At 41.3% G+C, this 72,089-nt stretch overlaps 2 protein-coding genes and 1 long non-coding RNA gene across 3 annotated transcripts; 1 reads left to right on the forward strand and 2 right to left on the reverse strand.

Annotated features, from left to right (window-relative positions):
* The first annotated feature begins 1,673 nt into the window (after positions 1-1,673).
* On the forward strand, positions 1,674-30,072 carry kntc1 (kinetochore associated 1). The gene is made up of 62 exons (XM_061038946.1): positions 1,674-1,762; positions 1,987-2,133; positions 3,976-4,096; positions 4,542-4,657; positions 4,813-4,891; positions 5,085-5,162; positions 5,246-5,280; positions 5,365-5,475; positions 5,778-5,871; positions 6,856-6,908; positions 6,997-7,103; positions 7,191-7,245; positions 7,327-7,425; positions 7,529-7,572; positions 7,837-7,899; positions 7,990-8,065; positions 8,957-9,082; positions 9,236-9,402; positions 9,525-9,636; positions 10,295-10,438; positions 10,523-10,579; positions 10,938-11,009; positions 11,586-11,705; positions 12,541-12,684; positions 12,795-12,890; positions 13,167-13,270; positions 13,365-13,467; positions 13,550-13,684; positions 14,017-14,136; positions 14,774-14,846; positions 14,963-15,030; positions 15,139-15,440; positions 15,564-15,736; positions 16,587-16,687; positions 16,856-16,997; positions 17,096-17,152; positions 17,235-17,398; positions 17,483-17,587; positions 17,693-17,821; positions 18,492-18,608; positions 19,365-19,474; positions 19,563-19,779; positions 19,934-20,023; positions 20,109-20,274; positions 21,596-21,654; positions 21,735-21,951; positions 22,032-22,105; positions 22,204-22,414; positions 22,772-22,884; positions 23,316-23,371; positions 23,500-23,578; positions 24,023-24,147; positions 24,266-24,401; positions 24,977-25,072; positions 25,164-25,220; positions 25,555-25,609; positions 26,562-26,625; positions 27,398-27,527; positions 27,624-27,713; positions 28,876-29,030; positions 29,601-29,703; positions 29,876-30,072. Exons 2-62 carry the CDS (start codon positions 1,996-1,998, stop codon positions 29,909-29,911), a joined length of 6,639 nt encoding a protein of 2,212 aa, XP_060894929.1. The 5' UTR covers positions 1,674-1,762; positions 1,987-1,995; the 3' UTR covers positions 29,912-30,072.
* Positions 30,073-33,911: 3,839 nt separating this feature from the next.
* On the reverse strand, positions 33,912-35,656 carry LOC132974704 (hydroxycarboxylic acid receptor 2-like). Its single transcript, XM_061038947.1, has one exon. The coding sequence runs from the start codon at positions 35,558-35,560 to the stop codon at positions 34,538-34,540; it is 1,023 nt and encodes a 340-aa protein (XP_060894930.1). The 5' UTR covers positions 35,561-35,656; the 3' UTR covers positions 33,912-34,537.
* A 13,562-nt stretch (positions 35,657-49,218) lies between these two features.
* LOC132975004 (uncharacterized) lies at positions 49,219-50,467 on the reverse strand. Its single transcript, XR_009673184.1, has 2 exons — positions 50,403-50,467; positions 49,219-49,885 (listed from the first exon to the last, which is right to left on the reverse strand). It is a non-coding gene; the product is annotated as an uncharacterized LOC132975004 (long non-coding RNA).
* Positions 50,468-72,089: the final 21,622 nt, after the last annotated feature.

The following is a 72,089-nucleotide window of genomic DNA, read 5'->3' on the forward strand; positions in this document are numbered from 1 at the left end:
TACCTTCTAGCAGAATATAAGCCACACTGTGTCATGAAGACTTTGCCATTTTGCCATTTTGCCACTTTGCCAATGATTGTCAATGATTGCAAGTGATTGGTCAGCATGGGTCAGCGATGGTCCGCACTTTGTCAGCCATGTGTGTTGTGTCTCTGTGTTGTCTGACCATGGCTGAATAAATCCTAAAATGATACACAGTCTGTTTCCGTTTTCATCGTTGTCCATCTACTACAGAAATAATCCCCACCTAACATAATCTTAATCCATCCGTTATGAATATCTGTTGTGTTTTACATGTTTTTACATCTGCAATCCAAACAGAGAAGACAGACCTGTACCTTGCATGAGTTGTAATCATAGACAGTAAATATTACTAATTGTTTTAATATGTCTCGAAGGCAAAACTCAACTATAATATCAAACAGATGTGTTAAATTTGAAGTGTCTCCTGTTGTTAGTTAAACATCTCATGAGAATAACAATAACACTTGTAAAGGTAATATTTTATTCCTTATTTTTTGCATTCATTCATTTTAATTTTTTTGAAAAATATAACAACAAAAAACAAGCAACCCACAACCCCCCCCCCCCCCCCCCCCCCCCCCCACACACACACACACACACACACACACACAAACCCAAAACAAAACAGACCAAAACAAAAAAGTGACACACATCACCAAAGACATAACCATGATTTACTTTCAGGTTTTGCAACCAAAATAAAGTTTCCATACATCCCCTATTCATCATATATTTTATTAAATTAAAGATATCACCACATTTTCCCTTGCCAACCTGTATCTAAAACATCCTCCATCACGTGTTGCCATGGAAACCATCTGTCAAGGAATTTTTCATTTTGCAGTCTTATTTTGAAAGTTATCTTTTCCATGATGTAAATGCCTTTTACAACTCATTTCCAAGACTCGTGGGTTTGGGGGGGGGGGGGGGGGGGGGGGGTCTCTCTTAAGCCAGTTCAATGTAATTGCCTTCTTGGCTGCATTCCTTATTTATACTTTTTTTTTTTTTTAATCGTGTGTAGAATGTAGTGGAAAAATACTATCTGTCTGTTGCCTTCGTTTGACCTTAAAAGATTAGGATGTTCGTGCGTCATTTAGCAATTAGAAACTGTTTCTCTGTATGGCCTTGGTCTGTATCTCCAACAGGAACACTCCTCAGGATCTGGGTACAGCATGATCCTAAATCAGTTCCCTCTGAACAAAGGACTTTCTGTTGGTGTTCCTCCGTACCAGGTGCCTTATAGAAAGAAGCTTGCATAGATAAATCACCAGGCAAACTAGCAGAAGGCGTAGTCACTAGGGCAAGCTGAAACCAATGACGATGTATCACTCCTGTATATGCAAAATACCTACACCCTGTGAAACTATAAATATGCTCTGCAACTGGGACTGCCCCGGGAATCTTTGATGCACTTGTGACTGATGTTACTTTTGTAGCTGATTACCCCTTTTGCAAAAGCACTTTTACTATAAGCAATAAAATACACAAAGACAAAAGACTTTGACTTGAGATCTTTTATTACCAACAGAAAAATCCACAACAAGAATTAGTTGTCTTTTATCCATACGCCACAGCGGTTGGTGGCGCTGTTGCACCCTAACGTTGTTTTCAAACCGTCATTAAGCACCACGAAGAAGAAGAAGAAGACCCGCCAAACTATAAAGTTGACACTGTTGTGATGCTGTTCCCCTTGTTGTAATGTAAACTGTCTGAATATTACATTATAATAATATACGAGGTGAGTTACTGTCTACTTTAACTTATTTATCTACTTTGTATTCTTCAAGTTTACAAATGTTTCCGTTGATATAAACAGTTAATCGTGTTTAGTCTCGTAACTCTCTCTGTTATCACTATGGCAACAACGAGGGGAGTTTACAGTCAGCGGAATCAGCGCATAGAAACCTAAACACCTTAAAAACATAACATTGAGACTGACATTTCTTTTTCCATGTAATCTAGCTCTGTGAAATGGCAATGTGGAGTGACGTCGAGCTCCTCACCAACGAGGATACAAACACTGTCCGGCTCGGCGGTGTGTCAAGAGAGGAGAATGGGAGCGGCCTGTACCAGGTGGACACACTGGTCAAGATCTCCACTACCACTCAGGTAATGCCTGTCAATATTTACATGACTCTTAGTGAGACTTTATGGGGTTATCTTTTCCCTCTGAGGTTGAAAAAATACTACTGTAGTACAATACACTGTTACACCCACCATCTACATACTGTATTAATCCTCCTGTGTAATTTACAGACATGCTTCTCACACACGTAAATAAACCCGTATTACACACACATGCTCAAACAGGATCTATGGACATGCATTAATGGAGAGATGTCAGAGTTGGGCTGCTACAGTGCCGGGCTAATTATGTTGTATAATCTATCTTCTTCCAGCTGAAGCAACTGTCTAAGATCAAGCCTTTTCTGTCTTTTAATGACCTCGAGAGGGTTATACATGCTTTAATCTGTTTTAAAATCTTTACACTGGCTGCCTGTTAGTTTTCGTGTTGATTTTAAAATTATTTTATTAGTTTATAAAGCACTACATGGCCTTGCACCAGACTACCTATCAGATATGATTTTAGTTTATGAACCAGTACGGCCCCTCAGATCCTCCAGTCCCTCTCTCTTAGTTGTTCCACAGAGCAGGACAAACAACTTTGGCGATGCTGCTTTCAGCTGTTACGCTCCGAGACTGTGGAACAACCTTCCTGAAGGTCTGAGAGGAGCCCAGAATATAGAGATTTTTAAACGCAGTCTTAAAACTCATTTATTCAGTCTGGCTTTTATATAGTGCTTTATATCAATTCAAATCTTAACATTACTGTATTGTCTTTTTTATCCTACTACAATTTTAAATATTCTTCTCCTATGTATTAATTTTAATATCTTATTGCTTTTATGTGTCGTATTTTATTTTTTCATTTTTATACATATATTTTTTAAATTCTTATTGGTGTGCATTAGTCTCTCAATGATTTTATAAACTACTTTTTCGTCAGTAACTTTTCTGCACTCTTGTAAAGCACTTTGAACTGCAATTTAATTTGTCTGAAAGGTGCTATATAAATAAAGTTGGATTGATTGAATCTCAACTCGCCTCGACTATCGTAATGATCTTTTATGTTGGTGTTAGCCAGGCCTCCTTGTCTCATCTGCAGCTGGTTCAAAATACTGCTGCTCGGCTCCTCACAGGAACACGCAATGTTTCTATGTTTTCTTCTTTTTTCTTTGTTGTCTGCTTCGTTTTGGCTTTGTCTATTGTCATTCTATTTGGTGTAAAGCACTTTGATCAACTCTGTTGTATTGTGCTCTATTAAAAAAAGTTGGATTGGATTGGATGCCTTGCTCAGAGGCGCTCAGCAGTACTCAGGAAGTGACATGGCACCTCTCTGACAATAAAGGCAAGGCAAGTTTATTTATATAGCACAATTCAACTACAAGGCAATTCAAAGTGCTTCACACAAGACATCAAAAGCATCATGACAGAGGAAAGAAAAGAAACATTAAAATAGAAAATTTAAAAATCACTGAAATTATTAAATCTGAAAATATATTCAAATAAAAATAATTCAAATGAAATTAATTGAAATAAATAAAGTAAAAATATAAAAAGAGTTAAAAGTTACAGTGCAGAGTTAAAGTTTAAAATCTTATTAAAATTGTTTAATGAAAGGCAGCTGTAAACAGGTGTGTCTTCAACCTGGATTTAAAAGAGCTGAGAGTTTCAGCAGACCTGCAGTTTTCTGGGAGTTTGTTCCAGTTATAAGGAGCATAGAAACTGAACGCTGCTTCTCCGTGTTTGGTTCTGACTCTGGGGACAGAGAGCAGACCTGTCCCAGACGACCTGAGTGGTCTGGATGGTTAATAAAGTCCTATTAATCTATCAATGTGGACACTAGTTACGGTGCTGATTTGTAAAGTAATGCTGTTTTTGTTTTTTCAGGTACAGGCAGACCCCAGTCTCTCCTCCTCCAGTGGGTCAAATTGGAGTATTGTTGTTGCAGACAAGACTGTTATCCTGTTTGATCAGAGCTATCAAACAATCCTGCTGCTGCTTCACTTTGGTATGCATCGTCTCAGTATGTTCCTTTCGTCTCTGCCTCACTGTTTGCTATCGGTCAAGAAGAAGAAGAAGGTTCAATAAACTCTCAGGCTGTTTTCAAAACCGCCGACTATACTTGACTATGTACAGACTTGGCCAAAAAGCAGTATGTGAACAAATGCGAGATCCTCAGAGTGCCAAAAATACCCAGATTCAGGAATACTTGAAGTATGCATCAGGCCAGTCTTCTCGCTTATGGTTTCCCACAATGCAAAGCGCCAGGTCAAAGATCGAAAAGACAGCCATCGTACCAGAGAAAATAAATACACAAATCAGACGATGTAACCAAATATTTAATTCTCCCCTCCTCTTTATACCTATTGAAATATATTTTTATTGACAATAATGAATTTAACTGATTCTGTAGGATTCTGTAAATGATGACTGATGAGTCACATACTTTTCAGAAACCGATGTGGACGCAATTGATGTGTGCCTGGACGGACAGTTTCTGGTGGTCTGTGAAAGGAATGGCAACCTTCATTTGATTTATGTCCCCCACAAGAGAATCCTTCTCACCAGGGTAAGAGTGTTCATAAGGCTCACTACAAGTGAAGGCCTGTGTCTGGCCATGAAATGTTTGCCTGATTTCACCCATGGCTTTGATGATGTCACCAATTGTAATAATCCCAATGGATTTCATTTCCTACATAAAGTTGTGGCTTCTTCTTTTTTTAGGCTTTGGTAGAGAAACCATCTAGTGGGGACGAGAAGACGTACCGCTATCTCCTGACGCAGAAGGACGAGGGTTCTGAAGGTGAACTTTTTTATTATCATTATTATTTATGATTCTGAGAAAACTCTGTACCAATTGTTTTTTTTTTTAATGAGCCGTGTACATACGATGAAAGAATTAAGAATCTGATCCGTCTGTGTTTGAGGATTATTCTCTGAATCGTTGCTCTGCATGGGTGACATAATGGTAATATGTGTCATGTTTTTATTAACAGGGATATACAATGTGTTTCTTCTCGTGAAGGACGGGTTTTTCCATATTTCAAATCTTGCATTGGCAAAGATCGAGACAGGTATCAAACTGATTTTTTAACTTTTTTTTTGTAGCTTCATTGTTGACCAAATGAAACATTAATTCCTCTTTTTGTCATCGCAGCCGTAGAAAAAATGGACGTGGGATCTTTGAAAGAGGTTAGTTGAGACCCTCTTCTGTTAGTGTGCTAATTTTTATTTTCTGATGAGCAGAATTTTAATCCCACCTCTCCACACACTCAGCTCCAGTCTCAAATAAAGATTGACTTCTGCTCCACCGAGGATTACCACGACGAGGGCTGCAGTACAGCGGTCATGTTCAGTCTGGGCCAAGAAATCCACTTGATGATCGGGGTCAGTGTCTTTCACCGCCTGTAATTATGATACATTGGGTAAAAGTGAGTTACTGGGGTTGGAGGTCTGCCGCTGGAGGAGAGTGGAGGCTTCAGAATAGTGGAGGTGTGGCCAAACAGCAGTTTGTTTTGGTTTCATGCTGGAGCTCAAGATGGCGACATCTACTGGATCAAAGAGTCACACATTCTTTCTTAAATTCTGGTGAATGGTTTTCAGTAAAATCTTTCTTGGAAATGTTGGAGAGATTGAAAACCATCCTGTATGTCTTGGTGTAGATTTTTATAACACTAATCTCTTCACAGGGCGATAAAGAAAATGTCCTGACTCACTGGATGATGGACCCTCATCAGGCCAAGATGCATCTCGCTCAGTCTGTCAGCGGTGGCTTAATTCCAGGTATGCTCTTGCTTTCATGCACAGTATAAAGCTAAACACTGTTTAAATGCCCTTTCAACTCCTGAAGATTTATTATCATCTTATTAACATAAATAAGAGACAAATTAATGGGCTCAAGGTTTTTGGAACAAACAGCAACACACAGTAATGTGTTAGCAAACCTTAAAAGTAAAGGAGGCCGAGCATTTGCGGTTCCGGCTCTGCGGCTATGGAACGATCTAACTACATGAGTTTCTTCTTTTAAAGATGTTTTTATCAAAAAGCCTTCTTGTAATATTTAATGTTTTATTCATCTTGTTTTATTAAATGTTATGTTATTTTAAATGCAGTGACATAATAAGACAACCAAAGAAACGTAGAGGTGCAATCAAAGAGAGTTCATTATACCAAAAAAACCTCTGAAACAATCATACACAGATCTTTCAGATGCATGAACTTAACCAAACAGGGCCCGACTACGTACTACTTCTAAGGAATAAAAAGAAAACCATAAAATACCTGACTGGCTTCTCTAGAAAATAGTCATGGAAAAAAGAACAAAGCTGGCACAAATCCACAAACATCTAACATAAGTCGAATATGTGAATGGATAAATGTAGAGGTACCCTAACTTACCCAGGTCCAAACTCTCACCACAAACCTTTTAACCTACAACACGAGCTGTTCACAGCAAGACTGACAGAGAGAGGATGAGTGTGCGTTTTATAACTGAGCTTCCCAGCTGCTGATTGGCCAGTGGGAGCAGCGAAGCCTGACTGAACAGGTGGCAACGAATTAGCAGATCATGACCTCTCAGCAATTGTTTCACTTACTTCTATTTTATTCTCTATGTCTTCTTGTTTATTGATTATAATTTCTAATGGGTAAAAGAGAAAGTAAAACGCATAGAAACACAACAGTTGAAACAGTTGCACAAAGTTAAAAGGCTTGTTGGAAAAGTTTATGTGACAATTGTTCAATATTTCCTCTTTCTATGTTTTAAAGGAGTGAGGAAGATGGTGGTTGTTGAAAATCTCCTGTATGTTCTTGACAGTGAGGTGAGTTCTGTGCTCTTACTTGAAGCTGTGATACACATCTGGACAAGTGTTTGAGCCTTTTTTGTTTTTTTCTATTCGTCTGGGTAAGGACACTCTGAGTCTTTGGGACCTTCACTTCCTGGTGATGATTCACTGCTGGCCCGATCTGGTTGTTCATGACTTTGAACTCACCACAGAGTGCGACTCTGCCTCCATGTATGTATCAGTGATGTGAAACATACTACAGCTGTGATTTATACAGAGGAATGGGACTCAAATAATGATGGAATATCTGTTTCACAGCCAAGACAAAAGCAGCATGAGGATGATAACACTGACCAAACAGGACAACTGTCAGGTATTTGTACAAACGCTTTTAAAGAAATGTGATTTTCACGAGGCTGTCCTGAACTCAACATAAAGCTTTATGATTTTTCAGATCAACTCACTGCAAATAAGATTCCTGCCGTGGATGACCATTTGTTACTCTCTGGACGTCTCTTCAGTTTCCTGTCTCGTCCAGACAAAAATAAACATGGTAAACAATCAACACTTATTACAGTGGTAAATGGATCGTTCATGCATTAAATAAATAAACGTCTGCACATTTAGGTAACATATTTTACTCTCTCTGATTTCAGGATACCATTTATTTAGTTGAAGGCATTTGTGAGAACCCAGAAAGGTAGGAAATGTTTTTTATTTTTTTATTTTTGATGTGCTGCTCAATAACGATAAAGATAGGTAGGTAAAGAAAGCAAATCATTATCCGCGCACCAAGAAGCTCCTGTTTGAAGGATTTATTAAGGTTTGGAGCCAACATGCTCTTCCACAGACGTGCTGTTTCTCAAGTCTCAAGTTTGCTTTCCTCACCTGTTCAATAACTACTCAAGAATGTGATAAAAGTTTTAACATGGTAGGCGGCCTTTTTGTTTTTCTTTTGTTTTAGTCGAGGAGAGCCGATTTCCTCTGTTGTCGTACGATGCTTCACAGAGGCTTTGCCCGAGAACAGGTACTTAACTTTATTTGGATGCATTTCTTCCATTTTGTTTAATATATTTTGATTATTTTTCGAATTAGTTGATTACTCTTTGATTCACAGACTTAGCAGACTTTTACACAAACATATGTTTGAAGAGGCTGAAAAGTTTGCCATCGCGTTTGAGCTGGATTTAGAGGTAAGTGTCTGACCCGTACACCTGTCTATCTTGGCCTTATTAGACACTGTAATGAAATATGTATCAATGTGTTATTCTGGGAAGAAAGAGATTTTAGGATTTATATTTCTTTAAACTTTATTTCCAATCATACTGTATTAAAAATGGTTTTACAATAATCATTAGTGAGACAGCTTCCAGAGTGATCTTTTTTATAGTATTATATTAAATAGAGCAAAAACAATTTAACGATATGCTTCTCTTTTTAAAAAGAACGCAAAATAGGATACACGTATATGTAAATACAGGTGTCTCATATATGTCCCTAGTCTGTCTACAAACACCCCATTATGTTACGTTTGGAGATTTTCCCTTCATGACATCACAAAGGGCAGTAGCCCCTCCCCCAGGTGGGTGACACTCCCACAGCTAGGTGTTTGTTCTGCCCTCTGAGTCTGCCTTCTCACTCTAAACAATAGGGCATAGAGCGAGAAAGCCCGAGACACCCAAGCCCTTCCAGAGAGGGGGCGTGGTCAGACACAGCTCATTTACATATTTAAAGGTACAGACACAGAAATAGCCTGTTCTGAGCAGGGCTGAAATAGAGGGGTTTATAGACATGATCAAATACATGATCAGAGTGGATTTAGAACAAGAAACTTCACACACATTTTTTGAGGAGCTCTGAGACTTATTTAGAGTTTTTGAAAAAGGAGGAGAATATGTGACCTTTAAACTAAGAGATCTTAACACAAGAAGGGCATCTCTGGGGAATACATGATTTACACTTCTCTCGGAGCCCCTCAAATGGTCCTTGTTTGACGGAGGCTAAGCAGAATTCATGTTTTCATGGTAGAAACCGTGCTGCAGCAGCAGTGGACATGATAAACTGACATTTCTCTTTTTGTTCAGCTTGTTTACAAGGTGAAGCTTGACTTTGTGCTGGAGCAGCTGGCCTCTGCGTCAGTGGGAGGTTATGGACAGGATGTATGGTCTGATCTTGTGGAGGAGGCCAAGACCAACCTGATGAAGATCACGGTCAGTTTAACCATTAAAAATTTTATTTTTTATTTTTTATTTTAACCTCAACATGAATCATCTGAATGTCTTCTTGAGTTAGACATATCAACATTAAACATGTATTGAGTATTAACCCCTGAATAATAGAGGTCAATAAATGGTGTTTTCTAGGATGAGCACTACGTGGTGGAGTACTGCCTCAAAGCTCCGTGGCCGACGTTTGAGACAGCAGAGAAGATGCTGAACCACGCTGCCGCACGATACTCATCGCTACAAATCCAGGAGGCTTTAGCCAGGCTGGCAACCTTCTGCAGCCTGCACGGCCCAGAACATTTCAAGTAAACTCTAAGTCTAAGTGGCCTCCTGTGTTTTTTTTTAAATGTCATTTTCTAAAGTGAGGGTTGTTTATTGTTTACATTAATGTGTGATTTTTAGCTCTCTTATCCTCCATCATCCTTAGTGGCATCGCCTGGATCGAGTTTCTGAACAGCACTGATGACCTAGGAGACATTCTGACCCACCTGAGGGAAGGAGACATGAAGGGTGCACAACTCCTTTGGCTCCGATATGAGGTAAAGAACAGCTTCATGCACTCACCAGAATAAACACTTAAACATCAATCACACTCAGTGTGTGTGTTGGTATCTGGAACATTTGATAGATTTTCAGCAGGGAGGTGTCATGTTAGTTACCAGACACAAAAAAACGTATTTATTCACATTAGGGACCAACCAATATGGAATTTTTGGGGCCAATACCGATATCGATATTGAGTAGAAAAAAAAAAGCTGATACCAATATATTGGCCGGTATCTGTCTTAGATCTGTAGAGATAGAGAGATATACACATATATGGTGTTGATGATCCCTCAAATGCACTTATCAAGCGCTGTTGGAAAAAATATATAAGGAAGATAAGATGTTCACTCAATGTACGTGCATCTCCGCTTGACACTCTGGAGAGTGATGATGATTGAGAACTGCTAATGTAATACAATGCAACTCAAATGAAATTATTTTTGATTGGTGAATAAATCGAGAAATATCTGCGATTAAAATTAGCCGATACCGATAGTCACTGGATATGTTAATATCGGCCGGGCTCTGATTCATATTCATATTCATCCTGTACAGGTATCTATATTGTTTTATTTTCTACTAGAATGATATCAAAGTAAAAAATTCTGATGTCATGACAACCCTTCTGTGTGCTGCTGTGTTTTGTGACAGGGACAAATTGCTGCAGAGTTCAATGAGAGCAGGCTAGAAGCCGTGCTCGGTGCCATCCCGGAGGACCTGCCTTCTCAACACCTCTGTCCTTGGTTCAGGACTGTTTTTGTGCCTTTCGTTAGAAGAGCGATTCCAACAGGACAGGTAGGATTTATCCTCTGAAACCTCAATCAATGTCATCCTCTCCATACAGAGCTTGTTAACAGTTCTGTGTTCATGTCCGTGTAGAAACTCCTGGCTCGATGGCTGGAGCAGAGGGCAAGGAATCTGGAGTTAACAGAAAAGGTACAGAAAAACTGTAAACCAGAAACCCTACTCTTAAACCAGGACTTTCTAATTGTGCATGACAAGATAGTCATTATTAGATTTCTAGATGCTTTTTGATGGCTTGAGAAAAGTATTGCACGCAGAGATTACACTACTGGATAATGAAGCTCTGCTCATCAGTCGTTCACTCATTTAAAGGCTTTTTCTTTCCCTTTGTCATGATGTTTTGATATCGTTTGTGAAGCACTTTGAATTATCTTCTTGTTGAATGTGATAAATAAATGAACTTCACTTGGTTTATATTTTCAGTTATGAGTCTAATAAATTGAAAATATCAATCACAAGTGTTAACCAATGATTTTAAATCTTGTTGAAGGGTGCTTGGCCTCGGAACGGGTTGGACATGGCAATGCTTGGAGTTCCCTCTTTATGGACCTGGATAAGATCTGTAAGTATGCCACATTTCTCTCTTTCTGCCTTTGCCTTCACAGTTACGCTCGGCCTTACTGGTGGTGAAAGAAGACATGACAGATGTAAACAAGATGGTCACTCAGCTCGTCATTGATGTGTGAAGTGATGATGCTTGTTGTAATCCAAATAGCACACCCTGCTGGTGACAGCCAGAAAGAGAACTGCTAGTTTAATACAATGAAACTCAAATGAAACGCTATTTGACTGGTGAATAAATCTTGTAATATCGGCACATATCTGCGATACAATTAGCAGATACTGATGGTCACTGGATATGCTAATATGGGCGGATATTTATCGGCTTGCTGATTTATCAGACGAGTCCAGCTTTTGTATTCAACTGACATATAACCACATGGTCTACAGGCTGATCCAAACTAATCACAGTGAAATGTACACATGCTGAGTGAGAAAGCATTCCTTGTCCTTGAGGGAAAAACTGATCAATTCTGACTTAAAATAAAATATTTTTATTGGGATAGCGATGAAACTGCAGTTACTTTGGCATTCTATTACCTACCCTGACCTATGTTTGAATTTTGTTCTTTTTAAGGAGGATAATTATGATTCCAAAGAGGTGGAGAATCTGAAGTCCCTGGTGTCCCACCTCCGTCAGCTCCTGGACCTGCACAACAAATACAACTGCAGACTTTCCCTATCAGTCTTTGAGAAGGTTGGTCTTTTATGAAAAACCCATTTTACAATATACAAGTGTATAAGAGATTCAAACAAATATCTGATATCACCAGCAAGAAAACAAGTGCAGAAGTATTGATAAAATGAAAGGTTGTCTGTAGATGTCAGAGGAGTTTCATGGACATTCTAGTTTACATTAGGGGTGGGAAAGATGATGATTGGTGATGTCACAGGGGAACTCATGCTGTGATTCGATAGCCTATAAGTGGTCCTAATTACAACTGTACTAAGATCAAGCAAATCAGAGATAATTGATTCATTACAGGACTATCATATAGGTGTAATATAGTAAACTGATTAAATGAAAAATACAAGATGCCTGTGAAAAGATAAATTGCAGGCTTAATGTATTTATTCACTGTAATTTGGTGTTAATTTCACCTCTTATCACTTCACCCTTCTTTTCACCGTTGTCTGACATTATCCCGCTGTCGTCGTTATCCCTGTTATTCAGTGTTTCTTCAACCAATGCGATCCCCCACCATCCAAGAAAATCTTTTCAGAGCATCATGTTTTTTGTGTCTTTTTTTTGTATTAAAGTCGGCACCAGCAATTAGATAATTAGCACCACACTAATTAGGACAGCAATATATTGCTCTATCCATATTTAGTCCCACCCTTAGTTTACAAGTTTTATTTAAGAAAGAGAGATAATGCTTTGTGGAGGTGTATCCATGAATTAAACTGTATTGGGAGATGTCCTTGCTGCCTCGTCCGTCTTATATGTATTTGGGGACAACATGTTTATCGCTGATGTTTTTCCGACTGCATTCTAAGCTGGTCATTAATACATATTGAACTGACTTTGACAGGGAAGTGTACGGAGTGTGGCATTCTTCATGCTGGATAAAGTGCCGGCGCCAGAGCTGATCGGCGCCACAGTGGAGAGCAGTATCCTGCCGTATACTGAAGAGCACGAGATTCCTCTCGACGAGCTTCTCCTACAGTACATCAAGGTAAAACAAGACCACTGCTAAGCCAACTGGGGAGGGGGGGGGGACCGATTAAAATACCAAAAGTGCAGAATGAATAAGAAGACGTTTCCCTCTCAATCTGACCTCACTAGGATCTCTTGGAGCGCTGCAGCTCTCAGACGACAACGCTTTTCACAGAATGGGAAGCCAAAGCGGTGGCAGTGCTCGGCTGCATGTCTGACACAGATGTAAGTTTCTTTCAATCAATCAATCAATAATTATTTGTATAGAGCCGTAGCAGCAGGCTGTCCCCACCAAAAATCCTGAGGAACCTTCAAGACATGAGAGCTCAGGCGCTCCCTTGCAAATATGTGGTTCTTTGACCCCATTGCACTCACTCATTTTGTAAAGTGCGTAAGCTTTAAGAGCACAAATATTTGCAATGGAAACCTGCCGTAAAAACAACAGTAAGATGGTTTAAAGACTTGACTCTTTGAATCTAACATCGTTGTATTTCCTGCCAGCTGATGGTGGACGCTGTGCTGGAGATCATGCAGAAAGCTGTGGTGCCCTGGAGTAATGTGATAGAAAAACTGGTTCAGCAATACCTGGAGATGGACGGACCAAAGTATGTTCCCGTTTTCCTCACTTTTTCATTAATATTTAAACATGTGGTTATATAAGAGTGTATATAACTTTATTTTGCCCCGTATATTCACCAGACAAGAGCTTTTAAAGGAAAGCTACCGTCTGATGGAGATCAGGAAACTTCTCAGAGGATACGGGATTCGGAACTTCAACCTCTCTAACAGCACTCAAGTTATGGTAATTTGGATTTGATGTTTGAAGTGACTCCAGCTGTGTCTTCCTTTTGATCTTCTAGTCACAAACTGCATATCTTCCACAGACTCTGATTAGATACATCCTGAAGCAAGACCTGCCCATGTCTTTAGGAGACTCCCTGACTTTAGCTGAAGCTTACAAACTTCCCACCTCGCAGATAAATTACCTGTACCTCATCCAGCTGATTGGCCTCGGAAAGGTTTGCTCTCACATTCGTTTCTGATCGTTGTCTCTTTTCATTATATGACATACCCTCTATTTTTATGTTTTCAATGTTTGTGTGTAATTTTCAATTGGGTAAATTTTATTTGTGATAGTAAATAGTCTTACTTTGTTATTTGTACTGTATTTTATTTTAACTTTGTTTAATCTCTTAAGGTGAGGTTTTGAGATAAGCCCTCATGGGTGTCTACCTCACCTGCACATGTATTTTAATTTTAATTTGTTTTAATTTTCTGTTTGACTCTTCTTTCAAAAAAATGTGCAAATAAACTAAACTACTTAAAAACATGTCTTTTCTGCTGCTTTCAGACTGAGGAATGCATGACTGTCCTGAAGAAGCTGTCCTCTGCAGAAGCAGAGTGTGTGATCGAGCGACTCACATCGTGGGCTCGGCTGCAGCTGGAGGACAAACGTCATATATCAGATGAGGTTAGGAGAACATTTAAAATTATTTTTAAGCATTAAAGCTTGTTTTTTTGAGCAACAGGTTGCATATTGAAACTCTGCTTTAAAACAGAGAGATTTTAATTATTTTTGTAGCCAACCGAAAAGCAGAATTTATTTTCTCTTTTTCTGGTCATCTGCTTTTAAGTGAATTTTTGCTCTTGCTATCTGGATGCTGTTATGCTTTACCTGCAATTAGATAACTAAATGCACCTTGGGTTTTGTATTTAAATGCAAACGTTTTATCCTTTTATCCCTTAATTACACTGATCCTTTCATGGTTTCTATTCAGCCGGTTTATTTATTCAGTCTGTTTCATATTTTTAGCTCTTTATTTTAATTTGTTGTTGTCTGTACATCACTGTCTAATTAATGTCTTGCACCTACAAGCTTCTCCAAATCATTTGCCCCTCGAGGGATTAGTAAAGGTGTTTGAATTGAATCATGTGCCTTTCCCTTTGCACCAAGATTGAACTCTTGTGATTATGCTTAAATGTGCCAACATACATGACGTACACCGGAATCCTCACCTCAGGATCTGAAAGAATAACAGCATTTAGTGAGTAATAATTCATTCTGGTATTTTGTATATCTTAACTTTGTCTTGTTCTGTCTTCAAAAGCACAAGAAGAACCAGATGGTTATAGCTCAGGTGATGGTGGAGGTTCTGAAATACCTGCATATCATTCAAAAACGTAAGTACTTCTCTTCACTGTAGAGGGTTTGAAGTGAGCTTCATTCATGAAATGATTCAAAAACACCAGACTGTAAACACTGTTTATAGTGAGACCTGGTTTCATGTCCTCTGCAGATGATGTTCTTAAAAGCATGGAGTGTGAAAACAACCTCATCATGTTCAAGGCCATCGCCCACCTACAAGTAAGTTTCCTATAGAGACGCTGTTTTGAAAGTGTTTCCAGCTGTTCCTGAATTTGTTTTTTGTTTTTTTGAACCTTCAATCTCTTTCTCTGTTTCGTTTTTTTCCAGGAGGACTTTGAAGTTTTCTTCACCCCCTCCAACTACGAGGATCCGAACATCCAAAAACAGATCCAGGAGCATCACATCACAGCCTATGAAAACACACGAGGCCGCCGTCCTTCTAAAGCAAAGGCCACAGCCACTCCAGTGGTGGCTAATGATCCTGATGGCAAAACCAAGACTATCTCTACAGAGGCTGGCTTACGTCGTCTAGGGAGGCAGCTGCAACGCACAGAGCCGGAGCTTTGGTCTGACTTGGCCCTGCGAGCTCTGCGTGTTGGCAAGGTGGACAAGGCCCTCAAGATCCTCAGGTCTGCATGTGCTGCTGAATGAATCCATGTGTGGGAAACGGACCCGGCATGCTTTTTTATATTTCTAATTCCAGGTTTTTCAAGGTAGATTTCTCCTTTGCTCTCTTTCCCGTTTGTCTTCAGTGAGCTGTATGAGCATCACTATAACACCAGCACAGGGAAGGTTTTGTTTACTGCTGCCATGACCTTATGCCAGATGCTGGAGGCAGACGTTCCCATGGTGCTTCCTGATGACATGGACCTGCCAGCAGTCATCCACAATCTGGCATGTCAGGCCATCACTGTGTGCCACTCTGGTGAGGAACATGTGTAAACTTAAAATGTTGTTTTGTAAAAATTTTAGGGAATTATTTTTTGGCTTTTTTGCTTTTATTATAGAGGACGATGAATAGAGTAGGACATCAGGTAGAGAGAGAGTGGGGATTGAATTGCTTTTTTTTTTTGCTGCTACTGTAAATGTGTTCTGCCATTTCCTGCAATTCCTTCAGGCAGATCAACTAAACTATAATGCTCAAAGCATTTCATCTATCCTGGATCCTTGTTGATTTGCTGAGATTGTGCAGTGACAAAAAGAAAATGTGTTTGCAGATAAAACATGATTTAAAATGTACCCTCTGTCCAGTTTTAGAGGCAAACAGTGGAATAACAAAAATAAAATCATCATTTTCAAGATATTTGCAATAGTTTGACTGTTTTTAAAGCCAGTCAGCATCTTCAAGAAGTAACAACCTAACGTTATTTACAGATTCTGCATACATATGCAAAGTAATATTGTCCAATAGTGCGTGTTTTCTTGCATAAAGCTATTGCCCACTCAGCCCATGTGCAGAGCAAAAGGGGGTGGCAGGTAACAGTCTGTGTGATGAGGAACATCGTCTAAGATCAAGCATTTCTTGCTCCCAAGTTGCTAGTCTGACTGTAAACAAAAACAAAAACAAAAATAGAAGTCGTGGCCTTTATTGCTTACAGCTTGCAACACAGGAAGCCCTGAAACCGCAGATGGCTTCCAAGATTAACAGAAAACAGAAACTCTTGTTTTTTCTAAGAATTAAAGAGCAGCCGGGCAGCAGGTGTGAAACCTGAGCCCTGAGCTTTCGGCTGCTCTCTATCCTCAAGTTGATCCTGATGGGTTGATAACTGTTACAGATTTGCTGCTGGACTGTCTGGAGCTCTGCAAATGCACACGCATAGCTATGGATGTGTATCATCAGTGCCAGTTATCAGACAACTACGGCTTTCTAGCCAAGGTCAGTATCTTTGTGGTCCACATCACTGACTCTCTTTTGTGATTGATGTTTTAAATCAGTCTTTAAATTTCGCAGAGGGATCTCCCAGGTGAAATTGATTAAAGTCTCCCTTTAACAAATTGTGAAATTAACTAAATGTGTTCTTTTTTTAATGATGTGATGTCACAGGATCTGACTTTGGAGGCAGAAAAAGATCCATATTCTCAGAGTTTTCAGGATGTCTTTAATGAGGACTGCATTGTTCTGGACCCGGTGTGTGTGCTTCCAGTCCAGTATGAAATAACCAACTGCATGCTGCCTATTTCTCATGGTAGGATGCTCAAATTCATTGTCTGCTGAATGTCTGATTTATGAGTTAACCACCTTAGTCGGCCTTAAGCGAAATGGTTATTATGCCCAATCTTGCAGATACTAAACTGTACCCTCTGGACTGCTCCTGCCTCTCACACTGCTCATTTGAAGACGGTATGTAATTATATTTCTTTCTGTTTTTTAGGACGTTGTTATTGTAAAAGTTAACCTTGTGTCTTCCGCGGTTCTCATGCAGGCTCAAACTATCTGCGGCCCCTCCTGGGTCCCCTGGGGAACATGTTGCAGATGTTACAGGAGTGCAGTCAGCTGGAGCTGGCCCTCAGAGTGCTGGTCAACTCGTACGGCAGCTGCCTGCAGCACGTCACCTCCAATGTTATGGACATGAAGCTCAGTGTGCAGGTGCAGCAGCCACAGACGTTATTTACGGTTTAGATACAACTTCAACATGTGCACTAAACATTTCCCTGTAACCCTTTCTTTCAGCTTTATGACACACAAGAGCTGAAGAACTACAATATATGTTTGAATAATGTCCGAAAGACGACCAGTTCGTCTCTGAATGCTGTGGCTGTGGCTCTCTTGAACAAGGTGAGTCTGCTGAGTCAGATGTTGTGGTGGGGTAGAAACAGTAATACCTTTTTTTTGTTTTTGTTTTAGAATAACCTCTAATCTCTATTTCCTAATGGGCTACAGGTGTTCAACTGGAGGGTGGTCGATTGTGATTTGGCTTTTGGACTTTGTACGCTCCTCTCCAAAGCAGAAGTCTTCAAGATCCTGTGGAAGGTTATCGACAACACCTGGCAAAACTACGACAAAATCTTGGTAGGCAATATTATCCCTTTTGCCTTGTACTGTATTTCAAACCATGTATTGTTTTACCGAACAAGTCAATGGGGTATGAGAGAACTCCTGAAAGCTGTAATCCGGAGACATATTTAAATTGTGGTGAGACTTCAGTCAGACTTCAAGTTTCACATTAGATTAGTAAATAAATACACAACAAGTAAATAAATAACAAAGACCACTGAAACCATTAGAATTATCATGTACAGCCATGAGTCAAAAACACAACTAAAAATATTCATTTCAATATCGGACTGCTGCACGAACAAAGGACCTCCTGAGCCGTTCAGTGGAACATTGAGGCAACACTAGTCGCTCACTGAAGGAGCTTCGGAGTCTGTTAAAAACACAGTGTAAAGGATTGCCTTCAAAGATCATAACAGTTTTAAGTTTGGTCCTTAGTAGATTAAAGTAATGTCTGAGTAAACACTGGTAACCTGTTGCACCAGCTATGTGCCAGTTCAATTCCTGAGTCTTGCCCGAACCCCCCTTAAAGGTTAATCCCCTTTACCTCACTCACCTCATACTTATCCAACGAACACAGAGGTTTGTGTAACAGGTGATCACTGCTTCATTATATATTTAAGCATCTCCATTCATATTACCCCTCAACAAGTCTAACTGGTTGACTGTGTCTGGGTGATTTCAGGCTGTGGCGAGAATCGGGGCCAATTTGAGCTGCCTGTACAACGAGGCAGGAGAACGAGAGAAGTTTCTCTCTGTAATCACTGATGCTGAGTGGGGCATCGAGCTCGGCAAACTGGAGGTACGTGGTTGGAAAGCTTTTCTTTTATTTCTTCTCAGGATTCTCTAGAAGTTTCTGTCTCTCTATTGAGTGAGACTTTGCATTTAAAGTCTTGAATCACCTCACTTTTTTAATGCATTCTTTATTGTGTGTAAATATGTGAAATACATAATACATATACTTTTAAAAATGTCTTAAAAAATTAGAACGCTTAACAAGATATTGACTCACATTACCCTGACTTCAGTATTGTTAGGCTTTAAGCCTAACTGATACCCTGGCACATGGTCAAACCTTACATAAAAAATGGCACCCCAGATGGGACCTATTTACAACATTCAGCTTCTTCTTGTGGGAAATGAACTTTTACCTTTTGGGCATTTTAGAAAACCTAATTTTAAACCTCCAAACCTCTGTTTGTAACTGTTTTACACAAGTGTGTTTTATTTATTGCGTCTTTGTGTCTCATATTATTATTTTAGTGCATTTTCGACTTTTTTCTTACACTCCAGTACTTACTTATTGTCTTAGCCTGTTGGAAACCCCAAGTTTGTTCATTTTAGCAGTCTTGTATTTATCTGTCTTCTGGTTCATTTAATGATTTGTTGTCTGTTTTTTAATTGATTCTGTAATGACTCGATGTCATCGTAAGTGATTTTTCCCCCTCAGTGATTTTTCCAGTATAAATAAAGGTTGAATTGAATGAATGAATAACTTGTTCAAATCTAAAGCCATGAGCTTATCAATTTTACCACGTCTACTCCTGCTCTGCTCCAGATTTCCATCCAGCCAGTTTTCCGTCAGCGGCCTGAAATGAAGGGAAGTCTGATCCCAGATCTGGTGAAAAACAGGAAGATCACACCGGACATTATCCTCCAGTACTGCAGGTCAGCTGCTCACTCGACACGATCAAAATCTGCTTTAATCTCTCTCAGTGTAAAAATAAATAATTATTTTTTCTAATTCCATCTACAGCACCTTCGGTCTAGACCGTGACGGCGTGATCAACCAGTACATCATCACCTTACTGCTGCTACAGGAGGACGAGGAGGCTGCTGGTGATTCAAGCACAGGCCAGGAAGAGATGCAGCCTTTATGTCATGCAGACGCACTGGAGCGAGTCCTGCAGGTTATCCCCATGCTGCACAGCACCAGCGAGCTCACGGACAGCCTCTGTGCTGCTCTGTTCAAGGTTCGTGTCAGAAGAACAAAAAAGAATAGAAAACTCTTTAAACCAATGTGTTGTTACAAACATTTGGACTCTTAGGGCGCCCTGTGTTGAAAGTGTTCAAACTAAATGTAAGTTCTGCTGCTCATCTAACATGGACAATGTCTTTACCCTCCAGCTCAGCCCTTACAACTATGAGCGGATCGAAGTGGTGCTGAAGATCATACAGGCTGCAGACGAGAACGTGACAAGCTTCTCTGTTAGTCAGGTAAAAAAAAAAAAACAACAACACAGTGGCACCTTTGCTATTAAACAGATGCTTGTATCTTATATATTATTCTTCTTATCCACAGGCAATGGGCCTCCTTCAGCACCTGAAGTCATACAGGAGAGTTTCTCCTCAGTCAGACGTGGAGAGCACTTATCTTCTAGAAAACAGCCTGCTGCCAAACCTGCTGTCCACCAGCAGACTGCCCTTCCACCTGCTCATGCAGACCAAACATTACTGGAAGATTATCTGTAAGTTACTTTAACATACGAATTGATAGCCTGGGCTTCTATTTGCCTCATCTATGAAAACACCCTGCCTTTATTTGGGACAGGCATCTATTCGAGACATGCCTTTAATATTTTTTTAAAGGCTTTATATGTGATTTTTCACACTTAAATGTAATATAAATCAAGTATATCCTCTGAAAATAACTGAAAAATAACTGAAAATAAATAAGAGTTTTCAGAGTCCTATCTTCAGTTTGTTTACATCGCCAGGACGGCCAGCCGACTCCTCCCCTCGTGTATAAAAGTTGTTTAATTGAGGGACTAGAGAAAAGAAGAATAACATACTGTACTCACTGCTTAACTGTGTTTCTAGATCACGCTCATTTCAGGTAAATTTACATGCATAATAAAGATCGCTAGCATTAGCATGCTAACACAACAATGCAGCGCGAGTTGTTTTGGTTTCATGCTGGTGCTCAAGGGCGACATCTGCTGGATCAAAAAAATCGCATATAAAGCCTTTAACAAAGCTCATCCACAGCAAAGATGAGAACCTCTATAAATCTGTTGATTCAAACCGTTAAGAATAGTTATCTTTAAACAAAATGCAGATTTAATAACGGATCATTCATTAGTTCTTGCTTCGTAGAGCAGTGCGTTTATGCCTACTTTCTGCACCGAGGGGGGAGAGAGAGAGAGACCCCTCTTAATATTTGCATTGACTAGTGCTCTGCAGAAGTGTCGGCCTGTGGAGCTGTGTAGACATATCAGAATATGTTTATGTACTTTAATGCAGATAATATACCATTGAAATTTTGCCACGGCTTATATTGAAATTGAAATATGTGGCGCGGTTAGTGTGCACGTCCCATGTACGGTTGCTTGGGTCTCCGAGAGCGGCTCCTGGCTGCCTTTCCGCATGTCGTTCCCCCCTCTCTCTCTCCCCCCAGTTTCTGACTCTATCCGCTGTCATGTCTCCAAAATTAAGTCATGAAAAGCCCACAAATAAATCTTAAAAGAAAAGTGTGAGAACGCTAAAAAGGGACACAACGTTTAATTGAGATCCCGTATTATATTAAACCGGTTTGAGCTGGTTACCGGTTTATTACCGTTGAGTTAGTTACTCTTTAAGTAAAAAAAAATAAAGCTTTTACCATCCTGAATCTGAGTTACTGAAATGGTTGACGGAAGAGGCTTCAAACGTTTGTCACTGTGTTCGCCTTGTGAAGCTCAGCATGCAAAATTCTGTTCTGTATTTAATTATTTAATTTATTTCGCATTAATGTTTTAAAAAGATGTTTTTACTAAACATGAATGGTTAAATGTTTTTTTCTGTGTTTAGCTCCTGAGCTCAGCGAGGAGACCTTCCCTACACTTCTTCTGATCAGCAAACTGATGAAGGTAAAAGCACACTAATCCGAAGAAGCAGCACATCTCGACTTGTTATGTAGGTTATTTAAACCTGACCTGTCTTGTTCCAGGTGAGCCTTGACAAGCTGTACATGTCAGCAGCGAACCACGTGTTTGAGAAGAAGATGAAGCCGTTACTCTTAGAGCAGAGGAAGAAGGGTCAGGGTCACGGCCAAAACAAGGAGACATTCAAGGTGGCCAAAACCATGATGAAGTACATCCACTGCATCCAGAGCCCGGAGTGGGCTGCGGCCACAGCACACAAGATCACCCAGGAGCTGCCGGCAGGTCTGACCACACAGATAAGACAACACAGCTACACTGTGTTTTTTGTATCTGTATACTGAATGTTTTCCTCCTTTCTCCAGGCTATGAGAAGACCCAGTCGCTCAAGTTCTGTTTGGCTCTGGGAGATGCCTGGCTGAAAGATCCCAACCTTGAGGTCCGTATATCAGATTTTCATCTGAAGAAATGAGACATCTTCTAAAATCTTAATCTGGTTAGTCTTTCTTAAACTGTTTCGGTTTTAATCCTGAACAGGAGGCAGCGAGGGCCAGAGGGGAGACCTTCCTCTCCAAGCTGAAGCTGCAGTTCCAGCGCTCGGCAACTGAGAACACCTTAATCACCAGCCAGCTCAACAGCCCCGAGCTTCTGAAGCTGACTGGGCTGCCAGCCCGGCTCATAGTGGCCCTGTATGAACACAGCAGTGTGGAGCAGCAGTACAGAGACACAGGAGGTCAAACTTACCCAGGTGAGCACATTTAGTTTGTCCAGACTTGTCTTGGCGGTTCCACAAGGTATCGGACCTCTTTCCTCCTTTACATTTTTTCCTGTTTCAGACAACGAATTGTTTATATCTGAGCTAAAACCTATATTCTTCTAACATTTTGTAACTTGAACAACACTCAAACCTGTGAATTAGATCATTGATCGTGTTAGAATGTGATTGTTAATGGTTTGTTTTAAGGATTTTTAAATGTCTTCTTTTAATGTCTTTTTTCCCCCTATGTCATGATGCTTTTGGTGTCTTGTGTGACACACTTTTAAATGTCTTGTTGCTTTAAAAATGTTCTCTATATATAAACCTGCATTGTCTTTACCTGAGCAGATACACATGCAGCCGTTAAGGAAATAGCCTCCATCAACAGCGTGGATCTCCTGAAAATCCGAAACATGATGTTAGAAAAGTGGATCTGCAAAACGGGACCTGCTGTGACCAAGGTTTGTCCCCCAGAGCTTACCCTCATGTGCACACGCTAATCATGGCTGATCATGGTTTGTGTGCATCTCAGTCAAAAACACAACATAAAAGATGCAACAGAGTCGATCTTGTGACCACTCTCTTTGGCTGGCTTTGGCCCGAAAGGTCGGGGGTTTCATGCCCAGCTCCTGCAGCCACATGTCCAAACGATGTGTCCTTTGGAAAGACACTTAACCCCAAGTTATTCCAGCGGCTTAGTCGGCTGCTTATAAATGTGTATGAATGGGATTATCTACAACTGATGGACACTTTACTCAGCAGCCTCTGTCACCAGTGTGTGAATGTGTAGGTGTGAGCTGTGGTGTAAAAGCTCTTTGAGTAGTCAGAAGACTAGAAAAGAACTAACAAGATCAAGACAATTTACCAAGTTCCATCTTTTTCTTTTATGAAGGATATCGGTAATTATGAATGTGTCAACAACATCGAGGAGGATCCAGACTTAATGAGGTAGAGCCGTCACTGTAACTTCCTGCAGTATTTAAATTAGAGAAAAAAACACTTTTTATATTTTTGCATTACAGCTTTACATGTTTTGCTTCATGTCATGTCATGTTTTGTGTATTTGACGCCCTTAGGGTGGTGTACATGTTGCAGTCCTGCTCTATGAATGATGCTGTGCGTCTTCTAAGCCCCATCCTATCAGCAGAGACCTGGGTGAGTAACACACTGCAGAGAGACAATATAGGAACAAGCCTTCAAAGGAAGTTCCTCATTGTTTAAGTTTATATCATTTTTTATTATAAAACATTTTAACAGATAAGAGAACAATATTGTTCTCTCCGTGTTTTCATGAAGTGCAAGAGCCAAGAGGAGGAAGAATGAATAAATAAATAAAGTCAAACAATATTAAGAACATAAACAAACGTAAGCATCAGAATGAATGAATAATTACGACCAGGAGGAAGGTTAAATACAGAGCTCAAGATGTTTAAGGTTAAGGTTTCTATTTTTAGTACCTAGACAGGTAATTTTGTTGGGTAGAGTTGATTGAGGTAAAGGATGCTGAAGACCCACTGCCGGTCGCTGCATGGGCGTGCACGCAGTAAACAGGATGTGGGTACTTTAGTGTCTCATCTCAGTTCTTGTCACTTCCTGTAGCCCCTCAGCACCTCTGGGCCTCGTCTCACCTTCTGCCATCGAACTCGAGCGCTGCTTTGTCTTGTCCGCCTCGCTGATGCAGCAACTCTGGAGGCTCAGCTGCAGATCCCAAGTACCAAAATCCAGTAAGACAACTTGGAATTTGTTTTAACTGTAATGGTTGAATACCTTTATTAATTGACAGTTAACTAAAGTTGGTGTGCAGGATGTGTTAATGCTTGTGTTTGTCATATTTCCGTGTAGGTATTACCTGAAGTGCTACATCTTTGTTTCTCAACTGGAGGCCTTAAACATCCCGTACACAGTGCAGTCTTTCCTCAACAGTCCCAAAGAAGGCTTGGTCAAAGGGCTGTGGAAGAACCACAGCCATGAGCCACAGGTACTTTCTCACTAAGACCAATAAGAAACTCTTTGTAACAAATGTAGACTTCTTTAGAATCTTTAAATCTTGACAATAAATAAGGAATTATTTCATGTAAACAAATAATGCCTTAATAATGGCCATTCTTTCACATCGTTTTGTTACACTCGGATGATATCGACCTATCAATCAACTACCCTCGCATCAGTGCTGTAGGTGACAATTAAGTGGTTAATATAATTTGGGGGGTGGGAGTATTTTGGATTCAGGAGGGACATGTTGCAAACACAGGCATTGTGTAAAACATGAAAAAACTGCAAACAGACAATAAAAACTGAGTTATAGGGGTGCAGATGGCCTAGCGGTTAGGTCGCGGCCCATGTACGGAGGCTATAGTCGATCAAGTGTCAACCCCTGGTTCAAGTCCAACCAGTGGCTCCTTTCCTTTGTCATTCTCCACTCTCTCCTTCTCCCTGATTTCCAACTCTGTCCACTCTCTAACAATCTCTAAGATCTCTAAAATCCCCAAAATAAACCTTAAAAAAAGTTTAAAAACTGCACATCTGGATCCTGAAACCCCTTTGTCATTTCAGGCGGTGCGGCTGGTTGCAGACCTGTGTTTGGAGTATCAGGTGTACGACGCTCAGCTGTGGAACAGTCTGCTGCAGAAGCTGCTGGGCTTCAACTTGGTGAGGAGAAAGAAACTTTATCAAGAAGTGCTTCAATAAAACAAAGGTGTGTTATGATTATAGATTCATCCTTCTGATTTCCCCCCCACAGATCAACCACCTTCAGAGGGTGTTAGAGGCAGTAATGGCTGTGCCTGCTCTGTGGGAGGTAACGTGATGGACAGAATTTTTATTTTCACCAACGCAACATGTAAATAATGGTCATAATACGAACACATCGAGAACTCTCGATGAACTCAACAAACACCATTAAGTTGTCATATTTTAATGAGTAGGGTATAATTGGAGTTTAAGAGTTTAGAGATTAAATTAGTGTCTTAGTCAAGACCTCACTGAAACCAAGACATACCCGAGACCAGAGAGCTCAGAGACCGAGGCATTTAGGGATCAAGACCAAGACCATAAATATCACAGAAAAATCAACCTCTTGTACACCTCAACCACTACAAAAATAAAAGTTTTCTTATATGTTTCCTCTTCAGATTTCTAGTTTCTCCAGGACGTGGAGGAGTATGATCCTGGCTCCTTTTGTCTCAGGTACTTTATTACAGTATGGATTCATGTTCATGATCTTTATTGTGCAGTGAAAGGCTGTTGTCAGAGTCCTTTTTTTTAATTTATTTTTTTACTTTTCATCTTTTTGATATTTCAGTTTTATATACATCAAGGCTAGGAAGTAATGTGTGATCAAAATGTATTATCTGTTGTCTTGCCTTTAAATTCAATTAAAAAAAAAAATGGATGACCGATGCAGCCTTAAAAAGACATGAGAAAAAAACGCTGTCAAAGTGTCAATGTCACTTTTTAATCGCAAAATTACAATAGATAATGGCATATTTGAAATTCCATTGTTTCACATTTAAAAACAAGACTTGTTAGAGCTTTTTTTTAGGATTTGTTGAGAGTACAAACAATAATAAATGAAGGACCTTCTGGTAAATCGAAGATTACGACATTAACTTAACGAAGTAAAAAGGAACTCATTACGGATCAAAAACTTTCTAAAAACAGCGAAAAGGAACGATTAAAAAGTGAATTGTTTGATGTCATGAGGTGGATTTTTACTTTGGACTCGACGGCTGAGCTGTCTGAGAGTTTGTTCAAGTGAAATGAGACATTCAAAGATGCAGCAGTGTCCTTCTTTTACATCACTGTGACTACAGGGAGACACTGAGGAGGACTATCTACGGAGAGCCTAAAGGGACATAATAGCATGAGATTAATCACGATAAAAAAAAAAGAATTTATTTCAGGACTTATTTAATCGACTTAGTTAATGCACATAAAAATATGTGTTGTCCTTTTTGTGTTTGCATGAAGGAGCTTGTTTCTTTGCACTGAATGAAATCCAAAAAGTTAAATTAAATACTGGAACCCTTTTGCACGAGTTTAATTTAGGCTTATAGCACATGGAGATAAATATCCACCTGTATTAAAGGTTTTAAATAAACGTCTGCACTCACTGTCTGTGCTGTCCTCTTGTCCACAGCTTCTGTTCCTCTGAGTCCGGAACAACAAGCCACGCTGTACAGGACCTTTGTTCTTCTGCTCAAGTACGTTTTTCTCCCATCTCAACCATTTACAGCCAACTGCTCTGAACGCTGGGAAAACAATCAAAATGGATCATATTGATCAAATGACAGTGCAACATTTTTGCAATCTTTTTTTTCCTAATGAAGGGCTCCTGCAAGTCCTTTAGATCAGGGGGTGTGTCCTGAGACTAGCACAGTCGAGAACCACTAACTCCTTAAAGAGAAATCATGGCACAAATTAAAAACAAAAAGTAACATATGACATCACAAAGAGACCGGAAACCATTTCAATAATTGTGCTTAAATCTGTGCCATGCACTCAGGTTTGATCTGATGAATGTTTACACTGAAATAACAAAGAAAAAGCATCAATGACATGAAATATAAATAATATTCTCTTCATGATTTGCCGTTCGTCGTTCTTATAACACAGCAGACAGTAACAGAGGATATACGACTCCCGACATTTAAATGTTGAATTTCAGCTCCCCTCGTCTGGACGTAGGTTTAAAGTATCATCCTGTAAAACTTAAAAATACAAGCATAGATTTATACCACCCACATAAAACAGCTTCAATGCTTTAGATTATTTATTGGTCACTGCACATTTTTATCTTGTCTTTCCTTTATCTTGATGGAGCGCTTTTTGATCTAGTATTGAGCACTGTAGTGACTTCATCATGTTTTGTCCCGTCCTCCTCTTTGTATGTAAAAGGAGGTCGACTCACTCACTGTATATCAAATCTACCTACGGGTACAAACAAAGTTAAGCTTGCCTCGCCTTCTTCCCAAGGTGCCCTTTCCTGTTAAATCTGGACCTGATAGGAATTGCAAATCGTTTTGCACAGTTCAATCTTCCAGCCTTCGCCCTGGGAACTCTGCTGCTCATCCCGTGTGCTGATAAAAAGGCGCAGCAGATCAAGGTGAGTATCAAAATGACAGAAAAGAAACAGGAAGGTTTAGACCCTAATTCTGATGACATTATTGTGACCCTCACAGTGTCTCTTTGTTGTTTCCAGGGCTTTCTGTCAGTGTGTGACCCCGTGGCTGTCCTGGAGCAGGAGGAGGAGCTAATGAACACGGGAGACTTGGCAGGAATCCCCTCACAGGTCAGACGACATCTAGTCTAGGATTGACTAGGATTTCAGAGTAAAATAAGGGTTTACACACAAACCCCTCTAACACATGCACTCCTGAAATGTCTCAATGTCCAGGCTGAGCTGCACGTGTGAACACATTTTTTTTTCCCCCCATGACTGTATCCGGACTTGTCCTGCCAGCCCCCTCGTACAGTAAGATCTCTGCAAGAGCTCAGCTGATGTGTGAACTCAGCAAGAAATGTCGAAGGGGGAGTGTGGGGGCGATGACGCTTATATCATGCAACCAGTGCATGACAAGTGTGACATAAAGAAACTGTCATCAGAGCATCAGACTCTGTTGCTTCGTCCCATTCTTTGATATAGTGTCCACATTACACTGTGACTTCTGCAGCATCCCTTTTATGTCATTTCCTGTTTGCTGAGACACCCCCCCCCCCTTATCCGCCAGGGAGTGGGGTGAATGTTTTATGTAGAAAAATCAAGATTCTTATCTTCTGAGATTTTAAATAGATCCATAACTTCCAAGATTGAATTTATTTTTTGGGGCTAATCAGTCACTTCCTGCTAAGTGCTATGGCTAGCTCTATAACTCCTGAAGTAAGTACTAATGCATAAATAGACTTTGAATCATGGTTCTTACACTTAAACTGGAACGTTAGCGTATGTGTTGGCGGGTTGGTGCATGAGAGCCTTACAGGCTGATCTGTTGAATGTGTCACTTGATGTTTTGTGTTGGACCCGTGGAGTCATTTCATTTCCGCCATTGATAAGATCAGATGTACTTTAATGTACCCGTGGATAAATGACTCAGGGACTCTGTTCTGCAGTTCATGCACACCACTGATGTTGATGTTGTAGAAATATATCTCCTCCAACATCGTTTCCTGTTTATCAGGTTCACTTCTGCAGGACTAAAGGTGTGAAGATCTTAACTGTGATTGGGTTTAAAGGTGTGAGTGATATCCTTCATCAGGGCACCAACATGTTGGCATGTTTTTATAAATCATTGCGCTGATGAATTAAAGGCTTTTTTTATTAAATACCTCTGAGTGTCTCCGACCTCTTCAACGGTTTCTAAGTTGGGTCCCCACGCTGAAAAGCACCAGAGGGACACGTTCTTTTAAAACGTGTTTCTTTGTTTGACATGAATACCTTTTTAATGTGTCCTCAGGTCAGGGAAACCGTGCTGACCTTCATCATCCGAAACGGAGAGCAGCAGAAACTGTTGAAGACCAAACACTTTGAGCATCTGAAGCAGCTCATCGTATCGCGGGGACAGCAGAACCAGGTGAAGGACTTGGTGGACCTCCTTATCAGCCAGAACTGGTAAATTCTTGAGCAGTTTTCATGAATATTCTGACGTTCACCGGAGTTTTCTTATCTGTGGTTTGTTCTCCAGTGAGATTGTAAATTAGAGTAAATAACATATTAATGCTTGATTTAAATGAAAGCCCCTGTGAGGAGTTTTTATCTTTTATCTCTATGATCGAGAAAATCACATAGAAGATGGGTTTATTTCTCTGTAGTTATTTTTAATGCCTTCAGCTGCAGGGTAGGTGTCAAATGAGGCGATAAACACCACCCTGTCACTTCTGGCATTTGGTACGTTCCATTTTCCGCCAAGTTTCCTGCCTCTTGTAAATTTGTTTTCTAAAATATACATTTGTTTTGTCCTCGGTGAAAGTGTTTTCGCTTTTTGTCATTTTGTTTTTTCAAATGTAAAAAATGTTTCCCAACATGTAAAAAGTGTCGCACTGTGTAATTTTGGATTTCACTTCCCAGCCACCGTACTTTTGAGTGGTCCATCTTTACACTCCGTATACGGGTGCACGATCTGACGTCTGAATCCTTCATACTGAATGTAACAAAGATCAAACATGTTCAAATGTTTCTCAGTCAGGATGACGCAAACTCGCTCGCTCGAGCCTTCATGAAACACGGAGAGCATCAAAGAGGGAAACCGACGACAAACGGCGCCCCCTCGCTGAGCGGCCTGAAGGTAACTGAAGCTGACGTCATTCAGCTGGTTTAATCTGAGACACAATGCAGGATAGGGAGAATAATATGATGAATAAACCGGTGGCTTTATGACATTCAAATACATAAATGTTTTGTTTTTTTTCATCTTCTTAACTCGTAACAGACTTTAAATTCTTCTTCTTTTTTTTCAGGAGTTTCTCAACATGCAAAATGGAGTTTCAGGATGAACTTCTTCCTGCAGCTTTATTCTTCTGTTTCTGTTTGGGACACAACATTTGCACCTCTCCATTTACCTTTCTCCTCTTCTTGTCATATTTAATCAGATGTTGTTCTTTATTCATTGTATAAAGGAATTATTTTGGGGAATAAAACTCACATTTATATTTTATTATGTTACCTCCTGACTTGTTCATACAATACGTGTGTGTGTTGTGTTTGACGACTCACATGAAGTAGAGAAGCAGTGAGATAAAGTAAGAAGAAGACAGGATAACAAACGTGTCATAAAATGTCAAACGTATATTTGAAAAGAAGTTTGTAAACGCACATCAATAAACTGAAGCTTGTACAAATGTCCTCGTTCCTTCAAAAACTTAAAGTCTTTATATGTGATTTTTCACACTTAAATATAATATAAATCAAGTATATCCTCTGAAAATAACTCTGTGAGTCATGACTGTCTACAATGGGTGTAACACCCGAGTCCCACTGTCTGTGATGTTTTCAGAGTTTTCAGAGTCCTATCTTCACTTTGTTTACATCGCCCGGACGGCCGGCTGACTCCTCCCCTCGTGTATAAAAGTTGTTGTTACGTGCTGTAGTTTTGTGTGTTTGTTCTCTCTCTCCTGTGTGTGTTGCTCCTCAGCCTCAGAGTGCACAGCATCACCTGTGGCTAATTACTAATCAGGGGCAAACTCTAAAGAGCAGGAGAGAGGAGGCTACCAGTTGCCAGTGGGCCGTTGGACAGAGTGTGTCTTTGACTAGAAATTTAGTGTGAGCCTTCTGTGGAAGCTTTGTGTTGCGTTTAAGGCCTTATTGTTCATATCGTGAGTGTTAGTTTTGAATTGGCTTCTGTTTTTGTTTCTTAGAAGAAGTTTGTTTTGTGTTGCACATTTTGATTTAGTTTGTTAATAAATCATTTTAAACTTTGCTTATATTTAGTTCCTATTTCTGTTCCCTGGGTTTTAATTTACTGTTACTCCCCTCATCCCCTAGCCATCTTGGGGAACGTAACAGTTGTTTAATTGAGGGACTAGAGAAAAGAAGAATAACATACTGTACTCACTGCTTAACTGTGTTTCTAGATCACGCTCATTTCAGGTAAATTTACATGCAGGGTGACGATACGAGCATAATAAAGATCGCTAGCATTAGCATGCTAACACAACAATGCAGCGCGAGTTGTTTTGGTTTCATGCTGGTGCTCAAGGGCGACATCTGCTGGATCAAAACATCACATATAAAGCCTTTAAGATTAAATCGGTTTCTTTGATTTTCTCTGCGAAGTGTATCTTTAGTTTCCACCTTGGCAGAATAGAGTACAGTATGGTTTTGCAACAATATTGTAACTTCACAACATGAGACTTTCATCGAGCACACTTATTATTTTTATTTACTTTTTTAATCCCGAATGGAAATTCTGTTTTACCCTCTGTTATTGAGACATGCTTCACACACATGCACACACCGGAGCTGTGGTCATGCATTAACGGAGAGATGAGAGAGAGCACCAGAGCTCTTGGGGGGGGTGCTTTGCTCATGGGCACCTCAGCAGTACTCAGGAGGTGATCTGGCACCTCTCCAGCTACCAGACCAACTTTCATATTTTGGTCCACACCAGGACTTGAACCAGCAACCCTCCAGTTCCCAATCCAAGTCCCAATTTGTTAAGGAGTTCTTTTAATTGCAACTTCAAAGTGTGACCTTGAGCTGACTAAGATACCCTGCAACATGCGTCTTTTTAATGTGTAACAGCAAACGTTACTCTTGAAGTGCCGTCAGAAGCTTAAACCCTGAGGCACACCGCACACTGTGGTCTCTCTTAGTTACCCACCTTCATTCAGGTGAACAGAGGGAGAGATCTGACTTCTCATATTGTCTAGTTGTGACATTTCATGTAGATTTATAGTCTAAGTTGATCTAGGGCGCACTGATAGCCTAGAGGTTATGTTGTGCGCCTCATGTGCAGAGGCTATAGTCTTTGTCGCTGTGGGTTAGAATCCGATAACGGCCCTTTGCTGCATGTCGTCCCCCACTCTCTCCTGTTGTGTACCTGTATCGATTCCATTGCAGCAAACAGAATTCTTAGGCTCCAATATTATTTCATTTCTTGTTTTCAATGATCAAAAATTGCTTGGAGTGGAGGAGTTTACCTGAAATGTTTGATTCCTCTCCAACACACCTGTCTAATGAAGTAGATGTAGTTTTTTTTTTTAAAGTTTTGGTACTTTTCAATATCATCGCTTAGGGCCGGACAGATTTGGGATTTTTGGGGCTTATATCGATATCAGGAAGAGAAGATTTGATACCTTTCATATCGGCCGATATCTTTCTTGGATCTATCTTCAATCTGTAGCGGTAGATAGTTATACACATTTTTTTTTTTTTTTGATGATCCCTCAAATGCAGTTATGAAACACTTGTGGAAAAAACATAATGAAGACAAGTCGGTCACTCAACTGGAAAGTAACTGCGCCTATGTGCATCATCACTTGACACACTGGAGAGTGATGGTGCTTGTTGTAATCTGTATAGCGCCCTCTGTTGGTGAAAAAGAGCCGCTAGTGTGATTACAATGAAACTCAAATTAAATAGTTTTTACTGGTGAATAAATCTGGTAATATTGCCACATATCTGTGGTTAAAAAAAAAGCCGTTACCGATCTTATTGGCCAGGCCGGTCTACTATCGATCACATAAATAAGAGATGGTATCAGTTCAAAACACATGGTGCTGAAAAAGCATTAAAGTATTGTACATTTTGACAACTTTAGTGACGTTATCAATCATAAAAGTACTCAGATGATGTTTCTGTGAGGAAGCTCTGAACGGAAATCTGCTGATCAGTCAAATATAAAGATGTGAGGTCTTCCTGTTCAAATTCACCTGAATTATTTCACACAGTTGCATTATTGGAAATAGTCTGACTTTACTGTTGTCACTGTAAAAAGATTGAATACATGTTTTGCCTCCTTGCAGCAGAAGGCAGTGTAGCTTTTCATCATTATTGCAACATATTTCTAAAGAATCACTGAGGCGTGTTTCACTTCCTTTTGTGTTCAGAGTTAATAAAAAAAGGGGAAAAAGTATTTAAATATGAAACTCATTATTTATAAATACACAAATGAATGTAGATTTGGTAGTGAAATTTGAAAGTTGGAGAAGTGAAACAATTCTATGCTATATTTTCTGAATTAAATACACACTTTATTCAAAGGAGAAGATGGGTCCCTGGAAAACAGTTTGGAGCTAAAAAAGATACCAGGAGAGTTCTGGTTCCACTGTTGCGGACCCCCCACCATAGCTTCTTGCATAGTATTTTATCTTCAAACAGTTTTCCAGGGTCTGAGGACAGTTTGTGTATGGAGTTCTAAAAATACACTTTTAGAGCCCTTTTAAATAAAGGTGAACATGTTTTTTTTTTTTTTTTACTCGTATGCTTCAGAAACAAGAAGTTCCTCTGAAAATGTCAGCATGCATTAAAGTCCACACCCAAAAAATGCCAATAGTTTATTCCCTTTTCGCGGTCAGGTCATGTGGTGCAGGAGCCGATCCCAGCTGATCAGGCGAGAGGCGGGGTAGACCCTGGGCTGGTCGCCTGTCAATCACAGGGCTGACATATAGAGACAGACAACCAGACACATTCTCACCTACGGGCGATTTAGTCACCAATTAACCTAAGGAGCATGAATTTGGACGGGGTACCTTGAGATGACTCACGCATACCCGGGGAGAACATGCAAACTCCTCAGAGAACTCCTGTCCAACAGGGATTCGAACCAGGAACCGCCCAGCTGTGAGGCAACAGCACCACCATGCAGCCACAAAACTTTATCACATATATTTATTTCCCACTGTAACTGAACCAGATCTTTTCACAAGCTTCAGTCCTGTTCATAAAGATCATTTTTAGAACTTTAACCCTTGAAATGCCAGGTAGGTTGCACGATGTGTGAGATAAAAAAAAAAAAAGGTTTATTTCCCATAAAACAAAATAGTTGAGTTGTCTTTTTATTTTTTTATTAACAGTCTCAGATATTTCAACAATTAATAGCAAAATAGATTTGAATGCATTTTTATTTACACTCTCCAACTAAAGAGATATCCCGCTTGTAGTAACTTTTTCAGTCCTCTCCATCGTAGATGAAAATCTTTCAAGCCCCTCCACCCCTCACCATACACATCGACACATAAACATGCACTAAATCCCTCTATCAGACATGCCTTTTCCTGACAAATTACTACATCTTTTATTTTTTTCTGACAATATTACAAAGAAATACGGAGCCCCCTGACGTCCCCAAAGCCCAAAGTTAATGTGATTTTTTTTTTTGTGTGTTCCTGTGTTACCATTCTCCATACTGCTGAATAAAGCAGCTTGTTTGCTTCTGACTTCCTGCAATAATATCTCCACTTCACAAATGATAAAGTGTCTTATTACCCAACAATACTTAAAGTGCAGAGGTTATACAAAGAATGACAAGTAAAGCTGCCTGCATATGTTTTGCAAAGGAAAATTAATTATGTGGCGCAAACATTTAGGTGACATCTGCTGTACGAAAGAAGTAAAATGTTGTCTTTTTTTTTTAGCTGCAGAGCTTACATAAAAAAAAACATTTAAATTAAAATGAACTTTCATCTTACTGCTTCCATCTCAATGATCCCCTCAATACTCTCCCTGTGAGCCAGCTGACTGAGTGACTGGGAGCCTGTCTCTCGAGTTTTCCTCTCCGTACTCTCTGTCGTGTCTGCTTGGGGCAGATGAAGAGCTTTCCTGCAGCTGCTCTTAACGGCAGAGCTGGAGAAGTAGTAGACCAAAGGATCCAATGCGCTGTTGAGATAAGTCAGGCTGATGCTGATGTAAAAAGCTGTGGTCAGGTCTTCCAGGGCCGGGCAGACTTCAGATTCCTGCAGGGTGCTGTGTGCTTTCTTGGTCTTGATCCAAATCAGCAGCTGCATGATGTTGCTCGGGAGGAAACAAACGATGAAGAGCGCTGCCACCACCGTGAGGAAGCACAGAACCCTCTTAATCTTTGCATCCTTGGCCAGGTGCCTCCCTCTCAGGACGACGACGATGTGGATCGTGCAGTAGAGAATCACAAGCAGAGGCAAATAGAAGGAGAAGATGAACTCAAACTTATGCCAGGTCAGGTTGTGGCCGGGTTCAGTGTTGATCATGAAGCTCTCGCAGTAGGTCGTGTTGACGTGCTTTAAGGTGAAAACATGAGTGGTCATGCAGATGGTGATCAGCCACAGTGCCAGAGCTCCGCACCAAGCTTTAGAGATTCTCAGAGAGTTGATGCGGTGATGGGGATGCACCACGCGCATGTATCTGTCCAATGCGATCACCATCAAGAAGACGGTGCTGCCGCTGCGGTTCATCGCCAGCAAGAAGAGGCAGATGTTGCAAAAAGCGCCGCCAAACCTCCACTTTATCCCAGAGCTGTAGTAGCTGGCCCTGAAAGGCAGAGCCATGCTGAGGAGAAAATCAGCCACTGCCAGGTTGAAGAGCAACACTGTGCTGCTTTTCCACGGCTTGAGGTGGAAGCAGAAGATCCAGAGAGCCAAGCCATTTCCTACTGCTCCAAAAACAAACTCTGTCGCCAGCAGTGGAGGGAGCACACTGATCAGCAGAGTCCCGTTGAAGTTGCATTGCATGTTGTCAGAGATGTTGCCTCTCTGGCTGCCGAAAAAGAATCCCCTTGTTGAGTGCGCTATCTTCTCTATACAAGGGAAACCATCTGATTAAAAAAAAAAGTGTTAGTGGTTTTTTCACATTTCCTTGAGGTCTGGCTGGTTCTGCTTTTCTGCTTTTCTCGTGTCTTTGTGCTAGGTGTGGTAAACTATGCAGAGCAGCTTGTTGTTTATGGACAGCATAAGTTCATATAAAAAACACTCACACTCACTTTCAAAAGCAACCCACTTGTATTAAATCTGTGATCATCAGAGTGAGGAGCTCTTATGTGGGAGTTTCCACACCTTTTTGCAGAAACAGCATCCTCATATCGAGAAAGACAGAACCTGTTTTGCAGAATTGTCACTCTTACTGCTGCATATTTATTAAACTGTACTTCTTGTTCATCTTAGGATCATTATTATTAGCTCTTCTGAGAAACTATGCTTCTCTCTTCCCCCCCCGATAGCGCTGTAGCTGCAAAAAGCAACAGGACATCACAATGGTTTAATTTACCACAGAGCCAGATACTCAGGTGAAAAAAAAAATAAAAAGGTTTCTGTGGCCAATTTTGTCTCACGACATCAACTCGTATATTTCCATGTAAAAACCACTAACACACTGTTGAGAGAGATCTCGGAGGGGGGCAAGGGGAGGGTGGGATCTGTTAACGTTGTATTCTATGTCATCCAGATGAGAGAGCGGCTGGAGAAAATGGGTGAGCTGGCCCAATCGCACATGGCGGATGCCCAGCAGTAACAGAAGTCCTGGTACAACAAGTCAGCCAGGCAGAGATCCTTCCACCCAGGACAAAAAGTGCTGGTGCTCCTACTTAGTGATGACAACAAACTGTTGGCTAAATGGCAAGGGCCGCTCCAAATCCTAAAGAAACAACTACATACCAGGTATCAAAACCAGGGCACTCATGCTCCAGTAGGGTACTACACATAACTGACTTATTTTGAGTCATTTTAATCAGATACAGCCATAAATACATTTTAAAAATAAAAGTGACGTGCGGTAGAGTCCGCGTCCGCACATCTGAGAACATGACAGCTACTTCATGGTTTTATTTTGATTAATGTTAATCAGATACAGCCAGAAAACTCTGGATTTCTCTATAATAAAGTCTGTCAACGGTGTTTACCCACGTGCTTGTGCTCGTGCATGAACTGTACTGTGCCGAAGCAAACCTCTCCGAAGCGTGCCATGGCCAAGGAAGTGTACCGTGCCTGAGCACGGCACGGAGTGGTCACAGACGGCCAAAGGCTTCAGCTTAGATCTATCTGTAATTCAGAAGTTTTCCAGGAGAATCCTGTTTCTGTGAGAAGATTAAGTTACAGGATCCCTGAGGGCCTGTTGGCCTCACTGAGGAGGGAGGTTGATCTGATGCTGTACCTGGGGATCATCGAGTGGTGTAACCTAATGATGCTCGTACCAAAGAAGGATGGAAGCAAAAGGATCTGCATTGATTTCAGGTACCTGAAATACATTTCTTAATTTGATTCCTATCCAACACCAAGAATTGATGAACTGCTTGAAAGGCTAGGAAAGCCTTCAGGACACCATGGGGCCCTTTCCAGTTCACAGTAATGCCATTTGGGTTGCACGGCGCTCTACCAACTTTCCAGAGACTCGTGGACCAAGTACTTTGTGATTTCCTAGCTGTACCTCACTCTCGCTATAAACTTCGAGGTGACTGAGCCTTTGCGGTCAAGGCCCCTCGCTTGTGGAACAGCCTTCCTCCCTCGGTCAAGTCTGCCCCCTCTGTGGAATCTTATAAGTCCCGCCTCAAAACACACTTTTACACGTTGGCTTTTGAGTCCTAGTTAGGTTGCTTGTACTTCTTTCCAATGTACATGAGACAGGGTGCTTCAGGAGAAATCTCGCACCAGAGATCTCCCTCGCCCCCGGTCTCAGGGGCGTGTGAGAGACAGGATAATAACTGAACAGACTTATTTGTTTTTTTGATCCAGGCTGTAAACATTAATTTATGCTGTAAAAACAGCTTTTTGATGAATTGACCTGAATCTGAATTTTGTGTGTTTTTCTGCCTTTTATTGTAGTAAATGTTAATCTGCTCACTTCCTCCTCCTCTGACTGATGTTACAGAGTTTGTGGAGGTTTGTACATGAAACGTGTTCACTGGCTCTAAACGTTTGGACTCCATGTTAAAGTCACCGAGTGTTTAGATTCAAACATAAACAAGGAGCTGAGCGTAGAATCGGAACCAGTAGAATGCTCGTCTGTTGTCTGTGAGCTCATAAGGCCTCAACAAAACATTCAGCACACTGAAGTTCCACCTGCTCAGTCCCCTGCTAACCCTTGAAGAGGTAAGTCACCTTTTCTCCTGCTGAAAGAAAAACTTTTTAATCCACCTTTTTCTGTTCACTCAAACTGTGTAATGATGAAGTAAGACTTTTAATCTCCCTGAATGTTGATCTTTCAGATAAATTACTTTTTTCATCCGTTAAATTCTAAATATCTCGACTGTAAGATGTGAAGTGATCTTAGTTTAGTGTGAGCAGCTTCAAATCTGTCAAATGTTCGTTGTTTGTTGTCTGAACTTCGTATTTACTGAAGTTTGTTGATTTTTCGTCGTGTGTGAAATCAGCTGATCAGAAGAAATACGTTTTCTCATCTCGTTCCTTAAAAAGTTTCTTTAAAACGAACTGTTGGAAACAGAGATTTCATCGTGATACAGAGATTCATGTCGTGTTGTAGTCAAGACCAAACTAACCGAGACCAAGACATACCAGAGACCAGAGTAATCCGAGACCGAGACAAGACCAAGACATTTAGGGATCGAGACCAAGTCGAGACCAAGACCAAGTCAGGACTAGACCAGGACAAGACCAAGACATTTAGGGATCGAGACCGAGACAAGACCAAGAACAAATCAGGACTAGACCAGGACAAGAACAAGACATTTAGGGATCAAGACTGAGACAAGACCAAGACCAAGTCAGGACTAGACCAGGACAAGAACAAGACATTTAGGGATCGAGACCAAGTCGAGACCAAGACCAAGTCAGGACTAGACCAGGACAAGACCAAGACATTTAGGGATCGAGACCGAGACAAGACCAAGAACAAGTCAGGACTAGACCAGGACAAGAACAAGACATTTAGGGATCAAGACTGAGACAAGACCAAGACCAAGTCAGGACTAGACCAGGACAAGAACAAGACATTTAGGGATCGAGACCAAGTCGAGACCAAGACCAAGACCAAGTCAGGACTAGACCAGGACAAGACCAAGACATTTAGGGATCAAGACCGAGACAAGACCAAGACCAAGACCAAGTCAGGACTAGACCGAGACAAGACCAAGACATTTAGGGATGGAGACCAAGTCGAGACCAAGACCAAGACCAAGACCAAGGCAGGACTAGACCTGGACAAGACCAAGTCAAGACCAATGCAGGACCAGACCGAGACAAGACCAAGACATTTAGGGATTGAGACCAAGTCGAGACCAAGACCAAGGCAGGACTAGACCAGGACAAGACCAAGACATTTAGGGATCGAGACCGAGACAAGACCAAGACCAAGACCAAGGCAGGACTAGACCTGGACAAGACCAAGTCAAGACCAATGCAGGACCAGACCGAGACAAGACCAAGACATTTAGGGATCGAGACCAAGACCAAGTCAGGACTAGACCAGGACAAGACCAAGACATTTAGGGATGGAGATCGAGACAAGACCAAGACCAAGACCAAGTCAGGACTAGACCAGGACAAGACCAAGACATTTAGGGATCGAGACCGAGACAAGACCAAGACCAAGTCAGGACTAGACCAGGACAAGAACAAGACATTTAGGGATCAAGACTGAGACAAGACCAAGACCAAGTCAGGACTAGACCAGGACAAGAACAAGACATTTAGGGATCGAGACCAAGTCGAGACCAAGAGCAAGTCAGGACTAGACCAGGACAAGACCAAGACATTTAGGGATCAAGACCGAGACAAGACCAAGACCAAGACCAAGACCAATGCAGGATCAGACCGAGACAAGACCAAGATATTTAGGGATCGAGACCGGGTCAAGACCAAGACCAAAGGGTGACACTTTGTAATGTTGTGAAATGTTGAACTGCTGCAGCTGAACGTCTGGGTCTTATGAACCCGTGAGGGTTGGGCACTCGTGACACGTAAATAACTACAATCAATCAATTACAACCAGAATGTTTTTCAAGAGTTCAAAAGTAAAGTCAGTGAAAGTCTGTGTTCAAAACTCTCTGATTCTCTGAGAAATGACCATCGTGTGTTTGTGTTTGTTTTTCTGTGCCTGCAGTTTATCGACATCGGCAAGCCTTTAGAAAGTATGTTCCTGTCTTTATTTGGATGCAAGACCACGGTCCACGCTCTGTCTCCTGGAGATCTGGACTCTTCCAGGCCCTGGAAGAAGTCCAGAGGAAGGGGTGAGAGACCTTCCTCTCCAGGAGACATCGAGCCGCCCACCATCATGAAAGGAACCAAACGGAGGAGTGAGAGACCTCCGTTTGGGTACAACATCCACCCTTTCATGATCGGTGAAGACTCCGAGCGGAGGGGTGACTGCCCTCCGTCTCGTCGAGTAAAGCCTTCTGCCACCATCAAGAAGCCCAAAGGACAAAGGAGTGAGAGCCCTTTGTCCTGCGGAGATATCACCATCATCGTCCCATTCAGGAAGGACCAGGCAAGAGGGAGTGAGAGACCCTCCTGCCCTGGAGACACCAACACCATCGTCCCATTCAGGAAGGACCAGGCAAGAGGGAGTGAGAGACCCTCCTGCTCTGGAGACACCAACACCATCGTCCCATTCAGGAAGGACCAGGCAAGAGGGAGTGAGAGACCCTCCTGCCCTGGAGACGCCAACACCATCGTCCCATCCTGGAAGGACCAGGCAAGAGGGAGTGAGAGACCCTCCTGCCCTGGAGACACCAACACCATCGTCCCATCCTGGAAGGACCAGGCAAGAGGGAGTGAGAGACCCTCCTGCTCTGGAGACACCAACACCATCGTCCCATTCAGGAAGGACCAGGCAAGAGGGAGTGAGAGACCCTCCTGCCCTGGAGACGCCAACACCATCGTCCCATCCTGGAAGGACCAGGCAAGAGGGAGTGAGAGACCCTCCTGCTCTGGAGACACCAACACCATCGTCCCATTCAGGAAGGACCAGGCAAGAGGGAGTGAGAGACCCTCCTGCTCTGGAGACACCATCAGCCTTTCAGAGACAGAGGAGGACGAGAGAGAGGTAGAGAGGAGAATAAATGTCCATCTCCTCGTAGATAAATATCTTAGGAGGAGTAAGGACAGGGAGAGACTCAGCAGTGAGCCCAAAGAAACTCCTGAGCAAAAGAAGGAGGAGAAAGAACGAGTTAAAAGGGAGAAGGAGGAGAGAGAGAGACAAGAGAAGGAGGAGAAAGAACGAGTTAAAAGAGAGAAGGAGGAGAGAGAGAGACAGGAGAAGGAGGAGGAGAAAGAACGAGTGAAAAGAGAGAAGGAGGAGCGAGAGAGACAGGAGAAGGAGGAGAAAGAGCGCTGCATGCAGGAGAATGGAGGCTGGATTAGAATAATATGGAGGATCTATATCAGATTGAGGAGAAGATCGACCCGCGTGAAAGAACGAGTGAAAAGGGAGAAGGAGGAGAGAGAGAGACAGGAGAAGGAGGAGAAAGAACGAGTGAAAAGAGAGAAGGAGGAGAGAGAGAGACAGGAGAAGGAGGAGAAAGAGAGACAGGAGAAGGAGGAGAGAGAGAGACAGGAGAAGGAGGAGAGAGAGAGACTGGAGAAGGAGGAGAAAAAGCGAGTTAAAAAGGAGGAGAAAGAAATACAGAAGAGGGAGTTACTGGAGAGGGACGCAAAGAGGAGAGAGTGGCGGAGGAACGGAGCGAGTCAAGAGAGGAGAGACAACGAGGAGGAGGAGGTGAGAGATGATGGAGGCTGGATTAGAATAATATGGAGGATCTACATCAGACTGAGGAGAAGATCGGTCCGCGTGCAGCCGGCTAACGTGCTAAAGACCCTCAAGCTGGTTTAGAGAGAGAGAGAGAGAGAGAGAGAGAGAGAGAGAGAGAGAGAGAGAGTCACCAACCACCTATTACAAAAAAAACTGATTGATCCGAAAGTTCACATGATTCAGTTTAAAGTTTCATGAAGAAAAGAAAATGGGAAAAAGCATCTTAGAAAGAAAATAAGAAAAGAATAGAAAAACAAAAAATAGAAAAATAGAAAAACAGACAAAAAAATAGAAAAATAGAAAAATAGAAAAACAGACAAAAAAATAGAAAAGTAGAAAAAGAAAAACCAGGTCTTAACTAACCAGGTCTTAACTAATCCCGGTCTTAACTACCCGGGTCTTGACTTAGCCTGCCTTCACCTCAGACCTAAAGTGACCTCAGTCCAAACCTTGACCCCTGACTGAGTTCAGGGGAAGTGAAACGTGAGCTCTGATGGTGAACGTTTGATCCAGAACACGTTTTATTATTTCAGTGTGTAAATAAAAGTCCACGAGATCTAAACACCTGAAACGACCTGCTGACACCACAGCTGCTGTCGGCTGACAGACCTGTGAGTGTTCAGACAGGCGGCGGTGAACGGTGCAGCAGTCTGTTGTCGTAGGAACTATTTCACAGATGATGGAGTTAAATGAGGGCTGAACGGAGCAGTCGGCGCCCCGCGGGGGAATCTGTGAGGGGGTCTCATGTTTGCATTTCAGTTCTTCATCCTCGTTACAGTCCAGGTCTGAATCCAGCACACAGGGTATCGCTTAAATCACTCATAGAGTCCTATGAGAACACAAGACGCCTTAAAGTGTGTGTGAGACAGGGAACATTTAGAAACCAGTAAACCAGTTCAGGAGCCTGGAGAGAGAAAGTGAGGCACTGGGGCAGAATCCAGAGTCCTGTAAGTATCGATCCTGCACCCATCAGGTCGGGCTGGTTCAGACTCTCCCTAAAGCTGCACTGCTGGTGCTATGTGATGAATATCACACCTGAGAAAGAGGCGAGTATGGCAGACTGGATAGCCTATGACGGGTAAGATCCCCCCTGCTGAAGCTGGGGACGACCTAAGACAGGCACAGCCACGAGAACTCGACCTGGACGCCGCTGTGAGCAGGCACAGCGAGCAGCAGCATCCGGCGTGTTCTGAAACAAGAACAGCTGATGTGTCAATAATCAAAAAAAAAACCTCTACAAAGAGGGAACGATGATGTTAGAGGGGGATGTAGTTTGTGCTCTGACCTCGGGTGGTGCAGGTTTATTGATACTTTAGGACTGAGAGAGAAACCCCATCACTGCTCTCTGATATTCTCTCTTCAGGCTCTGCTGCCCCCTGCTGGTGGGATGTTTAAACACGCTGATAATGAGTGTGTGGCAGTAGACAGAGAAAATTTAGAAACTGGTCGTAAACCAGTTCATGAGCCTGAAGAGAGAAAGTCAGACACTTGGGCAGAATCCAGAATCCTGTAAGTACTGGCGAGTATGGCAGACTGGATAGCCTATGACGGGTTAGATCCCCCCTGCTGAACCTGGGGACGACCTAAGACAGGCACAGCCACGAGTACTCGACCTGGACGCCGCTGTGAGCAGGCACAGCGAGCAGCCACAGCGAGCAGCAGCATCCGTCCTGTTCTGAAACAAGAACAGCTGATGTGTCAATCATCATAATTTAAAAAAAAAAAACCTCTACAAAGAGGGAACGATGATGTTAGAGGGGGATGTAGTTTGTGCTTTGACCTCGGGTGGTGCAGGTTTATTGATACTTGGGACTGAGAGAGAAACCCCATCACTGCTCTCTGATACTCTCTCTTCAGGCTCTGCCCCCTGCTGGTGGGATGTTAAAACACGCTGATAATGAGACGACCTGAGACTGAACAGCATGACGTTTATATGAGAATTATAGTTACAGCTTGAACACTTAGAGGATATTTAAAGGATGAAGAGTGTCTGTGATGTGAACGTCTGACACACAGATTCAGCATGACGGGGGTCGGCCTGCGAGCTCAGTCTGAAAACGACTCTGATCACAACTCTAACTTCATTATCATAGTCACTTCTACTACTGCTGGTATACATGCAAATATAAAGACAGCTCTGGAAAACAGACCAAAGTAAGACTCAGTGCTTCAATAATAAAAAAAAGTGAAAAATGACGCACAAGTTTAAAACTGTGAGGCGTTAAAGAAACACTGATCACCTCTCAGCTGTGATATAAAGACGCTTAAAGCTGATAATCTGTCATGTGTGATGTGTATGAACACACGTCTCCACACTGCAGCAGCAGGTGATGAGCACTGACACGTTTCACCATCTCCCTCTGTAAGGGTTAGGGGTTTGGTTGAGTTTCAGTCTGAGGTAAAGAAGGAATGATAAAAAAAAAAAAACACATCGGCAGGTTTGATAAAAGGACAAGTTAAGGGTTAAAAAACTGTGGACTGGCTCCAGTCACCGACTCTAAAGTCTCCGTACAGTCCTGATCGATGTGACATGAAAGAAGAGAGAAAATCAGATAAAGAAATAAAGAGTATTTTTCTGCTCTGAACTCAAACAGCTGAGTTCCTCTCTGTTCTCCTGATCGAGGTTTAGTTCAGTTTAAGAGACAGGTCTGATAAAGATCCTAAAACAACACCTGGTGACGGTTAAATGAAGGTTAAATGAAGGTTAAATGAAGGTTAAATGAAGGTCATGGTGAGGGTTAAAAGAAGTCCCGAGCTGACCGGAGATGAAATGTAACTTCATTCACTCCGTCCCTCCCCTCCCCTCCCCTCGACTCCCCCCTCAGAGGCGTGAAGCCGCTTTAACGTGGTCACACTGCAGGTCAGCTGTGAGTGACCGAGTGTGACTCAGGTGAGGACGGCCCTCTGCTCACCACACTGTGCCTCCTCTGTGCAGACAGGACACCTTTTAATATCTGCAGAGAGAAAACAAAGAGCTGCACAGTGAAAGCATCAGAGATGACAGCAGAAGAAAGATGCTGCTTGTTAAAAACAAACGTTAGGTGGTTGCTGCTCCTCTCTCTCTATCTCTCTCAAAAACAAACTCTGGTAAAGACGACTCTCTGCTTGCAGAAACGATAAACGATGACACTGAAGATAAAGAAAGTGTTTCCTGTGAGTTGCCTGAGTTTGTTGCAGCCTTTGGTTGCTTCCTCTGGTAGCTGGTTGTCAGTTGTCACTCATGACGCCTCACCGTTCTCTCAGTCTGCTAAAACCTGCAACAACACTCCTCCTCAGCTCGCCTAGCTGGCTTTGGTTTAAAGTCCTCAGTCTCTTCAAAGTGTGGGTCCCTCCTGCTCAGAGAACTCCTCAGTGCTCCTCAGTCCATCACCATGCTGTCAACTCACTCCTGATGGTTTCCTGTTCAGCACAACATCAGTGAGCTCTGACACAAAGGTGGACAAGTCCTCCCATGAGTCCTCCAGCTTCAGTCTGTCCTTCTAATGTTCCTCATCAGTCAGTAGTTCTCCTTTAAGGCTGCACAGAGAAAAACTTGCCCTCGTCTTTCTCTGACTACAACCTCTCTGAGATGACGTTAGCTCCTCCTGAAATCTTCTTCTTACATCCAACTGTAGTCCTTCTGCTCTGCTGAAACCTCTGCTGCTTTTTAAAAGTCTGCCGGCCTCCTGCTCCTCAGTCGTCTAAATGTCTGTCTCCTCCTAAAATCTGTTTCGACCACAGAACAGCTGAGCTCTTTCTCATCTGCTGACACGCTGACAGAAATCCTCTCAGGTTTGATTTCAAGCAAGAAACAAAGTTTGAACAAGATAACGCACCAAAACAAAGCTGCATGTCTCTGCTTCACCTGCGCCTCGTCTGATCCAAAATAAGAGTATATAAAAAAACGGGCCATGGCGTGATGTGACAGTTTGACGCTGATCTTCTGCTGAGAACATCGTAGAAAAAGTCCTGCCTCCTGCTCCTCACATCCCTGAAAGCTTCCTGATCCCAGCACTGCCTGAAGAGTTTCATCTTCTCCACCTGTAAGTTGATTCAGACGTAAAATGATCTCACAAAACTTAAACTAGTTGTTGAAGCTGCTTTCCTGTTGTTGTCTCCCTCCTCACTGTCTGAATGTTGAAATCTTCTCTGAGAAAAAGTAACAAGTTTCTCTCACGGCCTCAGAGATCACATCCAAAGCTAAAAAAAACCCCAAAAAATAAATCTGCTGTGTTTAAAGCCAGCTGATAATTCCTGTAAGTGTGTGAAGCTGCAGTCCTTCCTGATGCACACACTAAGAACTCTGCTCCAGTTGAAAAGTCCTGAAAACTCTAAAAGTCTTTATCAAATTGCAGATGTTACCATGGTGATGATCAAGGTCATCGTCAGAGACAAGCAGACGTCCAGCAGGAGGAGATGACAAGAACAAGAGAGAGCTGAAGCTGCAGTCACCTCTTCTAACACTTCCTCCTGCAGCTGAGAGAGAATCCGTCCTCAGGGAGACAGCTCTTATTTGCACGATGCAAAACTAATTCAATGAATAAAAAACAACAGTTTGATTGCACAGTTGAGTATTTTTGTTCTTAATGTTGCTCCTCATGTTGAACTGTCAGAGTGAAGCTTCTCTGGACGCTGTTAGTGACTCAAACACCAAACTTCACTGAGTATTTCTACATCTTTATTTCTAACATGTGAAACCAGAAACAGGTTCTCTTATTCTGCTCGGGGGGAAAAAGAAAGAAGAATAACAGGGGAGGAGCTGTGCTGGAAATTTCTGTTAACAATGCAAAAGAAAGATCATGAGTCAATCAGTGTCTTTGTTTAGTTTAATTCTTCTTGCAAGTAGAAGGAACAAATCTTCAGAGTGTCAATACAGTCTGAAGGAAAAGCTCCAAGTAATCACAATATGCTTTGGGTTTATATACACAGAAGAACCTTCATGCCTATAAGGATTGCAGATACCAGCGCAGTCAAATATCAAATACATTTCATCATACATTTCAACACGTCGCACAACAGTAATGTCAAGGAAACTTCAAGTCTGAGTATCTTTGATATTTAGCTATTTGTGAGAAACCTTCATCCTCGGGTAAAGACAAGACAAGAATATTAAGTATTAAATTATTGTAGCATTTCTCACACGAGCTGTAAGTAAGAATCTTTTCATTACATTTCCCTCCTTTTGATTATATTTTAATCACCAAAAGGAATAAAAGACCTGTGAAAAGGCAAACATCAGTCATGACAATCCTAAGGTTCAAATCACAACATCATAAAATTCACATTGAAAAGCTAGTCGCTGTTTTTGTAGCCATAGACGGCTCTTAAAAAATGGCAAGCATTAAGTCACAGAAGATTTAAGACACAGCATACTTCGTCATACTTATCCATGTAAGTCATGATTCTCGTCGTCAGAGGACTCATCCGAGTCATGATAGAAAGAAAGAGTGGCCAGAATGTCAGTTACGTCAGTCTCAACATTCATGAGTCTCTGAGTCAAGGCAGATTCAATGGTCTTCTCAGACAACCTGCATAGGCAGGGAATCAAGCAGCAGCCACATCCCGCTAATACTGAAACACAACAGATGATGGCAATAAAGGCTGAGGAGAAGAAGGACTTCCATTTACCAAACAGGGAATCAAAGAAATTCCAGGCCAAGTCTTCAACACCATGGTTTTCTGCTAATTCGATTGATAATGCCTCTAAGCCTTGTAACGCCCTAGCAACAGAACCGTCTGGTGCTGTGTTGTTAGGAATAAATGTGCAACATTGATTACCGAAGAGCTTACAAACACCGCCTTTTTCTGCCATGAGCATGACAAGTGCGAGTCGATTCTGCCAGGCCATTTGCGTAGCAGCATCCAACTGTTCGGCTAAGCCCTGACCGCGTCACGTGTGTGGTTAAGGAAACGTTGTTGTATGCAAGGTAATTGATCCAATCTACGTTTTTGTTTATGGTAACACACCAGAAGAGAGAGGATTCAAAACCTGCTGCAATCTGGTTTCTGGCCTTAAATTGTTCAGGAACTCCGTGAGGAACATGGCGTCTATATAAATGTTACTGTGGTTGAAACCGGTGTCGAAGAGAGAAGCATCAGTGGTATTGGCTTACTGCGATTATTAGCTGTTTTATTCTCTGTTAAGTAAAGCAGCCTAATTGGAAGCAACAAATTGACCATGGTACATGTGCCAACCCAGTTTTGGGGTAAAACAGATCTAAGTTTTTATACCACCGCACCACCAACAAACATCAGCTCGGGGTTCAATCTGGGAATTAAGTTGTGCTGAGTAATCCGTGTAGGTGTATTTACTATTGGTGGCACAGCCTACATGTACAGAGCCAATTGATCTACGATAACATTCAAAGGTGACATCGGTTGTTGGTTTCAAGAAGAACGGTGATCTGGACTCAGGTGCCGGGGGAAACAGATAATGTAACGTCTTGCACTTAGTAACACTTTGAAGGAGGGGGGAAGTGGAAAATAAAAATGTAAAGAGACATAAAAACATGACTTGCCTGTTTTCTCATCGTTCAAAAATGGCCGATCAGTTTTTTGTTTCACTTGTTTCTTCTTTGAGACTTTTTAATGATGCTAAATACAACATGTGTTCCCTACTGTTTTATTGAAAATAATTAGAGACCGCTCCAAATGTCCTTAAAATCCACGCCATGACATGATACGATATGAGCAGGCCCGGTTCATACATTTAAAATAAGGGTGCAATGCAAACTTTTGCACCCTCAATTGAATGGACACAAAAAAAAAAAAACGATTATTTTAAAAGCAATAATTAATCAAAACTTACAAATGACAACAGTGACTCAGATCGTGTTCACTACATACATGATCGGATGGTCATGACACGTGCACATGACCTGTCTGTTGAGCTGGGACCACATGATGGACTCATAACACCTACATTACTTTTCCTTCGCTGTTGCTGATCACTGTAGCGGCACCCCCTTTAATCTCAGATACACCAAGTAATTTTGTTCTAAGCAGGAATGGAAATGAGGCCTGAGATATCTATAATAATAATAATACTTTAATTGTAGGGCATTTTTCAAGACAGATGCACAAAGTGCGTTGCAGAATATGACAATACAGCAATCTTAATAAGATTTGTCCTCAAGAAGATGCAAATTTAGGAATTTTTATTTGGTAAGTCTTAGTTTGATTCAAAACTAGTACATGAGCATGAAGCACAAAAATTGGAACGCAAAGTGTTTATTTTTTAATGTAAAAGTCAAATAACAAAGATGTTGTCTCTAAAATTAACAAATAATCCAGATTAATAATTGTGATCTCAAGAGTCGTAATCATTTTGGCAGTAATTGTGCAGCCCTATTTTATAACCTAATTCAAGGTGATTGCAGAAATACGACCATTGCAACAACACTGAGGCATGGAGAAAACAAAAGCAGCTTTACAAAGCAGGACATCATAAATTCATGTGCAGTAAAACAACAGCATGTATAAGTGAGGGAGTTTGGTTGACTGACACAGGACATGAATTATAAAATCTGCTGTTTTAACAGATTACATCAAATCTAAAAGTCAGCTAGATGAGTGAAAGTGTTTCTCAGTCGGCGATGGATACAAAGATAACCCTCCTACAGCTCAAAATCAGTGTGGTGCAGTGTATCAACTGGAACTCTACTGAATATAAGCAATAAATAAACAAAAAAATCAAATAAATCAAAGTAAGAGGTAGGCATCAACGGTTTATTGGAACGTCTTCAACTGTGAAAAGTGAATCTTCATAGTCATTGTTTTACATCTGTATTTTCATGCCTGAGAGAAAATGTCTCCTGGGAGAGAGAGTTGAGAAGAGCAGAGTTTATGTGCATGTGTGGCTTTGAGATAAACATTCAACCTTTTTTTCCAGGCACAACGTCAACCTCGCTCTTTTAAATGCGTCGTTAGGAGCCGAGACTTCTTTTGGAGACAAACTTTTTATTCATCTTTTTTATCTTCACTGTCTGTGATGGCGAAAAACACTCATTCAAGCAGCGAGGGAACAAGCAGAGCAAAAAGATTGTTCTCCAATTTTCAATCTGAGACCAGGAGTTTCAGGCTCTCAGGCTCTCTGAGGAAGCCTGAAATCTATTCCTTATATTCCAACTCCCTTTCTCCTCTGTCTGTGCAAAGTCACAACACTTTTTTTATTTGCACACACCAAGATCAAGATTATACAAATATTAAAGGTGTGTCAGGAGAGTGGACGCCAACAGGCTTATACAAAGGGACCCTTTCTCAATAGATACAATTTAAAAACATACAATAATAATTTTAGTATGATATCGTCCACCCGTTAAGAGCGAAGTAGTCAGCCTCTCTCTCTCACTGACTCACCTTTAAGAAGAGTGTGGAGTCACCTGTTGCAGGTAAAGAAAAAAGGCATCATCTCTAAAGGTTATCGTTTTATCATAGAACCAACCAACTTGAGTTCTTTAACCTTTAATAGTAGATCAGATCAAACATTTACAAATGTTTTTACTTCAAATACTGTGCTGGCTTGTTGGTAAAAACACTTCCACCCAAGAGTGAGCAAAAACCAGTTGTCTTTCTTTTGCTGCATTTACCATTTATCTCAGCATTTTCAGATGCAATAAACTTAAAATCAAAAACTTAAATCAAATAATTTACACATTTAATGAGGTGATCTTACTGGTAAAACACACACTTCAAAAAAGATCTGAGACAATGTCCAAATATTTCTCGGCAGCTTTCAGAAAACTCCCGGCGTCAGTGTAGTGCTTACACAGCTTTACGAAGTCTTTTTCTCCGTCCATGGACCCTTGAAGGGGGCTGTTCACATCACAGTATAAATTAACTTAAAGCAAACACAAAGACTTGATTTAGTTCAGTCATTTTTCTCTTATCCATAATTACCTCTGTTTGTAATGTTTCCCATGTGGTCCCATGCAGCTAAAAGAGGCTAGTCCAGCACTTCCTGGGTATTTATCTGATTGATGATGTCATCGCTGACATCACTGGGGCAGACCATCTGAAAGGGGTTTTATTTCTGAGAAATGTTTTCTTTCTAATCATTTCTTTCATGTTTAAGTTCCTGGTAGAATGTAATTTAATTATTTAAAGTTTATTTAGTTGAGTAAATGATCTGAGGTTAGTTTAAGGGTTTATTTAGATTTATTTGCTTTAAGAGAAAAGTGTAAACCCACTGTTTGAGTTGTGCTGCACCCAGCGGCGGCCATTTTGTTAATGGGGCCGTCTATAAAGCCATGAGGCATTTGTTCTTGCATGAGGAGAGGTGAGTACGTGCTGCCTTTAACATGTTTCTTAGTCTGATTTAATCATGACTTAAGGTGCCTTATTTACATTGAGCTTTTGTTGTTTTGTTAAGTTAACAAGTGTTGGTTTAATCACTTCTGAGTTGCCTTTCTACCACCTTCCGAGACACCTTTACCTTTTTTTTTTTTTTCTATTAATCCCCCTGTGAAATTGAGAGACATGCTTCTCACACAGCTAGGAACAAATTATGGACATGCATTAATGGAGAGATGTCAGATGATACAGAAGTGACATGGCACCTCTCCAAATTCCAAGCTTTGGTTTGAAGGGACTCAGACTTTGTCTTACAATAAAGAGCAATCGATCAACGTGAACACTAGTGTGCCGATTGTGGAAATGCTTCTTTTTTTTTTTTTTCTTTTCAGGTACAGGCAGATCCCAGTCTCTCCTCCTCCAGTGGTTCAACCTGTAGTATTGTTCTTGCTGATAAGACAGTTATACTGTTTTGATCAGAGTTATCAAACCATCCTGCTTCATTTTGGTCATCTCAGTAAGTTCCTCTCGTCTCTGACTCACTGTCTACTATCTGTCCGGGGCCCCTAAAAATTCAGTAGATCATCAGACCAGTCTCCTCGCTGACTGTTTCCCACAATTCAAAGCGCCAGGTCAAAGATTGGAAAGACGGACAGCAACGGCTATCTTCCAGAGAAAATAAATACATAAAACCGATCATTTCACCAACTTTCACAATCTCTCCTCCTCTGTATACCTATTGGAAAAATATTTTTCTTGAAAATAATTAATTTAACTGATTCTATAGGTTTCTGTTAATGATGAGTCACTTACTTTGCATTTCAGAAACTGATATGGGCGCCATTGATGTTTGCCTGGACGGACAGTTTCTGGTGGTCTGAAAAAAAATGGAAACCTTCATTTGATCTATGTCTCTGTGATGGCAAGAACCACAAAGGGGTAATATCACTCACGTCATTAGTTTTCACAAGCACATGTTTATTTAGCAGTCAACAATACAAACAGCTTACACACTTAGTTTGATTTATTATGAGCTTATTTTTTCATTTAGTCCCTCATTGTTTAGATTAAGTGGACGAGTTTAAGAATTACTTTTCTATTAAAATGCAAAACATTGAAGTTAATGGAACCAATTTTAGGGCCTTGCTCGACTCTGGGAGTGATTAGACACTGGTACGCAGGAAGTACCACCCAACATTGTCAGCAACAGTGACACCATCCCTATCTGTTGTGTTCATGGAGACAAGAAGCCTTATCCAACAGCTGACATGTATGGTAGAAGGTCAGACTTACCTTTTGAACATTGGGGTTGCTGATGATCTGCCTTTTCATGCTGTTCTAGAAAGAGACCTACCAGTTCTTCTTCATTTGTTGGCGCCAGAACAAAGCAGAAAGTGTAACGCTGTGGTAACTAGATTGCAATCCACTGAGCCCTTCAATTCTCAGTGCTTGCCTTTTTCCATGAGGAGTTGGAGACCACACCTCGGAAGTCTTGGAAAACCTGCAGACAGAGAATACAGGAGAAATTCCAAAAGACAGTGGTGACACCATCAACCAGCACTGGGCCAGAGTTACAACTAGGGTTTCAACTTCCAGGTAATATAAGTGATATGCAGGAAACTGATCCATCTTTAGTCTCTCTTTTCCAGAAGGAGCCGGAGGCTGAGTTGGACGTCATAAGTGATGAGTATATCCTGCTAAATGGTATCCTCTATCGTCAACAAGAGTCAGCATTGCAGCTAGAAACACCATACTTGCCTTGAGGCACTCAGTTCCCTGGGTTGGCCACATGGGCAAACACAAAACCACGGCTCGCATTAAAAACCATTTCCACTGGCCTGGCCTGCCCAGAGATGTTGCCCTCAGTGCCAAATAACATCTGCTAAAACACCCCCAGAGCTCTACTTCAAGCACTACCCATTATTGGCAGCACATTTGAGTGCCTTGGGTTTGACACTGTAGGTCATAAAGGCAAAAGCAGTTGCTCTGTTTGTTACAATTCTTTTGAAGGGTGGGCTTCCCTTGTGAAATATTAACTGATCAGGGAACTAACTTTATGTCTACTCTGCTGAAACAGGTGAACCAGTTACTGGGTATCAGGAGCCTCAGGACCACACCATATTGTCCTCAAATGGATGGGCTAACAGAGCGCTTTAACCAGACCCTGAAACAGAGGCTCCGGAAGTTTGTAAACGACACTGGTACAGACTGGGATCAATGGCTTCCTACCTCCTCTTTGCATACAGAGAAGTACCCCAATCCTCCACTAGTTTCTCTCCTTTTGAACTTTTGTATGGATATGAAGTTCGGGGGCCATTGGCACTGTTGAGATCTCGGAGGGGGCAAGGGGAGGGTGGGATCTGTTAACGTTTTATCCTATGTCATCCAGATGAGAGAGCGGCTGGTGAAAATGGGTGAGCTGGCCCAATCACACATGGCGGATGCCCAGCAGCAACAGAAGTCCTGGTACAACAAGTCAGCCAAGCAGAGATTCTTCCACCCAGGACAGAAAGTGCTGGTGCTCCTACCTAGTGATGACAACAAACGGTTGGCTAAATGGCAAGGGCCGCTCCAAATCCTATAGAAACTTGGGCCAACTACATACCAGGTAACAACACCAGGGCACTCACGCTCCAGTAGGGTACTACACATAAATCACTTAACACCCTCTAGTGATCTGGTAGACCATGATCTCCGTAACCTCTCACATGGCCAAAGGCTTCAGGTGCGATCTATTTGTAATTCAGAAGTTTTCCAGGAGAATCCTGGGAGAACAAATTTTGTTGAACATGACATTGTTGTTAGAGAAAGTGCTTCTGTGAGAAGATTAAGTTACAGGATCCCTGAGTGCCTGTCGGCCTCACTGAGGAGGGAGGTTGACCTGATGCTGTACCTGGAGAACATCGTGTGGTGTAACCCAGTGATGCTCGTACCAAAGAAGGATGGAAGCATAAAGTTCTTCATTGATGTCACGTCCCTGAATTAATTTTTTTTATTTGATTCCTATCCAACACCAAGAATTAATGAACTGCTTGAAAGGTTAGGAAAGCCTTCAGTACACCATGGGGCCCTTTCCAGTTCACAGTAATGCCATTTGGGTTGCACGGCGCTCCAGCAACTTTCCAGAGACTCAGCAGAATATCTGGATGACATTGTCATTTACAGTAACCCCCTGGCAGGAACACTTGCAAGCTGTCTTGGATTGCCTTCATTCTTCCGGGCTGACTGTCAACCCATCAAAGTTCGTCTTTGCTGCTGCAGAGACAGAGTACGTGGGCCACGTCATCGGCAATGGGGTTGTACGCACTCAGGTCAACAAAACCCAGGCCATAGAGTCCTGTCCCCTGCCACAAACGAAGCAGGTCCGACCCTTTTTGGGCTATCCGGCTTCTATCACCGCTTCATACCCCATTTCTCCAACAGGGCAGCTCTACTCACAGACTTGACTAGATCCTGGGTTCCCAATCAGATCGTTGGTTGACGGCCTGCCAGAACAACCCTCCCCCACTGTAACTTTTGCTGCTTTGCTGAAGTGCTCATGATGGATAGGCCAGATCTTTGTAATATAGCAATAATTAAGGTATTTTACCTGCTTTTTGTGTGTCTTGAGATAACACTTGTTATGAGTTGACACTATACAATTAAAAATGTATTGATTGACAGAGGAGGCATTGGCAGCTTTCAGTAATATCCAGCAATCACTCGTGCGACCCGAGGAAAAAGGAAATCACTGTTTAAAATATAATGTTGGCGAAAAGAAGGAAATAGGAAGACATAAATGTCAATGTTGAAAATCTATAGAATTCAGAGGCTGTGGGTTTTCTTTGGCTGTAGGCTTTGGCAACAATAGCCTGTAGTTTAATCATGGTGTTTCTCTTCCTTAACAATTAGAATATTGAATCAAATTAAAAAATAAATGCATGCCATTTATTTTTCTGTCATTTGAAACATGTAAACACGTGGGGAAAAACATGATCTTTATGCCTTCTTTTGTTGTGCCTATGTCTCCTCCTAACTACAATAATAGCAGCCTGTTGTGCGTAACACTGGTCTCCTGGGTTAGCATGTTCCTTTCAAAGGTGTTAAATACAGACACCGTCACAATCACCGCAATTTTTGTCAGGCTTGGTAAATCGCAATGCGTGTATTAACTTGTTTGCATTTTCTCCTCCCAGTATTTTGCACGTTAGGGCAGAAACGCCTCATATTGCATATTCATTAAGGCAAACGTACTAAATGGTCTGTGTGTTTTGCTCATTTGAAAGATGCAATCCTCACTGCGTGCCGTTAGCAGATCAGATAGCACTTTTTTTTTGCTGGTGGTATCAAGTTTGCACACGTTTTAAGACACGCAAACCTTTAGTAACTCTGGCCCTATGTAAGCAACCTTTTCTTTATAGCCCAAACTTTGACAAACATTTTCTTCTGCAAACTGATGCTTCTGATAGGGGTTTGGGAGCTGTGTTACTCCAGGGACCTCAGAATGATCGGCATCCAGTCGCCTACATCAGCTGGAAACTGTTCCCCAGAGAGGTTCGATATTCAACAGTGGAGAAGAAGGGTAAACCTGGGAGACGGATGACAAGGCCCGTTTGGTTTGTAAACTTTGTTTTCTATTTTTGGGTAAAATAAAAACCTACCTTTTCTGTAAACTTACTCCTGTGTCTTGTGCCTAACTGCTCAGTCCCCCACAAGAGAAGCCTTCTCACCAGGGTAAGACTTTTTATAAGGCACACTACAAGTGAAGGCCTGTGTCTGGCTATGAAATGTTTGTCTGATTTCACCTAAGGCTTTGATGTCACCAGCTGTAATAATTTGATAGATTTCATTACCTACTTTAAGATGTGGGTTCTTCTTTTTTAGGCTTTGGAAGAGAAACCATCAAGTGGTGACGAGAAAACATACCGCTATCTCCTCACACAGAAATACGAGGGTTCTGAAGGTAAACTTTTTATGATTCTGAGAAAACTCTGTACAATTGAAGGAGAGGAAAAAAAAGAAAAAGAGCCGTGCAATGTGATGACTGTGTTTTGCCTTCCTTATGGCTGGTAGGTTTAGATTAGGGCTGGGCAACGATTAAAAGTTTTAATCGCATGAGTTCCTGTGATTAATTGCATTGTTATACGCAAAATCCAATAATGAATTAAAAAGTAGTGTATAGCGCACTTTTATTGTAAATGTACTTCTCAACTTAAACGATGTAATCAAAGCAAATAAATACAAAACTAAAGCTTAGTGCCACTGCAAGGGCATAATGTCATCCTGTTTGTTTTTTATATATATATAAAAAAAATAAACTGCCCAGAAAGGTTTTAGGCCAAGAGGTATAATGAAAATGTCGGGACACCATTTTTAAAGTGGGGAAGAGTGTGACAGGTCAATTGAGAACATTGATGCTTATTGTTTGGTTATCGGGGACCCCACAAACACATTTTTGTTGTACTTGTCATTTTGAAATTCTTTAGTTTATAATCTTTTTGAATTCATCTTCAAAGTTGTTAATGTATTTGTCTGAACTGCAACATTATTCAAACAGTTGATGTTGACATGTTATTAATTAAACGCGCTGCATAATCTGCACCACTAGGTGGAGTCTGTGAGTGACAGTGACATGCAGGAGTTCAGAAAAGAAGACTGTTGTTGTTGTGATGGTCCGGAGTTAGCAAGAAAGCTGTAGTTATTATTCAGCAGCTGAAGAGACTTGTAGGCAGAGTGAATGAAGGTACTGGGTCTTTGTTAAACGCTTAACTAAAGTGAAGACCAGTGAAACGACCTTTCAGCGTCGGCCTGAGTTTCTAGCTGCAACATATTTTGGAGTACTTATCAAGTACTCCGGTGATAAGAAAATTCAACTTCGCAGTGGTTACAAATAACTTTGGCTCTGTCGACTGCGCCGTCTGGAAGAACTTTAAAATGAAAATGGCCACGTAAAAGTTCCATACCCTTCTCCATGCTTTATTTATTATTATCCGCCAATTATTTTCTGATTGTTTCCTGTGAGCGCCGCAGCAGTAAGCAACATACTAGGCTCGCTCACGATGGAATTTTACAAAATAAAAGCCAGTGAGCAACAGACTTTTACAATAAGATAATAAAAACTGCGTTAATGAGAGACAAAATAATTGTCGGCGATAATTAATTAATGAGAGAACGCGTTAACGTGCCCAGCCCTAGTTTAGATATGGTGTTTTAACTTTTTATTGTGCTGTGGCTGTTTGGAAATGTTGTACGCTGCTATCTTCTAACTGTGCTGTTTGTCCTTTTAACATTGACCTTTCCTTTCAGCCCGCCCTCCCCTCAAAAAGGCTTCTGTCTTTTGCCAGGCCGTCGTTGTAAATAAGAATCTGTTCTTAATGACCTGCCTGGTTAAATAAAGGTAAAAAAAAAAAACATGGGGAATGAAGAATTTCATCAGTCTGTGTTTCAGGATTATTCTCTGAATTGTTGCTCTGCATGGTTTTGTCGGTGTCACGTAATGTTAATATGTATTATGTTTTTATCAACAGGGATATACAATGTGTTTCTACTCATAAAGGACAGGTTTTCCACATTTCAATCCTTGCATTGGAAAAGATCGAGACGGGTTTCAAAGAGGTTTTTTATTTTTATCACAGCCTCATTGTTGACCAAATTAAACATTAATTCCTCTTTTTGTCATCGCAGCCGTAGAAAAAATGGATGTAGGATCTTTGAAAGAGGTTAGTTGAGACCCTCTTCTGTAAGTGCTAGTTTTTATTTTCTGATAAGCAGACTTTTAATCCCACCTCTCCACACACTCTCCAGTCTCAAATAAAGATAGACTTCTGCTTGCTGCAGTACAGTGATGTTCATTCTGGGCCATGGAATCCACTTGGTGATCGAGGTCAGTGTCTTTTACCCTCTGTAATTATGATACATTGGGTGAAAGTGAATTACTGTGTTATTGCAGGACTTGGAAAAAAAATCACACATTTTCTTTATTGTTTCTTCATTAACTAGTCATGTTTAGAAGTTGAATATGCTTATGTTTGGGCGGTAAAAGAAGAATAACATGCTCACTGCTTATTTGGATGTCACAAGTGTGTTTGGATCACAGTCATTCTGTGTCAATTTATGTACAATGGGAAGTTAACTGAGTGTGCTAACATTAGCATGCTAACAACAATGCAGGCCACAGGTTATTGCAGCTCCAGCAAAGGACAATTTTGCTCTAAATGGTACTTCATTATGGTGCGTTCTAATTGATAACTCTGTCATGTGAATGCAAGTGGAGAGGGGGTTGGAGGAGAGCGGAGGCTTCAGTATTGAGGAGGTGTGGCCAAACAGCAGTTTGTTTTGGTTTGGGCTCAAGGGGGCGCCATCTACTGGAGCAAAAAGTCCCACATTCTTTCTTAAATTCTGGTGAATGGTTTTCAGTAAAATCTTTCTTGGAAATGTTGGAGAGATTGAAAACCATCCTGTATGTCTTGGTGTATATTTTTATAACACTAATCTCTTCACAGGGTGATAAAGAAAATGTCCTGACTCACTGGATGATGGCCCCTCATCAGGCCAAGATCTGCTCGCTCACTCTGTCAGCGATGGCTTAATTCCAGGTATGCTCTTATTTACAAGTACAGTATATACATAGCTAAACACATAAATGCCCTTTTAACTCCTGAACATTTATTATCATCTTTACATTTAGAAACGAAAAGTGTGAAAGCCTTATGTCTGTTTATTGCTACATTATTGTTTTTCTTTTTGGGTTTTATTGAGACTTTATTTTTGTGTATTGTTGGGATTTTTACGTTGTGTAAAACACTTTTTAGCGTTGGTGTTTGAAAGTGCTTTGGAAACAAACTATGATTTCTAATGGGTAAAAGAGAATAACTAATAGAAACACATGAAACAGTTGCACAAAGTTCAAAGGCCTGTTGGAAAAGATTGTGTGATGATTGTTTAATATTCTCTCTTTCGATGTTTGCTTTAAAGGAGTTGAGTTAAGATGGTGTTTGGTATTTGAGCCTTTATTGTTGTTGTCTTTTCTTCTGCGTAAGGATACTCGGAATCTTTGGGACCTTCACTTCCTGGTCATGATTCACTGTTGACCCGATCTGGCCGTTCATGACTTTGAACTCATCACGGAGTGCGGCTCTGCCTCCATGCTGGCGTATGTATCAGTGATGTGAAACATACTACAGCTGTGATTTATACAGAGGAATGGGACTCAAATAATGATGGAATATCTGTTTCACAGCCAAGACAAAAGCAGCATGAGGATGATTACACTGACCAAACAAGACAACTGTCAGGTATTTGTACAAACGCTTTCAAAGAACTGTGATGTGATTTTTCTCGAGGTTGTCCTGAGCTCAACATAAAGCTTTATGATGTTTCAGATCAACTCACTGCAAACACGATTTCTGCCTCTGACTGTTTGTTACTCTGTGGACGTGTCTTCAGTCTCCTGTCTCGTCCAGACTAAAATAAACATCAACACTTGGACATCAAACAGTGGATCTTGCATGCATTAAATGTAAAGATTTCTTCACATGTAAGTTACATATTTTACTCCTTCAGATTTCGCACACCAAGACGCCAAATTGCCAACATGCTCTTCCTCAGTTGACTCAAAATGTCTCTTAAAAAATCCTTCAAATGGGAGCCTCTTGTTGTGCAGATCTTGTTTTTGCTTTACATGCCTGCTCAAGAATGTGATTCAACTTTTAACATACTAAGCTGGCTTTTTTTTGTCTTTTGTTTCTCAACAATAGTCGAAGAGAGACAATTTCTTCTGTCGTCGTCGGATGCTTCACAGAGGCTTTGCCTGAGAACTTTACATGCATTTCCATGTTTTTCTAATTTATTTGCATTGTTATTTTGACTTAGTTGACTTCTCTTTGATTCCCAGACTTGGCAAACGTCTTCATAAACACATGTTTGATGAGGCTGAGAAATTTGCCATCACATTTGAGCTGGATCTAGAGTTAAGTGTCTGACTCAGTCTCCATCTGTCTATCTCGGCTTTATTGTACACTGCAATGATAAATGTATTGATGAGTTATTCTGGGAAGAAGGATATTTTCTGATTCACATTTATTTTGTATCGCACTGTATTAAAAATGGTTTTACAATCATCATTAATGAGACAGCTTCCAGAGTTATCTTTTTTGTAGGATTATATTAAATTCAGCAAGGCTTTTGGATTAAAAAAGAATGCAAAATGGGATGACCATGTATGTAAATACAGGTGTCTATAACTTAACACTTACTTCTGCAGCCCTATGTTTTAATTTTGTTTTTTATAAGGAGGATAATTATGATTCCAAAGAGGTGGAGAATCTCAAGTCCCCGGTGTCCCACCTCTGTCAGCTCCTGGACCTGCACAAGAAACACAACTGCAGACTTTCACTTTCAGTCTATGAGAAGGTTTGTCTTTTATGAAAAACCTATTTTACGATATACAAGTGTATAAGAGATGTTACAGGTGAACTCATGATAAGATACGAGATATTCATATCTACTTCTAACAGTAAAGTACTCATGGGGTAATGTTTGACCTTACAAAGCAAATGGACGGCCAAAAAAAAAAAAAAGTTAAGGTTCAGGTGACGTTTGTCCCCTTTATGTTAATTTCACTAATGTCATAAGCGCCACTGTGGGGCTGCGATAAGTTATATGGCACGAATTAAAACGGTGATATCCATATTTGGCATCACTTTTTTAGTTTGAGTTTTAATTTCAGAAAGGGAGATAATGCTTTGTGGTGTATCCATGTATTGGAATATATCTTTGCTGCCTCGTCCGTCTTATACGTTTATCACTGATATTTTTCCGACTGCATATGAAGCTGGTTTTGGCTGTAATCATTCTAATTGAACTGACCGACAGAAGTGTACGGAGTGTGGCGTTCTTCATGCTGGACAAAAAAATCAGATTCAGAGCTGAGTATCCTGACTCATGACGAGCTTCTTCTACAGCATATCAAGGTAAAACAAGACCACTGCTGGAACATTAACCTTTGTGCCCTCCTCAAATGTATTTATATTTTTCTGCTGTGTTAGTTAAAGTTAAACAACTTTTGACATGCTAAAAACATTCAATTATTTTCAGGATTGTAACCCTTTAAATGCAAGGTTATTAGTTGAATGGTGATTAGAGTCAACAAAATGTATTTGATTGCATTATTCTTTTTTTTATGGACACCTTCATGGCCAACATGTACACACAAAATCTGCAATGAAATCATAAATTATTTATTTTGTATAATTTGCTGTTTTTCTGCTCTTTCTACGGCTTTTGATAGTAGGAAACAGGGACCTGGTGTAGACCATGATCTCCGTAACCTCTCAGATGGCCAAAGGCTTCAGGTGAGATCTATTTGTAATTCAGAAGTTTTCCAGGAGAATCCTGTTTCTGTGAGAAGATTAAGTTACAGGATCCCTGAGCGCCTGTTGGCCTCACTGAGGAGGGAGGTTGATCTGATGCTGTCCCTGGGGATCATCGAGTGGTGCAACCTAATGATGCTCGTACCAAAGGATGATGGAAGCATAAGGATCTGCATTGATTTCAGGTACCTGAAATACATTTCTTAATTTGATTCCTATCCAACACCAAGAATTGATGAACTGCTTGAAAGGCTAGGAAAGCCTTCAGTACACCATGGGGCCCTTTCCAGTTCACAGTAATGCCATTTGGGTTGCACGGCGCTCCAGCAACTTTCCAGACACTCATGGACCAGGTACTTTATGATTTCTCTGGTTTTGCTGCAGAATATCTGGATGAGAATGTCATTTACAGTAACACGTGGCAGGAACACTTGCAAGCTGTCTTGGATTGCCTTCATTCTTTCGGGCTGACTGTCAACCCATCGAAGTTCGTCTTTGCTGCTGCAGAGACAGAGTAGCTGGGCCACGTCATCTGCAATGGGGTTGTACGCACTCAGGTCAACAAAACCCAGGCCATAGAGTCCTGTCCCCTGCCACAAACAACGAAGCAGCTCCGACCCTTTTTGGGCTATACGGCTTCTATCACCGCTTCATACCCCATTTCTTCAAGAGGGCAGCGCTTCTCACGGACCTGACTAGATCCCGGAGTCCCAATCTGATCCAGTGGACAGAGGAGGCAGTGGCAGCCTTCAGTGATATCCAGCAATCACAAAGTAAGCAACCTTTTCTGTATAGCCCAAACTTTGAACATTTTCTTCTGCAAACTGATGCTTCTGACAGGGGTTTGGGAGCTGTGTTACTCCAGGGACCCCAGGACGATCGGCATCCAGTCACCTACATCAGCTGGAAACCGTTCCCCAGACAGGTTCTGTTATGGGGCGGTGGAGAAGGAGGCACTGGCTATCAAGTGGGCCACTGATTCCTTCTGATACTAACTTCTTGGTCGAGAGTTCACCTTGGAGACGGATCACAAGGCTTGTTTGGTTTTCTATTTTTTGGGGTAAAATAAAAACCTACCTTTTCTGTAAACTTACTCCTGTGTCTTGTGCCTAACTGCTCAGTCCCCCACAAGAGAAGCCTTCTCACCAGGGTAAGAGAAGGATTGACAAGTGTAGCCTGTGTCTGGCCATGAAATGTTTGTATGATTTCACCTAAAGCTTTGATGATGTGACCAGTTGTAATCATTCCATGGATTTCATTACCTACTTTAAGATGTGGGTTCTTCTTTAGGCTTTGGTAGCCCAGAGAATCCATCCAGTGGTGACGAGAAAACGTACCATTATCTCCCCACACCCAAATATGAGGGTTCTGAAGGTAAACTTTTTTAAAATTGGTCCCACCAGCTGTACTGTTGTCAGTGCTGTGTTTACATGGACAGGGACAACCTTGTGTATAAAGCTGTTTTAGTCAAGGACTAGAGAAAAGAAGAACATACTCACTGATTATTTGGATGTCACTTAAGTGTGTTTAGATCAGTCATTCTGTGTCAATTTATGTTCAACATGAAGCTATGAGTACGTGCTAGCAATAGCCTGCTAACACAACAATGCTGGCCACAGGTTATTGCAGCACCAGCAAAGGACAATTTTGTCCGCCACTTGATCTAAATAGTGCTTAATCATGGTGCGTTCTAATTGATAACTCCTTTGTGTGGCGTTGGAGATGTGTCGCTGGAGGAAAGCGGCGGTGTGGCCAAACAGAAGTTTGTTTTGGTTTCATGATTGCTTCTACAGGGCACATTGGTGTGGAGGATGCTATCATCTTCCTGACACACAAAGCCCTGTCACACCTGGAGACGAAGGGAAGCACTGAGAGTCATGTTTTTTGACTTCTCCAGTGCTTTCAATACCATCCAGCCCTGCCTCCTGAGGGACAAACTGCTGGATATGCAGCTGCACCCTGACACCACAGCTTGGATTTTTAACTACCTCACGGGCCGGCCACAGTATGTCAGAGTCGACGGCTGTGTCTCTGATGTAGTGACCGGCAACACAGGAGTACCTCAAGGAACTGTTCTGGCGCCTTTTCGCTTCACATCAGACTTCAGGTTTAACTCTGGTTCCTGCCACCTCCAAAAGTTTTCCGACGACTCCTCCATTGTTGGGTGCATCACTGATGACGACGAGAAGGAGTACAGAGGACTGTTAGAGAGCTTCATCACATGGTGCGAAAGCAACCACCTGAAGCTCAACATCAGCAAAACAAAGGAGGTGGTAGTGGACTACCGGAAGAAGAGGCCCCCTGCCCCAGTCATCATCCAGGGGGAGGAAGTGGAGAGGGTGGACTCATACAAGTACCTTGGGGTCTACATCAACAATAAACTGGACTGGACTCACAACGCTGACACCCTCTTCAGGAAGGGACAGAGCAGGATGTTCTTCCTGAGGAGACTCAGATCGTTCAGTGTCTGCAACAGACTCCTGAAGACCTTCTACCAGTCTGTGGTGGCCAGCGCCCTCTTCTTTGCTGTGGCGTGCTGGTAGGGTGGCATCAAGACTGGTGAGGCAAACAGGCTGAACAAGCTGGTGAGGAAGGCCTGCTCTGTAGTGGGCCTTGATCTGGACAGTTTGGAGACAGTGGGTGAGAGGAGGATGAAGGACAAAATCTTATCCAGCCTGGATAACTCCTCTCACCCCCTACATGGTGAGCTGTGGCAGATGGGCAGCTCCTTCAGCCAATGCCTCATCCCCCCCCAGGTGCAAAACAGAGCGCTTCAGGCGCTCCTTTGTGCCCACTGCCATCAGACTGTACAACAGCAGCCTATGACAACAATAACAGTACGTCCTGGACACTAAACTTCACCCCCATAGAACACTACCCCCATGGCCTGCTTCATTATTATTATTATTACTTAGCATCCCTATATATACTGTACATTCTATATATATTATTATACTAGTCTGTATTATATAACACTTCATTATATTACACTATATTGTTCATACTGCACTATATTATATTATACTACATTATATTATATAACTACACTCTGCATCTTGCTGCTATTTACCATACAGAGTCACGTTAATCACTTTATCTTGTCATTCTCTGTAAATACTGTCTCAATTCTCAATTCCCCCTGCTAACTTCATCATTCATTTTGTACTTGTATATACCCCATTTTTATTTATTCTGTTTAATGTGTATTTTCGAGCTTTCTTGTCTGTGCTGCTGTAACGCCCGAATTTCCCCTCTGGGGATCAATAAAGTATTATCCTATCCTATGATGGTGCTCAAGAGGGTGACATCTACTGGATCAAAAAGTCCCACATTCTTCCTTAAATTATGATGAATGAATTTAAATGTATGCTAGTGAGTAAAATCCTTCTTGGAAATGTTGGAGAGATTGAAAACCATCCTGTATGTCTTGGTGTAGATTTTTATAACACCATTCTCTTCACAGGATGATAAAGAAAATGTTCTGACTCACTGGATGATGGCCCCTCATCAGGCCAAGCTCTGCTCACTCACTTAATTTCAGGTACGCTCTTTTTTACAAGTACAGTATATACATAGCTAAACACTTTAAATGCCATTTCAACTCCTGCACATTTATTATCATGTTAACATTTAGAAACAAAAACTGACACATTAATGGGCTCACGTTTTTAGACAGTAACTCACAGTATTATGTTATCAAACCTTAAAAGCAAAGGAGGTCGAGCATTTTCTGTTCAGGCTCCACGGCTATGGAAGGACCTTCCTGAGGATCTCAGACTTGCATCATATTCTTTTAAATCCACTTCAAAGACTTATTTTTATCAAAAGGCCTTGTTATTTTATGGTGATGATTTATTTTATTTGTTTATTGTCTCCTTTCGTCAGCACTTGCTTTAGTTTATATTTTATACTCTATAGCCGTTTGCACACATGCACCTCTGAAAATATCTCCTTACCTCTCCTGAGGTAAGACATGACAGGACAAAAACGACACAGAAGTAGCGGACGGAGCAACAGAGTCCGCTGTACCATGCTATAATAAGAATATTTGCCCCTCTCCTATTGGCTCGAGCTGAATTCTCCAGAGAATATTCTGCTGCGTTCTCACATCAGCTCACTCAGACTTGCTGTGGAAAAAATACTAGAGGTCTGGCAGGAGAAACTCTGGGTGAAGTCTGAGTGAACAATTTGGCTCTTTGCATCCACACATGGAAATATCCTGAGTTTTTCAGGAGTTTTCTGCAAGTGTGAAAGCCTTATGTCTTGTTTATTGCTTCATAAACCCTTTTCACACACATGGAAATCTCCTGAAAAACTCCGGAGATTTCCATGTGTGAACGCAACAGCCACATTTTTTACTCCGATATTACCCAAGAGTTTATCCTGCCAGACCCCTAGTATTTTTTTCCGCTGATAATCCGGAGGACCTGATGTCTGAACGCGGCAGCATATACTCCGGAGATTTTCAATTCGAGCCAATAGAAAGAGAATGACGTTTATATACAGTGTGTCTGCACGCGACCTCTACGATCTCCGTGCTCTAATTAAACGTCTGCATTCTGTTTTCTGTTTGTCAGTATGTTGTTCTCCTCTCTTTTGTGGATGTTGTCATTCCATTGGATTACACATAGCGTTGATATAAAGGCAAATATTCTCATTATAACGTTGTGTAGCGGACTCTGTTGCTACGGCCGCTATTTCCGCGGTGTCTATTTACGTCACGGCTTACATGGGGAAATCCCCCGCGCCCCCTCCCCTCTGACAGGGAAAGTCCCCCGCTGTGAGGAGCATATGTGAATGGCTAGTTGGGGAGAATCTCTGGAAAATTCCTCCTGTAAATATCTAGATATTATCTGGAGTGCATATGTGAAAATGGCTATTGTTGTTTTTGTTTTGGGGTTTAATTGAGACCTTATTTTTGTGTATTGTTGGGATTTGTACATTATATAAAGCACTTTGTAGCGTTGGTGTTTGATAAGTGCTTTGTAAACAAACTTCTTGATTTCTAATGGGTAAAAGAGAGAATAACTAATAGGTAAGGACACTGAGTCTTTGGGACCTTCACTTCCTGGTCATAATTCACTGCTAGCCTGATCTGGTTGTTCATGACTCACCAGAGTGTGGCTCTGCCTCCATGGTGGCGTATGTATCAGTGATGTAAAACATACTACAGCTGTGATTTATACAGAGAAATGGGACTTAAATAATGATGAAATATCTGTTTCACAGCCAAAACAAAAGCAGCATGAGGATGATTACACTGAACAAACAAGACGACTGTCAGGTATTTGATTTTTCAGATCAACTCACTGCAAACACGATTTCTGCCTCGATGACTGTTTGTTACTCTGTGGACGTGTCTTCAGTCTCCTGTCTCGTCCAGACAAAAATAAACATGGTAAGCAATCAACATTTATTACAGTGGTAAATGGATCTTGCATGCATTAAATGTAAAGATTTCTTCACATTAAGTAACATATTTTACTCCTGATTTTGCACACCAAGACGCCATCGTGCCAACATGCTCATCCTCAGTTGGCTCGAAACATCACTTAATAAATCCTTCAAATGGGAGCTTCTTGTTGTGTAGATCTTGTTTTTGCTTTCCTTGCCTGCTCAATACTTAAGAATGCGATAAAGGTTTTAACATACTAAGCGGTCTTTGTTTTTCTTTTGTTTCTCAACAATAGTCGAAGAGAGCTTATTTCTTCTGTCGTCGTCAGATGCTTCACAGAGGGTTTGCCCGAGAACAGGTACTTAACTTTATTTGGATGCAATGTTTGGATGTTTCTTCATTTTGTGTTGTGTTCGCACTATATTATAAAATGCCCATTGTTTCACAAATACTCATCTTCTCTCTCCAGATGCAGTCATAAAACATTTAAAGCCATCCCTGGGCCGTCTGGGACAATTTTTGCTCCCTGCCCTGTTTGATGTTGTTAGTTCTGTTACACTAGTTATTTGTATTTATAAGAAATACAGTTTTTATTTTTAAAATAAAGGAATTCTGTTGGACTGGCACACATCTTTATATTTATGAATACTGTCTGCACTATAAGGGTCAACCAAAATTGTTATGGCCAGCTCTGTGTCTACAACTTAAAGGTCACATATTATGCAAAATTTGGTTTACATAATTTAAACTTGCAACTGACATATAACCACATAGTCTAGTCCGAACCAATCACAGTTAAATGTACACATGCTGAATGAAAGCATTGCTTGTCTGCATAAATAAAATTTTATTCTGACGACAGCAATGTGATTGTTGCAAATCCTTTCATTGGGATAACGATGTAACTGCACTTACTTGCACAGCCCTATAGCCTACCCTGACCTTTGTTTTAATTTTGTTCTTTTTAAGGAGGATAATTATGATTCCAAAGAGGTGGAGAGTCTCAAGTCCCTGGTGTCTCACCTCCGTCAGCTCCTGGTCCTGCACAGGAAATACGACTGCAGACCTTCCCTTTCAGTCTATGAGAAGGTGTGTCTTTCATGAAAAACCCATTTTATGATGTACAAGTGTATGACGAAGGATTAGGGCCACGCAAAAAAAGAAAAATCTAAAATGAGATTGAACTTGTAAATTTACGAACATATTTAGTGTCATGTTTTATTTCAAGACAGAGATAATGCTTTGTGGTGTATCATGAATTAAACTGTATTGGAATATATCTTTGATGCCTCGTCCATCTTATACGTTAATCACTGATGTTTTTTCTATGGCATTTTTTGGTTTTGGCTGTAATCATTCTAATTGAATTGACAGGGAAATGTTTGGAGTTCTTTGTGATTTTTGCTGCCACAGTGGAAAGCAGTATCCTGCCTTGTGACAAGCTTCTTCTACAGTATATCAAGGTAAGACAACACCACTGCTAGAACCCTTGTGCCCTCCTCAAATGTATTCATATTTTTCTGCTGTGAAGTTAAACAACTTTCAACTTGCTCAAAACTACCAAACATTTAATTATTTTCAGGATTGTAACCCTTTAAATGCTAGCATGTTAGTTAAATAGTGATTAGAGTCTTGTACAGGACTAGCAACAAAGTTGATTTGCTTTGTGGCAGAAATGTACACAATCTGCAATAACATCATCAATTTTTGTCTTTTGTGTAATTTGCTGTTTTTCTGCTTTTGTTTTCTGGCTTTTTATGCTTTGCACAGAGGGAAAGAGGGAACTCTCCCTGGCCCCCGGTCTCAGGGGTGGGTGAGAGACAGGGCGGCTGCGGGAGAGGAATCTCGCGCGAGATTGCTCTCCCTGGCCCCCGGTCTCAGGGGTGGGTGAGAGACAGGGCGGCTGCGGGAGAGGAATCTCGCGCGAGATTGCTCTCCCTGGCCCCCGGTCTCAGGGGTGGGTGAGAGACAGGGCGGCTGCGGGAGAGGAATCTCGCGCGAGATTGCTCTCCCTGGCCCCCGGTCTCAGGGGTGGGTGAGAGACAGGGCGGCTGCGGGAGAGGAATCTCGCGCGAGATTGCTCTCCCTGGCCCCCGGTCTCTCTCTCACAGAAACATAGTACACAAACTTCTTTATCCAGACTCCTGATATAAAAATGTCATTTTATTATGTTCTTTATTTGGACTCTCTCACTGGACTGTGTTTCAAAATGTGACGTTTAATAACTGCACCTCTGCCACGTTCTCGTTTAGCGAGCTTTAAGTGTTCAGCAGAGAATGATGCTGTTTAGAGTCCCCGGTGTGGGTTGATAAAAATGTGTCCTACCCTCACCCCCCCCTTTCAGAATTAAGAGCTGAAAGTGCTGGTGTAGATACTGCATCCCCCCGTCCCTGACCCCATCCCACATATCACTCTCTCTCCTTTATCCAAATGTGTAGAAAGAGGCAAGGTGGTGCAGACATCAGCAGTTTAGCCAATCTGTGCATGCACTGAGAAATCGGAGGACCTGAGGGAAAAGGTCAAAGCAATATAAATTTAACATGTAGATAGGACGGGCTTTTTCCCCTTCTGGGGGTCTGGATGCTCGGCCTCACAGTTTTGCACATCACACAGGGCTGTGTGCAGTAGATCCTCTCTTTTCCATATAAACCAATGGACTGTTTATTGCGGTGTGTTGGTGTATTTTCAATCACATTTCAATTAACAAGTTAATTATCTGAGGCCCCGTGTTTACCAAGCGTTTTTTCCATGCAGAAAAACGCTGGCTCTGAGCCTAGAAGCGCGTGCATAAAGCCATTTGTGTGCGTAGAAGAAAAGCGCTGCAAGTCCGTCCATGACAACAGTATGTTGACAACGTCCGCTGTATGACCGACACAGCTCTGTTACTTTTTACTGTATGTTTTTATTTTAGATTGTTTATTACCCGATCAGACACGGAGCAAAGAGGATGTGGGTACACCCACATGCGTAGGCGGCAAAATTACAGGGAACATGTTACATTTGCCAAAGAGCGCGGGTGACGTCGACATCGCCTTTCTGCTGGGAGTGGCCGCACAAAAAAGACGCAGGGCGCTGAGCTTTTGTGTCCGGGCGGCGGCCTTGCTTGTGCAAACACTCTCTCCTCATTGAAACTGAATTAAAAAAAGACAGCTCTCAGAAAAAAAATGCTAAGCGGACACAGGTCCTTCCTCATTTTATTATTCATTACAAGTGATGCTTGATAAATATTCGACTTCAGTTCAACATGACTGCTGTTCAATAAGAAACTAGGTCGTACTCTGATACAAACATTTTCAATAACACATCACAAAAGTCAGAATTCATCACAGTAAATAAGACAAACATATTGTATGTAAACAAGCAATGATTGCTCACCCAGCATCCATACATTGTACCTGTTGAATAGAGGCTGGGTATAATGGGAATGCTTTCACTTTATGATGCACTCAGATGAAGCTCAATCAAGTATCAGCTACTCTCAGATTACTTGGTACCAATTTAGTTTTAAAGGCTTTATATGTGATTTTTTGATCCAGCAGATATCGCCCTTGAGCACCAGCATGAAACCAAAACAACTTGCGGTGCATTGTTGTGTTAGCATGCTAATGCTAGCGATCTTTATTATGCTCGTATCTTCACACTGCATGTAAATTTACCTGAAATGAGCGTGATCTAGAAACACAGTTAAGCAGTGAGTACAGTATGTTATTCTTCTTTTCTCTAGTCCCTCAATTAAACAACTTTTATACACGAGGGGAGGAGTCAGCCGGCCGTCCCGACAATGTAAACAAACTGAAGATAGAACTCTGAAAACATCACAGACAGTGGGACTCAGGTGTTACACCCATTGTAGACAGTCATGACTCACAGAGTTATTTTCAGAGGATATACTTGATTTATATTATATTTAAGTGTGAAAAATCACATATAAAGCCTTTAAGAAACACATTTTATTTTGGATTCAGCAGACACATGTATCAATTATAAAAAACAGCCAGGTGAAGCCTATAGAAAACTTATTAGAGCTTCGGTAGAGCTACGGAGAATAAAGAATGTCATGTTCATGAAACCACTGTCAACCAAAGGCTGTCTGATAGTTTACACTGTGAACAGAAGTAAACCAGCATTGTATATCCTCTAACTGACTAATAACATTCAGCAGCAGAGTTGGGGTCTTGGTCTGGTTAGAGGTTCCACGTCTGATTCTTCTTTGCACCTTTGACAACATGCAACAGTGATGTCACAGGAAACTTGTTTACATCCGGTCATTACTGCCTCTTCTCGACATCAACAAAAACCAGGTTATCCTGAGCAGGTAAATGTTCCTTTAATATGTAAAGAACCTTTAAAGGGAGTGCTTTAATTTAATCCAATGTAATGTCTGAATTGTGTGATAGTGTTGAGGGGAGAAGTGAAATGTGAGGACGGACATAATCTCTCTCTCTTGAGATAAAGCTGTAGTTTTTACTGAAGTACACCGGCACTGCAGCACTTATTCTTCAGTCGAGTCATTAATTAATACCTCCCAAGCTCCCACTAATTCTAGGTGTCAAATGTGTAACAAATTTATGGTTGTCAGGTTTTCTAAAAATCCTTTTAGTGCTTGGGGTGTTTTTTTGTGTGTGTTTATAAATCACACAGCTGAAAGAGCAGAAACGGAGCCCCGGCCAAAAAGCTACTTTCTCTCCTGCTCAACATTAAATCTGTTTTTAACCTCGGAAACAAAAAGTTGACTAAACAGTCACGCCGCAAAGTCAAATGTGTAGCTTAATCCACCCATTTACACAAGGACCCGACAGATATTCGTTTTTTTGGGGCTGATACCGATATCGATAATGGAAAGAGAAAGAATTCTGATGCCGATATCTATTTTTAGATCAATGTTTGATCCGTAGAGATAGAAACATTTATTGTGTTGATCCCTCAAATGGAACACTTGTAGAAAAGATATATAATGAAGACAAGATAGTCACTCAACTAAAAAGAAACTGGGCACATGGAACACCACTTGAAACTCTGGAGAGTGATAATGCTTGTTGGCATCCATATAGCACACTCTTTTGGATAAAGAGAACTGCTAGTGTAATGTAATAAATCTCAAATTAAATGTGATTTGACTGGTGAATAAATCTAATAATATCAGTGCATATCGTAGATAAAATTAGCTGATAATAATAGTCACTGGATATGCTAGTATCAGCTGATATTATCGGAAACAAAGAAGAGGGGAGACACAAGAGGAGAAGAAGAAAGTAGTTTGGCTCGTTAAAGCGACAGAGATTTAAAGAAACAGTTTTCTCCTCTAAAAGGTGAAGAGGTCAAACTAACCTCAGTCTTCATCATCAACTAAACAAAGATTAACTTTTAATTTGGGGTTAAAACTAATTTAAACTCAGACAAAGACAAAAAAGGCCACTCATTGAACCAGGAAGATTAGACATGTGATGCACTCTGCAGCCTCTAGGGGGCGACATTACACTGTAACTGGTAACAACAGAGTCAGGACAATGAGCTCTTTTTCTCAACCTTTCTTTTAAAATGTTCATCCCT

This window comes from Labrus mixtus, chromosome 5, assembly GCF_963584025.1.
Source record: "Labrus mixtus chromosome 5, fLabMix1.1, whole genome shotgun sequence".
Taxonomy (NCBI): Eukaryota; Metazoa; Chordata; class Actinopteri; order Labriformes; family Labridae; genus Labrus; species Labrus mixtus.

Coding starts and splice junctions, on each gene's coding strand:
- kntc1 (XM_061038946.1), top strand. CDS start 1,996: ATGGCAATGTGGAGTGACGTCGAGCTCCTCACCAACGAGGATACAAAC. Junction 19,475..19,562: donor ATTATCCTCCAGTACTGCAG/GTCAGCTGCTCA, acceptor TTCCATCTACAG/CACCTTCGGTCTAGACCGTG. Junction 21,655..21,734: donor TGATCAGCAAACTGATGAAG/GTAAAAGCACAC, acceptor GTCTTGTTCCAG/GTGAGCCTTGACAAGCTGTA.
- LOC132974704 (XM_061038947.1), bottom strand. CDS start 35,560: ATGCAATGCAACTTCAACGGGACTCTGCTGATCAGTGTGCTCCCTCCA.